The sequence below is a fragment of the Primulina tabacum genome, chromosome 4 (genome assembly GCF_025594145.1).
Source record: "Primulina tabacum isolate GXHZ01 chromosome 4, ASM2559414v2, whole genome shotgun sequence".
Lineage (NCBI taxonomy): Eukaryota > Viridiplantae > Streptophyta > Magnoliopsida > Lamiales > Gesneriaceae > Primulina > Primulina tabacum.
The window spans coordinates 38,886,531-38,958,619 of NC_134553.1; the positions used below are offsets into that span (position 1 = coordinate 38,886,531).

Sequence of the window (72,089 nt, forward strand, 5' to 3'; positions counted from 1 at the left end):
CCTAGACCATTTAGCCCATGCACCTACTGAGCGCAGCCCCCTGTGCAGCAGCCGATCGAGGATTTTCTATGGGAGAGTCCTAACTTTTGTGGAATCCTCCCCAGCCCTGATACACGAGTCCTAGCCATGCTAGGACTCTACCTAGTACCTGACCTCGACCCTTAAGATCCCTCCTCAAAATCTGATCGAGCCCTAACCCCTCTGCACAACTAGCCGTGACCTTGAACCTTGCAAAACCCATGGTTCCACTCTTTTTGTTTCCCTCGGTTTTCCAGCTTGTTTCCCCTTTACTTTTATCATGTTTTAACCATATTTCATTCATATAACATCTTACGTTCGTAGCGTACTCGTTGGATTCATAACGTTTTTAAAACGAGCGTAATAACATCATATTTTTGAAAATATAAGTTCTACCGTAAAAGTGATCTAACTCCTATATTTTTCATGCATAAAAAATTAAATCATGCATATTATGATTTTTATGATGTTTAGTCAACACGTTAATGGGCTTTGGTTCTAGGTTGCAAGCTTAAGGGTAATTGGACCTACTATAAATAATTTAATTGGGCTCAATAACACTTATTTAATTAAAACATAAAAGTTTATAAAATTAGTTCTCCAAAAATAATATTTTTAATCTTTTAAAAACTCATTGTTTGCCCAAAACTGGCTTCCTGAGAAAAATCGAGTTCGACTCGTAAAATAATTTGAACTCTAATATTTTTAGAAAAATTAAATCATTTTTAATCATATTAGGAAGTCTTGCACATATTTAATTAAAAATAATTATTCTTGTCTTAGTTGTCTCCGGTCTTTTTTCCCCGACCTATTATTGAATATTCTTGCAAGATCCTTCAATTTCATGAAATCATGCATATTATCATTTAATCATGCAATCATATTTTTAATCATAAATTAAATATCATGCAAGCATTTAAAATCAATAAAACAATTAAGCAATTAAAATAATTTTGCATACATGTAGTTTACATAAGTTGGTTTTTCGGACGTTACAGTTGTTAACCGCAGAATTCTTATTATCATCCAGCAAAGTTTAGTAGACAATTGTTATATGATGCGGGAAAAGTCGACCGAAACTATGTGAAACAAGAAATTTAGTAACGCAGTGAATAAACATGATGGGTTATTTCTGGAATTTCGAAGGTGGAACCTATCTAGATCTCTCATTCTTCTGTTTTCAGAAAGTATCACTAAAATACATTGGTATTACACACTTTGTAACTATCCACATCAGTAGGACTTAAACATAGCCTACTGAAACTCTTGGTATCAATTACAACGAGATTGTTTCCAGCTTATGATTAGAAAGTGTTAGGATTTGAAATGTTTTAAAGGGGGTGAATAAACACTTTACTTGTTTAAAAAAACACTTCAAATTAATGCGACCGGTTTTGATAGAGTTAACTATAGAAGACCGGATTTTCTCAATTCATAAGAAATGATTGGACCACACACAGTGCAGAAAATGATCCGATTATTCTTTTGAATATGATATAATCAAATATAGCAAATAAACAAGATAAGTAAATGCAGTAAAGAAATGACACAAGAATTCTATGGTTGTTCGGTGACTTAAGCTCATACGTCATCCATTATTCCACTGAAGAAGGATTTCATTAGAAGACTTTGGTATTACAACTCTTTATAACAACCTGATTCAACCATAAGACTTATCTACTGTCTAAGTCGAAAATCCCTAGTTAACACTAACGGCTGAGACACATAGTATAACAACCAATACAACACAAATGGAGTAAAGAAGTGAATCCTCATATTCAATATGTTGAATAACTCTTTAAACTTTTCAGACAGAAATGGTTGAGTAGTTTGACATAGGCCATTGATGATCCTTTGTGATCTGATAAATGATATTTTATGTGAAGGTTGTTGAGCAGTAGTTGATATCTGAGTTATGAGTTATTAGAAATTTTTTCAGATAACATTTCAAGTATGTAAAGTCTCGTAGTTGTTAAAGTTCTAAGTCCTTAAACTAGTCTTGACATTCTCTATTTATAGTATTTCTTACATCTTCATGTTGTTCGTTCGAATGTAGCTCAATATATGGGAATTAATGAAATAGTACTGTTGTTGACATCCTTATATGATTTATAGTAGACTTTAATTAATGAGCAATTTTGCATTTACCAAATGTGAGAGGAAACGACCACTGACAACAAAAATTAACTAGTCTGCGCATAGATTTTTTTAGGAAAACTATCTTATCTTCTGATATCGTGTATGTCGTGCATGATTATCTGCCAACTTTTCCGATAGATTAGATAAAATATATGGCTTGTATATGAAGGTGACTTTACTCAACCGTTTATAAATGTACTTCAATAAGGTGAACGGTTGAGTAGCTCTTAAACCACAAACTTGTATGCTTGAGCAGTTGGGTAGATCAAACACGCTGCAGATGATAAAATAGTTAGATAGTTTTGCATCTTGAGACCGATTGAATTACTTCTTCTAAATCTTCAGTGGGCAGTCAAGTACCTGCAATTATTGCAAATGAGTCTTGATCTAATTCACTAAGTTATTGTTTGTTATCACGAAAACTAAAAGATCTAACAATTTTCTTCCTTTTGATGATGAAAAAACCTAGTCACAGGAACCTAAGCTACAAGAAAAATGAATTTAATTGAGATAATTAATTTCATTAAAACAATGTAGAGTTAAAGCAGTACATCCTAATACATCTACGTGCATAAAAATATAAACACCTATACTACTTCTTAAACCTAGAACTTCTACATCTCCTGCTCCACCACCTCTCTTATGTTGTTTTCTCAATCTCTTTTCCTATTCACCTGCTCTTTTCCTTGCTTCATCTCGTCTCTGCTTGGCATTTTCTTACCTCTGTTGTTCTTCTTGCTATTCTTCTTCCCCCATTTTGGCATCACATTTTTGAAAATGATCCAGCATTTCTTGTAGGTGGCTACCCTTAAAATCGCCAATAGGAGCCCCAAATCTTTATTCATTTTGGGCTAACTGTCAAGACAAGATAGCTATGATATCGTTGGAGTTTTTCTTTTAACTTTTTCATGAAATTTTTTATATCTGATTTGAGTTCAAAAAAATTTCTCATAACATCTTGGTGAGATTGGGGTTATCGACATCGAGCAACTAGCATAAAATTTGACCATGAGACGTCAGACCTATTCGAGATTGAAATTGACCTCTACATAGTGTACATCGGCCACAATCTGATCAGTTGTGTGTCAAGGGTCAGCCTCACAATCACTAGGTTCCGACAAGTTGTCTTCATTATCTGTGTCCATCTCAAAATTCTCCATATTATCGGCTCCAGATTTGCCTTCACTATTAGGAAGAATGGTGGATGCATTTTTTGGTATGTCAGACTCAACAATGGAAGAGAAAGAACAGAAGATTCAGCTTGATGAATTATCTTCTGAGAAGATAGGGACTTTGGAGCTTCCTTCAGTTATAGTCTCAAGAGATGTACTCTTGGGACCGATCTCTTGATGAATGTCCATGCGAGTGGACCGGTCATCGAAGAGGTCAAAGTCCATCATAGACTTCATCATTTCATTCATTGAAGATAGAGGGACCTCAGGTAGTGGTGCATCCCTTTTAAAAATTATGGAAGGACCTGTTTCAGGGTTCGTAAAAGTAGAGAAAGAGAAAGATACCTTTGGTTGGGTTTCCCCAACACTTGAAGCAAGATCAATGTTTGAATGATCTATAGAGGTTGATGAGGGTTCTTCAACAGCTGCTTGTTCGCCATCATAAACAATGGAAGGGCCATCGTCAATATATGACTTGTTGATGTCTGGGACAATCTTTTTTTCCCTTTTTTCTTTCATTTCTTTCCGACCTCTTCTTTTTCTATGCCCATAGCATTTAGCATGGCAAGATCTTCATTAGCGTATATTTTGATTCCCTTGGGGAGGGGTTGAAGAGGCATTTCAAACTCCCTCTGCTTATTTTGAATCTTGGAGCCAATGGACAAAACATCCAACTCTAGCTATTAGAATACGACAGCATCATCAGGAGATGTGCGACTAGTGGTATCAAAATTTGCTGTCACTAGATGAGTATCAGCCGTGGAAGGCTTTCCCTTAGTTGGAAGTCATTAAACGTCTGTCGGCTAAGATCTACTTCAATTTCATCAGTCTCATCCTAATCTAACATCTGGCCTTCCAGAGAGGCCAACTTCTCTAGGAGATTCTCCTCTAAGATGGTCTTGAAAATTACTGAGGTGTGATGTTCAAACCATCTATTGAACATATTCATTTTCTTTGCCACCACCTTCAATAGTTGAAAGAGTGTCAGAGCAAAATTTGACTCAAGAGAAGTAGGAGTCTTGGATGAAACAGTCAGTTGTTGAGTCACTTTATACATTAACTTGATCTTCTTCTAATGGGGTTGCTTATCGTCCTTCGATCGCTTGGAGTCATCAGCATTCAACCATTTGGATGCAACAGTTGGCGTCTTGGGCCTAATGATGTTCTCCTAGTTGTCCTCTTCATCGGTCTCAAAGTAAACCAACTTTTTTTTACTGGTGCCCTAGTCGGTGACTTCTTATTTTTCTGAGCCTTTTGCACAACACCTGCCTTTATCAGCAATCGTTTAGTAGCGGTGGTAGAGGTGTTCTTCTTCATAAATTCAGTGACAGTAATATCTTTCTGCCACTTCTTTGGATGTAGTGGCTCAATAATGCCAAATGTCACCTTCAACAACTCTAGAAGATAACAAATTTGTGGTGTGAATCCTTCAGACAGACCATTTCCCTTGGTCATTTTGCAAAGAGTCCCAAATAGAATATCAGATCTCGTGTCAACGATCTTCGATGCGATCACCCCCATGTACTGAAACTTCTTCTGATTGATCTTGTTGTATGCCCCTACTTTGTCTAATAGAGATTTGGCCACAATGTTGGCAAGGAATCGTAATTCTACCTTGAGGTCACGTTTCTCTATCGGAATAAGGCTATCGGCAAGAGAGAATCCAGTGCTCCAAATATTATCCTGCCAGTACAATTTAAGATTTGAAATTTGAAATTGAGAACATATGAGATGGCGCCAAAATGTTTTAAAATAAACGCGTGTGATTAATGACTTTAATCACATGATAAATGCATAAAAGCAATTGTTGGTAATTAAGATAAATATGAACCAGTTTTTCCCATAAATACATATTTAAATATAATAATGAAGAATTAAGTGTCAACGGTCGGATCAAATCACACTTTCCAAAAGTCATTTAATTAACTGTTTTGATTGAAAGCTTATGTACCGGCAGGAAAATTATTTATCAAGTTTGACACATTCATACTTCATTATAATTCAATGAAATGTCAAGGAGTGTTCTTCCTAAACATATGTACTAATACAGATCTATCAGACTAAGAATTTTCTAAAATAAGAAAACCTAACGTCCGATAGTGGTATGGTAAGAATATCTGACGTCTGTTGATCGGATGAAATGTATTCCAGTCGAATCTACTTTTTCATTACATGATTCCTTATGAATTCTGTCTAATATCAATGTGTTTTGTTCTAAAATGCCTCACAAGATTGCATGTTATGGAAATAGCACTTGTGTTGTCACAGAAGATGGGAGACTTATTCGATCGGATCCCACAGTCTTTGAGTTTTTGTTGAATCCATAGGATATGTGCACAACAACTTCTAATTGCAAGATATTCTACTTCTATAGTTGAAGTTTCTATGAATGTCTGATTCTTTTGAACCAGAAGATAATCTATCATCCAAGGAATTGATAGGATCTGTTGGTGCTCTTCTTGTCAATCTTGAAACCCGCATAATCTGTATCAGAATATCCAATAAAGTTAAAACTTTAGTCTTTGGGATACTAAGACCTACATTGATAGTTCTTTTAAGATATTTAAGGATATGCTTAGTTACAGTGTAATTTGATTGCTTTGGAGAATCTTGGAATCTAGCACAAAGATAGACTGCAAACATAATATCCAATCGAATAGAACTTAGATATAATACTGATCCTATGAGATCTTGATACATTTTTACCTTGACCAGAATTCCTCCTTCATCTTTATCAAACTTGATTGATGCGCTCATGGGGTGAATGTAATAGAACATTTGTTTATTGCAAACTTCTTGATGAGCTCTTTGGTATAATTGTATTGATTGATAAAAATGGCTTTGTCTAGTTGTTTGATCTGAAATCCAAGGAAAAATGTATGATCGCCCATCTTGCTCATCTAAAATTTTTCTTTTATAAGTTTAGAGGATTTCTCACAAAGTTTGGGGTTAGTATAACCAAATATTATATCACCGATATATATTTGGACTAGCAAAATATTATCTCCCTTGTTAAATTTGAACGAGGTCTTATCTACCGTTGTTCCTACCACAAAATTGTGATCAATTAAAAGTTAAAGGAGGCTATCATACCAAGCTTTAGGTGTCTGCTTTAGTTCACACAAAGCTTTATCTAGTTTAAAAACATAATTAGAACAACCAAGATTGATAAAACCTTGAGGTTGTTCAACATAAACTTTCTCTTTCAGGTGACCGTTTGGAATGACGACTTTACATTTATTTGCTAGACTTTGAAGTCCTTGAAAGAGCATATGCACAGAAAATTCGAATGACCTCAAGTCTTGCAACCGGTGAAAAATGACTAGTAAAAGTCTGATAGGATCGGGTAAAGGTGAAAGAGTGTTTAGAAGAGGGGTTGAATAAAAACTAACAATTTTCACAACCTTTTCTAGATTTATGAGTCAATTTAGTGATTAACTGATACAAGATTATCAATCAGTTAACTATAAAAATACGGAAATAAACTGACTGATAGATAGAATAAAACTGAAATAAGAAGACACAAGATTTTATGGTTGTTCGGAGATTTCAAAAACTCCTGCGTCACCCCTTCTATTACAAAGATAGGATATTCACTAAAAAACTTTGATCAATACAAAGAGTTATACAGACCGACTTCAGTTTTGGATTTAACAATGTCAAACTGAAACTCTTAGTTACAAACTTGTTAACAGTACTCAATTGGACTGAAATAACTTAGCACAACTGATCTCTTCAAGATCAGGTATTACAATAATGACAGTTTGTGCTTGTAAACTCGAAGTATAGCCTTGAATGCTATGAATGTATACAATAAGTGTGAGCAAAGATTTCAGCAGAATAATAGCTCAGTTGAAAGAATAGTATATCGATCGGGTTGATTCAGATTTGAGTTTTTCTCAGCTGCTCTTCTCTGCTATTTACAAGCTTTGCGTCCAACGGTAATGTTGAATGTGATTTGAAACTTTCTATCCGTTGTTTGCCATGTCAACATTCTTTTGACAATCGTACACTGCAGCTTTTACAATCCCACTACTTGTTGCAGTCAGCTTTTATATAGTTGTCGGTTGAACGTCCTTTTCCTTAACTGATGACGTGTACAGCTAAAAGATCAACTGATGGGATGTAGCTGATAAGCTCACAAATGTTTGTAGTAACTAATCAGTTCCAACTGATCAGCTAGTTGTCTGCGTAGTTCAGTTTTCTAGTCCAATTGCCTTTGAAAATCTGCGTACTAACTTTCAGTTAAGGGCAACCGATAGTTTTATTTTAGATCAGATTCTATCAGTCTTCTTGTTCAGTTTTCAATATATTAAACGCTCAGTTTATAAAACTTCCGAAATTCAGTTTCCAACAATTTCCCTCTTTTTGGTGTTTGACAAAACTTAGAAAGTATGAACTAATCAACTGAACTCATTGTAAATAAAATAATCTTTTATTGACAACATCTTTGAATGTACAGATTCGTACAAAGAATGAAAGAATAAGAGAATCTTCTAACTGACTAAAATAATCTTCAAAATCTGCCATATATCTTCTAGCAGGGTCTCTTTGTAGGTTTTTCCTGCTGATCTTTCTTCTTTTTCCCCCTTCTTGTCAAACACATCAACCTTTTTGGATAACAAACTAACATACGAGGAGGGGTTTGATACTGCATTCATCAGAATTTCTTGCAGCAAATCCATTCTTTTTGAGACAGTGTTTTCCAAAAAATCAAGGCGTCTTGTGAACAAGGCTTGAGTTTGGAAGTGTGCTTCAACTGACGCTCTGTCTTTTCTGAGTTCTTCCATTTGGAAAAATAGAGAAGTTACATTCTTTGTGATTTGATGTAGTCTTCCCAGTGTTTTCCTTTACAAATTCGAGCTTCATAGTATGCATAAATTGGGTTGACTTGATATCAGAAATATAAGTCATTACACTGACAAGGTTGGTCTGAATAGCCTGAAATTCTTCGAACATTGATTCAGTTTCAATTGATATACTAGGAGACATGGCTCCATAGGTTTCTGATTCCTGCTCCCGATTTCCTTGATTAAAGATCACCAAGGCCATGTCAGTTTTTTCAGTTTCACGACTAACCATTTCTGAAACATCTTCTGGTATACCTTCCTGATGAAGCTTTGGAGGAGAAGAGATATTCGGTACAATAGTGGAACTTGAAGGCTCTGCAGTTGGTTGATCAGCTAAATCAGCAATTGGTTCTTCAATTGGTTGGTCCTGCTAAATCAGCAGTTGGGTCTTCAGTTGGTTGAACAACTGAACCTGTGGTTGGCTTTTCAGCTGGCACCTCTTCAGATTGTATCAAGTGCAAATGAGCCTCTTCAGTTATTGTTAGAACTACTTGTTCAATCATGGCAGATGACTGAACTGGCTCTTTAGTTACTGTGACAACTGCCTGTTCAGTCATGGCAGTCGAATGAACTGGCTCTTCAGTTGGTTGAGAAATAGCATGTGAGGCTGGTTCTTCAGTTGCTATTTGTTCAACTGCTTTTGTAGTGATAAGCTGAATATCAATGGAAATTGATTTAATAACTTTGTTGATGTTTGGTTGCCAATGATAATTCAGCATTAGTATATAGTTGAAGTTCTGCAGTTGAGGACTGAGGAGCAGAAATTGACAATTGCGCATCCTTTGAAGAAGAAGCAGTTACTTGCTCAGAAGATTCAGCAACTGGTTCCTGGGATGGCTTTTGCGGTTGAACTGAATGTTCAGCTTTCTCATCTGATGAAAGATTGTGGGAATCTTCTGGAATAGTCAGTTCTTGATCTAGTTCCCAATGCTTAATCTCCATCTGCAGTGATATTAGATTCGAGTCCAGTTGATTGAACTGCTTTGTCATTAAAGACAGTTGGACTGGTGGGATCATAATTTTGGCGTAGCTAAACAATCATTTGTCCTAACTTTTTTGCACGTACTTGATCAAAGAAGTACTTCTTCCTCTACAACGCTTGAACAACTGAGGTTGCTTTGATCATTTTTAGGACTATAGTTTCCAGGGTAATGAATTTCTTCAAAACTGATTTCTTCTGGAGTTTCCTGGCAAACACTTCAGTCCTAAATCTGACCCATTCATCATAAGTCTTTAGCTTATTCTCAGAAAACTCATTGACCTCTTTCCAGATTAGGTCAATATGAGTTTGAATTGCGTTTGTAGGTTTGGGCTCTTCGGTCATCTTGTCATTTCCCTTTGAGTCAGTCAGAACATGAGGAATCCGAGGAATCCACAGTCCTGATTCAGTTGCATCAATATTTTCTCTAATCACTACCCCTTTGTGTCTGGCAAATAGCAAAGAAGTTGGGCCAGAGATAGTGATCAGTGGAGATTTAACTCCAGCAAGTTTCTTCTTATCACCAGACTTGGTGATAGTCTTTTTGAGTTGAGTAGCAGGAGGAGGCAACTGAACTCCAGTTGAAGATTCAACTGGTATTACTCTCAAAGGAGTAGCCTTGATCGACTGTTCAGCTCCAGATTGTATCAGCCTGTCAGTTGGGATGGTTCTCGGAACAATTGCTTGTTTTGTCTTCAGAGTTCAAGGCTTCTTGGCAATTTTAGGAGAGGGGGTCTTCTCAGAATTAGCTTCACTGACAATCAGTTTGTGTTTGATTGTCTTATTCTGAATCATCTTCTTGGATTTCTTAACTAATTTGGGAGCCTCCTGCGTCCCAATCTCCCTTTTCAAATTAATGAACATTTCAGAAGAGATTTCAAGCCTGAGCTTCGGCAGCTGAACATTCTTGACGTTGAAAATATTGAACTTGGATGACCTTTCAGAGGATTCATCCACTAAACCCTTGTTTTTCAGCAAATAGCTGAGCAGCATTGCAAATCCCTTCGATTGTTTTGAGGACTGAAACATGTTTTTGAGAGGGTTGAAGATGATACCTTTCCATTGCAGTCTTTTTCCAGCCATGATAGCAGTCATGACTTGAAATTTTTCCAGTGTGAGAGCAGCAAAAGATTCTGCTTTGGCAAGTAGACCTTTGGCCACGATGTCAGCCAGTAACTGGATTTCTGGCTTCTGCATCTTTCTTGGAATCGAAAACCTTGATTTTCCGTCCATCAGCAGATAGGAGAGTTTGCATCTCCTAGACATCAGATGATTTCACCTCAGAGATATTTGCCAGTCCATCAGTAGGCAGCTAAAAGATGTTGATGAAGGAGTCTTCTTCAATTATCAGCAATTGATTGTTGACGGTGGTAGTGATGTTGTCGTCAGTTGAGATAAATTCATTGGTATAGAGATCCAGAATCTCTTTTGGATAAATTTATTGGGAAGATAGTCCCAGAAATGTCTTCAGTCCAGCAGCCTCTAGTTTGAGAAATACATTCTTGATATTCTCGTCCTGGACAGAGAGGACTGAATCAAAATCAATTGCCATTGTGTTTAGCATGTATGCCGAAATTTGATTTGCCATTGCTGAAAGATTGGTTATCTGCGAGAGAGAATTATGTGTATTGATTTTCTCTGTAAACTAAAATGCGCGTAAAGAAAAAGTGAAATGAGGCGGGGACAAGTATATATGTATGTGATTGTTCAAATCTTTGAACAGTGTGTCAGTTCAAGATAATTTGAATAAAATCGTGTGTATGTATGATGAAAATGTGTGTAGAATTTAAATGGACTTCGTGTGGCCACATTTTAAAACACTATTCATTGAAAGACGTCCATTAAATGCGTAATTATCAGCCACATCACTTATTATGGAATATTTATCGATTTATTAGTTAAATTATTGGAGAAGATCAGTTAGGTCAGCAACTGGGTGATCAAATGAAAGCTTAGTCATTTCAGTTGAAGACCAAATGACTATTGTCTTTTCAGTTAACCTTTTAGATTCGATATTCCCCCTCAATAAATGCATATAAATAAAAGAAATGGTAAGAGAAACCAGTCTGAATAAGTCAAGGGCTTGCAGTTGACTACTATCTCTTCGTCTTCTTTTATTTCTTCAATATTAGTCTGTCTATAAATAAGAGCAAAGTCATTAGATAATAACAGTTAAACACTGATTGATAGTTCAAGCCGTTCCAACATCCCTATTTCTGCATTAACACTTTGCCGTTTGGAGAGTTTGTAGGAAGTTATTGAAGAACTCGTCTTGTTAAAGGTCATGTCCACTTGGACCAAGATACACGAGCTCCAGACCATTCAAATTGATGGATTAGTTGCTACTGATAAGCAGAGGGCAACTGCAAGAAAGTATAAGAGTCGTCTTGAAGTCATGCATACTTCAGATCTTGGTACTGATGAAGGTCTTATTCAGCTGATGCTTATGAAGAAGTGGAAGGTGCTGGAAAAGATTGCTTCTTCAGAAGGCTTCAGAAGAGTTAACTGTCATGAATTATCTAATTTGTTGTCCCTTTGGCAAGATCCACTGAAAGGGAACTGAATAGTGTAATTGGATGAGATTTTATCAATAAAATTGTAGATTCGATTCATTGTTGTTTCCTTATCTGAATATGAACTGATATCAGTTGACTAACAATTAACTACATGATAATGGCTAACAGAATAGTTACTAACTGATTTTTTGACTAATTGAATAAAAATTAACAACAACTGACATAACAACATTAACATTGATATAATTAAGGCAGATCAATTAAACCAAGAATATTGCGAAAATGAAGAAAACTTAGTCTCCGATAGAGGTTTGGTGAAGATGTCAGCTTCTTGTTGTTCAGTTGATATGTATTCAGCCTTATTACTTTCTTCAGAGCATGATCTCTGATGAAGTGATGCCTGACATCGATATGATTGGTCCTAGAGTGAAGAACGAGATTGTATGTAATTGCAATCGTGCTTGTATTATCACAAAATATTGGTGATTGTTTTGCAATGACTCCATAGTCATTTAGTTGTTGCTGAATCCAAAGCAGTTGGGAACAGCAGCTTCCAGCAGCAAGATATTTGCTTCAGTTGTCGAAGTTGCTATGGATGTTTGCTTCTTGCTGAACAATGAAATCAGTATGTCTCCTAGAAACTGACATGATCCACTGGTGTTTTTATGATCAAGCTTACATCATGCATAATCTGCATCTGAATATCCAACTAAATTGAAAGAAGAGTCCTTAGCATACCATAAACCACATTTTGTGTGCCTTTAAGATATTTTAAAATGCGTTTGACAGCTGAAAAATGCGATTTCTTAGGATCTGCCTGAAATCTAGCAAACATAAAACAGCAAATACAATATCAGGACGACTAGCAGTTAGGTTCAATAATTAACCTATTAAACCTCTGTAAAGTGTCGTCTCAACTGATATTTCCCCTTGATCATTGTCTAGTTTGATTGATTAACACATGGGAGTACTTGCAGCTGAACATGTTTTCATGCCAAATTTCTTAAGCACTTCCTTCGTATATTTGGTCTGACTGATAAAAGTACCAATTTCCTGTTGCTTTACTTGGAGACCGAGGAAAATGACAGTTCATGTGGAGACCCAGACGCTAATCATATTCTTAATCATCATTGGGACAATTCAATTCATTATAATAAACAGGGTCTAATTTTTTTTTTAAATGTGGAATGTAATGGAATTCAATCTAATATACATATCAGTATAAAGGTACAAGTCTTGTACAACAAGCATCAAACTCAAACTAAAGGTTCAACAACTAAATGTCAAGTGTTGAATCCTATCTATAGCAAAGTCAAAGTCCGTAGTCTCCACTCTAATCACGATCACTCATCATCTCCTCGACCCTGATCCTAGTCCCACCTGTTGCCATGCACACATACAAACACGACAACAGCCGGATAACTCCGGTGAGAATAAAATCCCAGTATAAATCAATGAAACATGCAATCATATAAACAATGTAAAAGCATGTTACAAATATCAGTAATATGTATCAAATCTGAAAACATAATCAATATAAAACTGTCAATCAGACTCGTGACTCTACGTCTCAGACTAGACTCATTCCTAGTCTAGGGATCCCGGTTTCCAGACGTTGGTATTCCATATCGAATATCAGTAATAGAAGAAACTCCAATTCTATCCACTTCGATATAACCAAACATCCGGTGTCTTGACCTATCCGTCACAGACTTTGGCACTCTCGCCACAACACTATCCTGTGACAATGCGCAATGTGCCAGTGACGATTCCATCACTATCCGGCACCTATGTCACAAGATCACTCATCTAATACTCGTCTAATACATGCTTTCTATAAATCAATAGAGCAAGCATACCAATTCAAATCAATACACATAATAACAATAAGTATGTGATTTAGGGAAACTCAAGTATATCCTACTCGAGTCGTTCTCCCGGTACCACATTGACTTATACCTTTCTTTAATCGCAGTTCTGACAACGTTCAAGTCTGGAATTCAAAGTCTGTCAACACTCAATCTAACAAGGACAATATCAAAAAGTACAATATCAATATACTACTCAAATCAATACAGAATCTGATCAATCTGAATTTAACTCAAAATCATCGGCATAACGGCACAATCTGAATATCTCCCGTCAATACAATATCAACAGATATCAATTACCACAACTCATAATCAATAACAACACAAATCTGATATCAATCTCAATCAAATCAACTCAGAAAATCATAACAATTCCATACGGTATCCGTTCTTCAATCCGGTTTCGATTATACGATGTCTAACATGTCTAGAACACCATATATGAATCATATCTGATTCTGACAATATCATAGTTTCAAGACATAACAAAACTTAAGAAAACTTACGTCCAGTTGAAGCCTGCGTCGATAGAACACAGTAGTGAAGTCGGATTCAAAATCTAACGGGCGGATTGAAATATAAAGGCGTAAGGATTTCTGAAATATTCTCGATTCCTTCTTTCTTCGTTTCCTTCCAAATATGAAGAAGGAACTTATATATATATATATATCATAATTCATGTTAAGGCAACGTGTCAAACCTTTCTTCAATCTTGGTTGGCGCTCGGGTGGACATAAATTTCCGCCCGGGTGCGAAACGTTCGGCCCTCGCATAATAGACAATCGCGCTCGGGCGGACAAAAACTTCCGCCCGGGCGCAAAACCTTCGGCCCTCTTCTTTTATCATGTGGCGCTCGGGCGGACAAAAACTTCCGTCCGGGCGCAGAACTTTCGGCCCAACTCTTCTCTTCTTCTTTTTAATTCCTATACTTTGTCCAATCTGATCTCGGAATGACCCGGCTATAATCATATCAATTCAAAATCAATAATTTCAGATTAACAGAATCAAAATCTCGGGCATTACAGTTCACCCATCATACTCATCTCGAATTTTTCCTGCATTAACTTGACAAATTTCTCACATAATTTGGGATTAGTTGACACAAAAATAATATCAGCATCATATATTTGCACAAGTAAAATGTGATCATTCTTTGAAAATTTGAACATAGTCTCATCAACTGATCCAACAGTAAAATCGCGATCAATTAGGAATTTTGAAAAAGTTTAGTACCAAGCTCTTGGAGCTTGTTTAAGACCATATAAGGCTTTGTTCAAATGATAAACATGATCAATAAGAGAATAATTAACAAAACATGGTGGTTGTTCAACATATAATTCTTCCTTCAACTGACCATTCAGAAATGCACTCTTCATGTACATCTGGTAGACTTTAAACTTCTTGAATGAAGCATAAGCAAGGAACATTCTTGTTGCTTCTAGTCTTGCAACTGATGCATAAGTTTCATCGTAATCTATTCTTTCTTCTTGCCTATAACCTTGTGCTGCAAGCCTCTCTTTGTTGCGCACAACTGAACCATCTTCGTAAAGTTTGTTTCTGTATACCTACTTTGTACCTATAATGGTTTTAGAAACTAGTCTTGGAACTAAGTTCCAGACATTGTTATGGGTAAACTGATTTAATTCTTCTTGCATGACATTTATCCAGTTAGGATCAGCAAGATCTTCATCAGTTTTCTTAGGTTCAGTTGGGAAATGAAAGCTGAATGAATAAATAAATTAAATATTTGATTCCGAGTTCTTATCGGATCAGATGGATTACATATTACCAATTTTGGTGGATGTGATTTCTTCCATTTGTACACAGCATTTGTTGCATCCATCTCAGCAACTGTTTCGATTGAAAACTGAATATTTTCTTCAGTTTCAAATGTTGCTGTATCAAGTTTGTAACTGAGTATTATCATTTTGCTCCACCAACTGATTATTAGTAACAATTTCTTGTTCATCTTATTGATCCAGCACTTCTGGTTCTTGTGTTTGAAGGATTTTCGATTAATGTGATTCTCTTCTTCATTATCATCCTCCAAACTAATATCTGTAAAGCGATCAACTAGCTCAACTGGATCAGTTGGCTAATCAGTTAGCACAGATTCATCAAATACAACATGAATAGACTCTTCTACATTCAAAGTGCATTTGTTAAAAACTCTGTAAGCTTTACTAACTGATGAATAACGAAGAAATATTCCCTCTGCAGATTTAGCATCAAAAGCTTTTAAATGATTTTTGACATTATCAAGAATAAAACATCTGCATCCGAATATTTTGAAATAAGAAATCACACTCACTACAAGAAAAATGATTTTCCGCAGCACGTCATCAACAACGTGCATTAACAGCACACTGCGAATATTACTTTTAACGGCGAGCACCCATATGTGCGCTGTTAATATTGTTGCACTTGACAGAAATAACGGCATGCATTAAAAGCACAATACGGATAGTAATATTTGCAGCGTGCATTTATGTGTGCTGTTAATAAATTATATAAACAACAGCATGCATTCTTCGAACGCTGTTAATAAAGCACGAGTTGTACTATTAACGGCGTGCTAACACTGCATGCTGCTAATAACGCAAGAACTATACAATTAACGGCGTGTACGTAGAACGCTGTGGAATGTATTTTCGACGGCGAGCTCATTGCGTGCTGTTAATAGTTTATAACAAACCCAAATTTCATTTCGCCCAAAATTCATTTCTTCTTCCCTGCCATCCACCCATTTCCCTCACTCTTTACAGACATATTTTTCTTCTTTACGGGACGAAATTAAATTTTAATCTGGACAAAAATCCTCTCATCTGAACAAAAAGAAATTGCAACCGATGTGTATGTAAAGATTTGAGGGCTTGCAGTGTTTCTCTTCTTCACGGTAACTATTATTCTTCTTAACAATTTCTTGATTTTTTATTGTTTACGTAAAGTTTTTAGGCTTTCACTCAACATATATCTGTGTGAAGGGATCGATTGAGAGGAATTAATGGGATTTAATTAGGAGTCACAGAATAGAAACGAGAGTGAGGCATTTACAGAGAGATTCAAGATTTAGTAAATTGATAATCTTGTATTTTAATTTGTTGTCTGATCGATATATATTTAATTTTTGGCATTAGAAACATATATTTAATTTTTTAGGCATTGAACTTTTTATGGATTTGGCATTAGAAACATAAAATTTAATATTTACGGGGTGCGCCACACGATGTTAATGATCTTATAATAAATTTTTTATTTAATATTATTATAACTCATACAAACAACGGCGTGCAAAAAAATATACGCCGTAAATATTAATTTCAACGGCGGACTATATATATGCTGCTAAAAGTTAATATTTACAGCGTGCACCACGTGCCTGTTAATAATCTTAAAATAAATTTTTTTATTTACATCACAAAACCCACCTTGTTAATAATTATAAGCGCCATTCCCAAATCTTTCGCGCTCAATTTCCTCCATTTTCTCTCCTTCAGTCGGCGATAAATTTCTTTCCATCTCCTTCCTTATTTTTTTTTTCCAGTCAGAATTGTGAAGGTAAGTTCTAAATTTGTGTCACGGTTCAGATTTCATTGATATTGTTGGAGATTTGGGTCACGGTTTGTTGATTTATATTTTGTGTATTTAATTTCGTTATATTTATTTGGGAGATTTGTTCTATGGAGTGTTGGCATCGCTAGGGCTGTGGCATAAGGAAACGAAAATCCTCTTCTTAGGCCTTGACAACGCTAGAAAAACTACTCTCCTTCATATGCTCAAAGACGAGGTTACTTTTTCTTTGATGTTTGATTGTTGCGCATGCTTTTCGATTATATGTATTCATCGGTAGGGCTGTGGGAGATTAACGTTCTCCTCAGAATTATAAATAAGAATAATAAAATAAAGAATTTAATTTTATTTTAGTACTTTTCAATTAAGTACAATTCAATAATTATTTATCAAACAAGTCGAGATTAATTTAGCAAAATCTTTGGAGTAAAAAGTGAGGTTTTGGGTTAAGGTTTTTAAAAAAGATGAAGTTATTTTTCATAAATTTATTGAGATAGTCCTTAATATATGATTAAATATATCTTTTCAACTTGTTAATCTATAAATATCCCGTCACAATACAATTTTGTGCTGAAAGTGCTCTAACAACCCTGATTTCATTATTCTAGGATTGCCCGCATGCTCTAGACTAGTACATCCCTGCTTTGTTTGTTGTACTTTCAAATGATGATTATCAACTTAATTATCCATCACAGTAATAGGCGGATTGTATATAAACTTAAAGAGTGTTTCGGGTCTTATTCGACAGCACAAAAATGAATATCAACAAATAAACATAGTTTCCTTTCGCTCAACATTAAATTTGGCATACAAATGTATAGAGAGAAATAGATATGGTTGAGGGAGAAAGATGTGTCATAGAATAAATAAAAAACAGTGAAAATTTGATTCTGGATTCTTCAGTCATGAGAGAATCTCGTTTGCGGCATCAGATGAGTTATAAGTCATTAGACGTCATGTGATAAATAACAGAAAAGTCCTTTTATTCATAATTTTACAGAAAATTGTATTTTCACCTTGAGTCTTGGTGCTTGATGTGAGTGCTTTGATAACCATTTAGGAGTTAAAATATAGGCTTGGGTTTGACATTTATCATTTAATGCCTTAAGGCAGTGATCATTTTTATGTTGAAAGTGGGTTAGAGGATGCTGTTGGAACAATAGCCATAAACTGTATAATGCTGCTTGGTCCATATCTGAATGTTGGCCCTTCATATGTAAAACCACCTTCGGTAAGAGACTGATTAAAAAGACCTGAAAGACAAGGCATGCACTCGGTCAGATTGATATGTGCTTTTTGTTTTAAATTGGAATAAGCTGTTTTCTAGGGGATTTTGGATTTGTCAATATACCCAGCTTGTGCAATATTATACAGGACTTGCAGATATCGCATTTTTTTCTAAATTGGAATAAAACTTTTGCTGAAATTATCTGAGATATTGAACTCAAAACATTTTAAGATTTAACTATGTTCTTGTGTCCTGAAATAAGGTGTTTTGCCTTTCTGCTCTCTTTCTTGAAAATGTGTTTTAGTTTGACTTTGCTGGCTTCATGAGTTTGAAAATGAGCATTCAATAAAATTTCGTGACTTACCCTTCATAATTTCTTTTCACTTCTTTATTACTTATTCGTCAATAACCAGTAGCTTCTTCTTCTTTTTTTTTCATTTTTTAATTAACCATTTCAAATCTGTCCCGTTTTTGCTCGTCTATTCTTGTTTCTTCATATTTGTCTTTGACAAATCAAGAAATGTTTCCTATTGCCCATTTTTTTTCTTCTGCCGATCATCGTGTTTTTTAAAAGATTGTAAATTCATGTCATTATTCCTCGTTGCTGCCATTCTGGACTATTTATTGGTAAGCCATTATTTAATATTCTCTTGTAGACTTGTCTTTTGTTAAATTTATGACATTTTTTGAAACCGGATGTGTAGAGGAAGGCAAAACTGAAAAATAAAAAAGAAAATTAATGGAAGCTGTGTTCTTGTCCCATAATCCATTTTAGTTAACCAGCTATTAATTTTTAAAAACGTTTTATGTATAGTTGGATAACATACAAAAAAAGAATGAACATCTTATTAACTGACATTTCCCGTAAACATGTTCTTTGTACTAGCATTTCATTTGAGATTTTCTTTCCCAAAAGTAAATATTGTTGTATTATGATGATAATAACAACAATAATATTTTATACATTTCATTAATTTTTCTGCTGGTAGTAAAACTATGCAAGGAATGGTGAAGTTATATGTTTTTATCTTAGGGTTTGGGTGATTTACGAAATGGATAAGGAATGGATTCATCTACCATCAAGGCTTGTACCTGAGTATGAAGAAGGGGTACAAAAATTTATTACATAAGCTAGGAACTATGCCAAAACACGTGAAGTTATCTTATGTCCTTGCAAGCGTTGTAAAAATAAGAAGTATATGAAATTTGACCAAGTGTACGACCACTTAATCATTAAGGGATTTGATCCTTCTTATACTATTTGGGTCTTCCATGGTGAAAGTTATAACTCACAATCTCAAGTCGAATGTACTTCAGGAATTCATAAAGAGGATTAAAGTAGACAGGCATATAATTTATATACGGATGTCTTTGTACCTGAAGAAGAGGTTGAACACAATATGTCTGAAGCAAAAGATTATGAGTTTGCTAATTTATTAGAAGATGCAGAAACTCCTCTATTCCCTGGTTGTACAACTTATACAAAGTTGTCGGCAGTTGTCACGTTATATAATTATAAGTCTACTAATGGTCACACTGACAATAGTTTCAATGAGCTACTGAAGATCTTATTTGACATGCTTCCAGAAAAAAATACACTTCCAGAAACTGTTTACTTGACGAGAAAATTGTTGAAACCATTTGACTTAGGATATGAGAAGATTCATGCTTGCCCAAACAATTGTTGTCTGTTTAGAAAGGATCTTAAAGACCTTGACTGTTGTCCAAAGTGTGGTTCCTCAAGATAGAAAGTAGACAAAGTCACCACCAAAGTTCGTAAAGGAGTTCCTGAGAAGGTGCTACGGTATTTTCCTGTGATACCAAGATTGAAAAGGATGTTTAAATAAAAAAAAAGGCCGAAGAGATTATTTGGCACTCCAACCACAAAAGTCAAGATCATATGATGTGTCATCCAGTTGATTCAGTAGCTTGGGATACAATAAATCATAAGTGGCCAAATTTTGCATCAGATCCTAGAAATCTCCGCCTTAGTCTTGCAACAGATGGATTCAACCCTTTTGGTGACCTTAGTTCCAGATATAGTTGTTGGCCCGTTATTTTGGTCAATTATAACCTTCCACCATTGATGTGCATGACAAAGGAAAATCTTATGCTGACATTACTGATTCCAGGTCCGAAGCAACCGGGAAATGATATAGATGTATACTTGGAACCCCTTGTGGAGGATTTGAAGGAGTTGTGGGACACAAGTGTGGAGGTTTATGATGCATTTAATAATTCAATGTTCAATCTGAAGGTTATTTTGATGTGGACAATCAATGATTTTCCAGCTTATGGAAACTTAGCTGGATGTGCCACAATAGAGAAACTCGGTTGCCCAATACGTGGTGAAGACATATGTTCAATGTGGCTTAAGTATAGTAGAAAGTTTGCATACTTGGGCCACATGAGATTTCTTTCCCCTAATCATCCATTTCATGAGAAAAAGAAGTGGTTTAATGGGAAAAAAGAGAGGGAAAAAAAAGCGAGACCTTTGAATGGGTTAGAAATTCTCAATGCAATGAAAGATATTGAAAATGATTGGGGTAAAAAGAAAAAGAGTGACACTGTCAATACTTCAAGTAAAAAAAGGAAGAAGCATGATAATTCAAAAGAGTTACGAAAACCAGTTCAAATGTGGAAGAAAAAGTCAAATCTTTTTCGATTTGCCATATTGGAGTGTAAGTTATTTGTACGTTATTAATTATTTTTTATATAAATTTGTTTTTTTATCCCAAATTGTTAGAAATATTATAAACTAACACTATGAAACGTGTTGATGGATACTTTTAGAGGCTCCTACTACGTCATAACTTAGATGCATGTTGAAAAGAATGTCTGTGAGAATGTCATAGGCACACTGTTAAACTTGAAGAAAAAATCCAAAGATGGTGTGAATGTTCGAAAAGATTTGATGTATTTAAAAATTAGAGAAGAATTGCATCTTCAAATAAAAGGGAGAAAATAAATATCACTTGCCAGCTGCACCCTACAAATTGTCTAAAAAAGAAATGGATGTATTTTGCTCTAGGTTCGAAGAAAATAAAGTTACCCGATGGCTACAGCTCAAATATTGGTAACTGTGTTTCTTTAGAAGAGCGTAAAATTATTGGGCTGAAATCTCATGACTGTCATGTTCTAATGCAACAATTGCTATCGGTAGCATTGAGAAATCTTCTACCAAAAGGTCCACGTAATGCTATATATCTGTTGGTTGCATTTTACAATGAATTATGTCAAAGAGTGCTAGATAGGAACCGTTTAAAACAACTCGAGGAGAATATTGCTGAAATTCTATGCATGTTGGAAAGATATTTTCCACTCACTTTCTTTACCATCTCGGTTCATTTGACAATTCATTTAGCAAAAGAGGCTCGCTTGTGTGTGGGCCAGTCCAATTCCGCTGGATGTATCCATTCGAAAGGTAATAAATAGTGATTTATCTTTTTGACAAATTTTATATATAAAATGGTATAAATTTTGCTATCAACCATTTTTTGATGTGAATTTTGCTTTGTGCTTTAGATTTATGAAAACACTGAAAGGGTTTGTGAAGAACCGAGCAAGACCGGAAGGTTGCATAGCTGAGTGCTACCTCGCAGAAGAACGAATGATATTTTGTAGTGCTTACATAAAAAAGGCTTCTATTATTGGTGTTCGTTATAATCGGAATGATGATTTGGAAAATGGATTAGTGGAAGGTCGCTCCATTTCTAAAGGAAAGAAAAGATTTTAGAAGACCACGTGTTGCAATACTGCAGAAGTTGAACCTTACTTACAGTGAGTATAGTTAATTTTTAAGATTATATTATCTTAAATCTATTACATACCTCGTATATTCTAACATCTCCCTTCAATGATTTTAAATAGGGTGCACATTGAGGAGCTTAAACTAATAGATCGTTGCTTCTTAAGTAATGAGACGTTGTTACAAAAGCTACATATGGAAACATTTGCTGAATGGTTATCAAAACAGGTTCTTGATATTTCTTCAGGCCGAATTCAATGGCTAGCTCATGGTCCAAGAAAGCAAGTTAAAAGTTATACGTGTTATATTATAAATGGACATCGGTTCCATACAATTGATGTTGGAAGGTCGACACAAGATAGTGGTGTCTCAATTGAAGCCGATACTATTTGTCAATCTAATGCTAATGATTATTCACATACAGTAGGAAGACTATCATACTATGGGGTTATACGAGATATTGTTTTGCTAGACTACTATTCTTTCAAAGTTCCTGTTTTTAGGTGTGATTAGGCCAATCATGGAACTGGTATCAAAATTGAAGATGGTTTTACACTCATCAACTTACACCAAGGACTAAAAACTTTTGAAAGTGATCCTTTCATTTTCGCATCACAAGCTTAGCAAGTATTCTATTCTAGGGACGATGATGAGTCAAATTGGTATGTGTTGCTAAAGGCGCCGTCTCGGGGTATTCATAACATGAATGTGGTTGAAGAGGACGCCTATACGTCATCAACACCTCTTGATGTGTCCCAACTTGAAATTAACATTACTGAGAAAGAACCATATGCAAGGAATGAGTGTGATGGAATTGATGTGACTGAGACATGACTGAAATTTTCAGTTGTAGATTTTATAGTTATTTATTTTGATTGATAAATGTTCTTTGCCAGTTATTCTTTATTTACTGTTGCAATAAATTTGTTTGCTTGTTTATTTTCAGCTATGTATCATGTCATACAACATGTTTGATCAGGTCATTACTTAGCATTGAAAAGATGAGTAAAATGGGCAAAAAACGTAGCAAAGCATCTGCAGATGAAATTCAGGTGATATTATCTTATATTTTACATAGTTGTTTATTTTAATAAAGTATATTTGTATATTTCAATAGTTCTTTTTGTTATTTTACAGGAACACGTAGCTAGTAGGTTATCAGGAATGAACTCTAACAATTCAGCTAATTCATCCCAAGATTTGCATGATCAAGAACCGATTGATGACAACAAACATGATAAGAAAAAAGATCGGGGAGCATCAAAGTTGAAAATGATTAGTGGTCAAGACAAGCGCAAAAAGGTGGAGCGTAATGAGTTTGGACAGCCGATTGGAGATAATTCAGTTACATACGCTTCTTTTCTAGGTTGCATGATAAAGGAATTTGTGCCATATACATTGGATGGATGGAATGACATAGATGAAGAAGTGAAGGATAGGATGTGGAGTTGTCTTCAGGTAATATCTTCAGTCACTTCATTTTTCATTTCAATTTTTATTATAAATTGTAGAAATGTTTTCGTGTTTCTATGCAAAGATGAATTACAAAGTTGAGGATTGGGAAAAAAAATCAATTTTTCTAAAGTTAGCTAAATTGTGGCGCGATAGAAAATCCAAACTTTAAATACTTGTACGAGAAGCTAATACAAGTCGAGTGGCTTCACGAAATCTTAGTCTTTTGAAGCCCGAATTTAAGGACCAAATCATTGGGACTTGTTTGTAAAGAGGACACTATCACCTACCTTTCAAGTAAGTATTAATTCACTTTTCTTATAGGTATGAAACAATATTCGATTGTGGTAATCCTCTTTTATGCAAGAATACCTACCTTTCAAGTAAGTAGTAATTCACTTTTCTTATAGGTGTCTAATTATAGTTATTAGCATATCATGATCTAGATGTAATTTATAATGGAATTCACTTTTGCTTAGGAATTTCTTCTGAAATTATCTTAGAGGGGGCGATGTTGTGTGCTTGTTGTTCATGTGCTTATTTGGTTCCATTTTGTGAAATTTTTGTTACATGACAAAAAAAACGATCAGTTTCTTGAATGTGTTTAGATGTCATAGACAAGGCTATCTTTTTGATACTTTGATCTCGCTGTGATTGCTTTTCAAATTAAACGAGCAAGAGTTTCCTCTATTTGGAGTTGAGATTTGATGGCGGGCTTACAGAAAACTGCATGATAATGCATGATGCCTGATTATTTCTGATGAACCACTCTTTGTCTATTGGCAGTTGGTTATTTGGCATGTTGTAACATCTTCACATGCTTTAAAGTACCCCCACATCACCATGTTTTGTTGTTCTTTCTTCTGCGGAGTGTGTCTAAATGTTAATTTGAGCATCAATTTTACTGATTTTCTGTTGCTTATTTATGCTCTTCAGTTTAAATAGAATTTCGAGGAAAGTTGAGGGTCACTGTATCGATTGGGGTACTTGTCTTCCTGCGTGAGTTGGTTGTCATATTTCATCGTTTCCACAATTTTAGAAAATAGGTACTTACTCGTCTCTGGTGAAGTTTTAGTTCGACATTTATTTCCGTATTTATCATTTTTCTTAGAGGGGAATGCCAAGAAAAGCATTCTTCAACCCTGGTAGGATTCCCTGAATCAATTTTTGTTGTGAGATTCACACAATCTCATGAACTGTCCTTAACATTTGGTAGGATGCCCTGAATCTCCATGGCCTAGGCTTAAAGTCTAATACTTGAAAATATTTCTGATTGAGTTCGTTTCCTGTATTGTCATGGTATGACAATTTCAATCAAAGATTCTCTGATACCTTAGTTTATTGCAAGTTTAATCCTTAATTTATTCATCCAACAATAAAATTTTAAAGGAATCAATATTAAAACTTCACGTGCACCAAGCCTCTTAGTATGGACCCTGTTTATCTGTAGAACCCAAATTCAGTACACATAAAATTCATGCATTTATTTAAATTGTTAAATTATTTATTTAAGGTTAAAATAATTTTTTTAGAGATGCATAATTTATTTAAATGTATTTTTTTAAATTATTTATGTTTATGTGATGTACATTAATTGTTTTCTTGAGTTTCATGTTTCAGGCGATTATTCGATGCGTGTGGAGGAAAAGAGACCGCGACGATTTTTGGAAATTTTAAAATATGGTATTTTATTTTTAGTTAAGATTGGGGCATTTTAAATGATTTATTAAGTTTTAAGTATTTTAAAGCCTAAATTATTTATTTAGTGATTTTAGAATTTTAAAATTTTTAAAGTTAGCATTTGTGTGTTTTATTTTGTTAATTAGGGGAGTTTGTAAAAATAGGGAGGATTAACTTTTTGATTAACACTTTTATTTTAATCAAGCATTTTACTACCCCTAATTAAATCTAAACACACACACACACTAACACACACACACTTACACGAAAACACACAACACACATACACATTTCATTTTCATAATTTTGAGAGCAAACTTAGGGTTCCTTGAGCCTCCCAGCAGCCGTCCCCTCCTTCCTTTGAATTTTTCCAGCAATTCTCGTTGAGTTTTCTTCAAGAAAATCGTGCCACGTTCGTCCTGGATCAACCTTCGCATCTTTCCCGCTTCGGTGTCGTCGTTCGGTAACGTTAGATATCAAAAGACATGTATATTCTTTCGTTTATGCATCGATCTCGTCATAGTATTTGTTTTTATGTTTATTATGTGTAAAAATCTATGTATGTTGTGAAAAGTTTGAGCAAAAACTTGTTGGATCTGTTTTGAAACGATTTTAGATCCGAAAACTCGAAATTTGCTGTCATTTTAAATACTGCGACTTTTCGGTCCATTTTATGGATAAACTTTCAACATATAAATTGTAGAATTTTTTGATATCTTCGATTTGACAGTAAATTCGAAATATTTGGATAATAAATGAGTGAGTTATGATTGTTTTCGTAGGACTGCTCAAACTGCGATTTTTTAAAAATGCGTTCTTGATGTGTTCTTGAAGTTTTATTGTTGCAGGATTCGTTGGGGATCGACGGGTGAACGCTACTGCATTTAAGAATGTTGAGTATGATATTGGGATGGTTTTTGGTGTGTTGGTTTGCATCGATAGGCATTTGTTTGCATTAGAAATCGTAGGATGCGTTTTGGTGTCAAATTTCGTGTTCACCGATTGGGTTGCGTTGTTTGTGATGCGTAGTTGTTTTGGGGCGTTTGTTTGAGTTTTAATAAGTGTCTTAGCATCCTAAGATGAGTCTTGAGGTGTTGGGTCAAGGTCCTTATAATCGAGTGAGTAGGATTAAGTCACAAGTGTAGGGAATTTCGTTTGTTCACAATTACTGCACCTACACGGAAACCTTCCCGGACCCCGACACGGAGTCCGTGCACTTTTTCCTTCAAAATACGAATTTCCAGCACCTACACGGACCCCAACACGGAACCTTACACGGGGGGGTCCGTGTCCTTTTAAAAATATATATATATATTTTTAAAAAAATTAAATTTCTTTTTTTTTTTTGGATTGTTTTGGGGTTTGATGTCATGATATAGTACGATGATTAAACGAGGTCAAGTCCCGAGAGATTTACAATGTCATAAGGAAATTTTTCATTTTTGGGTGTGAGCATGGCTATACATCTAAGCTATGAAAGATAAGTGTTTGAAATCATGTTAGTAAGTGCAACAGTGGCTCCAAGCGAGAACGAATCTATCAACGCCAAGTAAGTATGTTCGACGTGCAAAAGAAAATATTTTATGTTTTTGAGGTATGCTAAATGTCTTGTGACCAAATTATGAACAGGTTTGGAAGTCAGTGAACGTGGCCGAGGACCTCTCCACCCCGGTAAAGTATGACCAGGTTTAGATAAGGATTGGGAAGCGGTAAAGTATGATCAGGGACCAATCCACCCGTTAAATTATGAATGGGGATCTCATGTATGTGGTAGTGGACTTTCCCTGCCAGCACAGTACTGTGGTTTAGTCTGATCACGTACATTTATGTATGAGTCACTTGCTTTGAAACATATCTCTACGCAAAATGATGTTATGTATGCTCAAGTATGTACTGATGCAAGTATGTTTAAGAAAATTCTTATGATGATGGCACGTCTACGTTTATGCTACTACGTTCATGTTTCAAGTATGTTTATGCTATTACGTTCAAGTTTCAAGTATGTATGTCTTATTTTAAAGGTGCATGTGGTTTTATTACGTATTACTTGTTATTTCATGTTTATGCATGTTGAGTCGTTAGACTCACTATACTTGATCGATGCAGGTGAGGATGAATTTGAGGAGACGAGAGGTGAGGACCAGTGAGCTGGCTTGGACTGAGCAGGAGGCTAAACTTGAGGATCACCCATGTTTTAAAGTTTTTATGCAATGCATCAACTAATCTGATTTTACGTTTTGGTTTTTGATGTTTAAACAAGTATTTTTCTTTAGCATACTTTATATGTGATTTATCTTATTGCAAATACTTTTGGTGAACAGTTTATTTATGATCACAATTTGAAAGTTAATTTTATATTTAAGAAAATTTTTATTTTTCCGCAAATTTCAAGTAGTTCAAAATACGGTACGTTACAGTTGATATCAGAGCGGTGTTTTCGCAAAGGGTTATGCCTACTGCCAGTTTCGAGAAGCTCACGAAGCCACACCTCAAGTCTGTAAGTTTTAAGTTTTGAATTATTCCATGTATTAAGCATTAAGTCATGTTTTCGCCATGTCCATGTTTCAAGTTCAAATTACGTGCATCTTATGCTATTGATATTATGTTCATGCATGTTGGGTTTACGTGTTGGGTAAATTGTTGGATTAGTATGTCTCCTAGACGCATGATTAACCGGGAAGCAAGGGAGGAGGACAGAGAGGCTCGAGAGGAGGAGAGAGACGCTCTTCCTCCTCCACCGCCAGATATGCAGGCACAGATGCTTGCAGGTAAGACTCAGTTCTTCGCACAGTTTGCAGGGAACTAGGCTGTAGTGGACACGGGGGCGAGGCCCAGACCAAAGGCAGTGTATGAGAGGTTCAGGAGGATGAAGCCAAAGGATTTTTTGGAGACCACTGACCCGATGATAGCCGAGGGATGGATTAAATCCATCGAAGTGATTTTTGCATTTATGGAACTGCAAGATGGAGATAGGGTCAGGTGTGCCACATTCCTTCTGACAGGGGACGGCAGACTGTGGTGAGAAAGTGCGTCTGTGTCGGTTAATTTGCAGACTTTGACTTGGAACGATTGCAAGGAGGTCTTTTACTCCAAGTACTTCACTGAGGAAGTACGCTCCAGATTGACTAGGGAGTTCATGACGGTGCGACAGGGAGACAGCAGCGTGGCAGACTTCGTCAGGAAGTTCGAAAGGGGTGTCACTTTGTACCCCTGGTTGCGAATAATGCCCGGGAGAAGCTGAGGCATTTTATGGATGGGTTACGACCGATCTTGCGCCGTGAAGTCAGGGTTGCTGGTCCTATTACCTATGTCGTTGCCGTATCTAGAGCCTTGGCGGCAGAGCAGGACCAAAGGGATATCGAGGGTGATAGGCAGGGAAAGAGGCCCTATCAGGCACCTCAGGAGCAGCAGCAGCAGAGAACCCATTTTAAGAGGCCTTTCCAGTGGCAGTAGGGGAAGAGGCCATTTCAGGGACCGTCGAAGAACAAGGGTCCTATTCCTCAACAGATGGCTCCTCAGAGGCCCGTTGAGTACCCAGTGTGCCCGAAGTGCAACCGCCAGCATCCGAGACAGTGTTTATATGGATCGGGCAAGTGCTTCAAGTGCGGAGCCAGCGATCATATGCTGAAGGACTGCCCACAGTGGAGGTAGCCGACCCAGGGTAGAGTGTTCGCCATGCAGGCAGAGGAGGCGAACCCAGACACGACCCTGCTGACTGGCAACCAATTTAATTCAGCACCGCATTATTTTTGCTATGCATGTTTCGAATTTTATTTGGGATAATTAATGTGCTAGCAGAATTTTGGTGACTTGGGTAAAGATTTTTCTACTATGTTTGAGGATTAAGATTAGAATTTTTGGGATATAAGTTTTTGTGTTGTACTAACGTCTCTCAGGAAATATTTTCATAAATATTTTTGGAATGGACTGGCTGACGAAGAACAGAGTTCTTATCGATTTCCAGAAAAGGTCAGTATTGGTAAGACTTTTAGGCATGGAACAGTTTCTCTTTGAGCTAGCTGGATGGAGGAGTTTCCCTCGCATGATCTCTTACATGCAGGCGCGGAGACTTATGCACGAGGGTTGTCAGGCTTTCTTGGCCAGCATTGTGTCTGCACCTGACGTATCCTGTAATGCCCGAGATTTTGATTCTGTTAATCTAATATTATTGATTATGAACTGATATGATTAAAGACGGGTCATTCCGAGACCAGATTGGACAAAGCATATGAGTGGTGCAATTGTTGGACAGAACTATTGGCGCCCGAGCAGTAGAAAATGACCGCCCGAGGGCCAATGTTCAGCAAGGATGGTTCTTGGACAGAGAGTCTGGCGCACGAGCGGTATTTTTTGACCGCCCGAGCGCCAGTGTTCAATAGAAATATGCTTCGGAGAGAAGATGTGGCGCCCGGGCAGTACTTTTGACCGCCAGAGCGCCAATGATTAATTGTGCGGACAGAACATTCCGCGCTCGGGCGGTAATTCTCGACCGCCCGAGCGCCGCCTGAAAGTTGTGAAAAAGGATGACACGTATCATTAACATGCAACTGATATATATATATGTATCATTCCTTCAAATTCAGAAAGAAACAAAGAAAAGGAACGAGAAAGGCTGGCGAAAATCCTTTACAAAGAAAAGGAACGAGAAAGGCTGGCGAAAATCCTTACGCCTTTATATTTCAATCCGTCCGTTAGATTTTGAATCCGACTTCAGTACCGTGTTCCTACCGACAAGAGCTTCAACTGGCCGTAAGTTTTATTATGTTTTGATACCGTTTGGAATTGTGATATTGAAGGAATCAGATATGATTCTTATATGATGTTTTTGATGTGTTAGACATCGTATAATCGAAACCGGATTGAAGAACGGATACCGTATAGAATTGTTATGATTTTCTGAGTTGATTTGATTGAGAGTTGATATCGGATTTGTGTTGTATCGATTATGAGATGTTGGAATGGATATCTGATTGATTTATATTGCTGGGTATATTGAGATTGTACAATTATACTGCTGAAACAGAATTTGATTGAGTTCTGATTATATCCAGTATTGATTGAGTGGGGTATTGATATTGTATTCCTCGTTATTGTCATTGTCAGATTGAGTATTGACAGATTTGAGTTCGAGACTTCGACAGATTCAGACTGAAAGAAAGAAGGAAAGGTATAAATCAATGTTGATTCGGGATTGCACAACTCGAGTTAGATTAACTGGAGTTTCCCAAAATCACATACTAAATGATTATTGCATTGATATTTGCAATTCTTGATATTGATATGCTTAGTCTATTGATCTATAGCAAAGCATGAGTTAGAGTTGGGCAGATCCGCCTAGTCTTTGGCAGAATCGCCATGGCAGAACCGCCAAGGAACTGGACTTTTGGATATATATCGATATACTGAGGAGAAGACCGACTCCTATTGCAGATCTTCGATATAGACCGCCAAAGTCTGGGACTAAGAACGTACCACCAGCTAGCTGAGGTAAAGTAGATGGGAGAACATTGCGTTTTTATTCAGATCGGGATCCCTAGATTAGAGATGAGTCGAGTCTGAGATGACGAGTCTAGAGTTGATTTACAGTTTTATATCGAGACGTGTCTTTCAGATTTGATACATGCTATTGATATGTGTTTCATGCTTTCATATATATTTTTTTATATGACTGCATGTTTACATTGTTTATACTGGGATTGTATTTCTCACCTGAGTTATCCGGCTGTTGTCTTGTTTGTATGTGTGCATGACAACAGGTGGGGCAGGATCAGGATCAGGAAGAGGATGAGAGATTACGATTAGCGTGGAGATCCGGACTTAGAGTAGAGTGATTTTCAGTACTTGATGTAGTGGCTGAACTCTAGTTGCGATAAACATATGTTGTACATGATCTGTACTTTATGTTGATATTTATATCAGAGTGATTACTTTACGTTTCCGCATTTGCATTTAAAAAAAAAAATTTATGTCTCACATTTCTTAATTGTTATGTTGATTCTTAATAATGATTAAGAAGACGAATTAGGTTCGGGTCCCCACAGCAGGTGGTATCAGAGCAGTAGGTACCTTTAGACTTAAATAGGAGCTGGTGAGCGGGGTAGAATGAGTTTTCTTCCTTGCTTTTACATGCTAGCAATCTATTATGACTTACTGCTTTATATAATACATGCTTACTTGTTTATCTGATTTAATTTGGTAACGTGTATTATTGAGAATGAATCAGAACCGATTCTTGATCAGCAGTAAGATGATCAGAGGAGGACTGAAACAGGTTTGTCGTATTTGGTTACTAACCCTTTTGGTAATCAGATATGCCTACTCGAAGAATACCTGAACAGGGTAGTACATCTGCAAATCCGATGGATGTGACAACAACACCGATGGAAACACTGTTGAAAAGGTTTCAGTCATTTAAACCGCCAACCCTGAAAGGAACAGAGACTTCTGTTGACTGTGAGAGCTGGTTAGATGATATAGAGATGCTGTTTGATTCTCTGGATTACACAGATGAGCGACGAGTTCGACTGATTGGGCACCTAGTTGCATGATGTTGCAAAGAACTGGTGGATTACGACGAAGAGAGCATTGGAGTATCGAGGTACGACTATTACCTGGAATGTTTTTAAAGCTGAGTTTTATCAGAAATTTTTCCCAGTGTCGTACAGGAAAGACAAGGGGGCAGAGTTTGTCAATCTGAGGCAGGGTCAGTTGAACATCGAGGAATATGTGACCAAGTTCTCTACTTTGTTGAGATTTGCTCCACATGTTGCTGAAAGCGAGGAAGCTACTGCTGATCAGTTCATCAATGGCTTGAACCCCGAGATATTTACATTGGTGAACACAGGGCGATCGAATAATTTTACTGATGCCCTGAATAGAGCCAAGGGAGCTGAGGCCGGTCTGATGAGACAAAAAGGAGCTTCGTTTGTTCCTCCACCAACGAGGCCACAGCAACCTCCTCCCAGATTTGAGGGTGGTAGCAGCAGTGGTCGAAAGAAGGACTTCTTGAAAGCTAGAGGAAAGCAATTCAAGAAGTCAGAGAGCAGCTCTTCTAGCTCCGGTGGTGCCCGACAGAGCCAGAGCTATACTGAAGTGTATTGCAGGACTTGCAGAGGGAGACACCCGACTGAGCAATGCCAGGGAGTGACTGGTACTTGCAACATCTGCAGACAGTAGGGACACTTTGCTAGGGTGTGTCCCCAGAGAGGTTCCCAGAGATCACAGGGAGCGGAGTCATCTGGATCAGTGGCTCAGACAGGTGGGCGATCATCAGATGTTCATTCCTTTCAGCCACCACCGACTACTCCGTCACAGCAGAGGCCAGGAGGTAGCCAGACCGTGAGCCAGCCTCCTAGACAGCAGGCCAGAGTATTAGCTTTGACAGAGGAGCAGGCCCAGGAAGCACCAGATGATGTTGTTGCAGGTAACTGTTCTTTATGTGGTTATCCTGCTTATGTATTGATAGATACCGGTGCTTCTCATACATTTATTTCTGAGAGATTTGCATTGAGTCATGCATTGCCTATTGAGTCGTTATCATCTGTAGTGTCTGTCTCTTCTCCGTTGGGGACATGTTTGATTTCAGTGAATTCTGTTAAATATTGTTTACTACAGTATGACGGGCATGAGATTGAGCTAGATTGCATCGTACTTGGGTTGTCTGATTTTGACCGACTGTATTATCGGTATTGATATGCTTACCAAGTACAGAGCTACAGTTGATTGTTTCCACAAGATTGTGAGATTCAGACCAGATATGGCTATGAGTGGAAATTCTACGGTAAGAGTTCTAGATCTAGAATTCCTTTGATATCCGTATTGTCTATGACTCGATTGTTACAGGAAGGAGCAGAGGGATTCCTTGTCTATTAAGTTGATTTACTGAAATCGAGTCCATCCTTGGCTGAATTGCCAGTGGTTTGCGAGTTTGTTGATGTCTTCCCTAGATGAGATTCCGGGTTTGCCTCCGATTAGAGAGATAGACTTGAGTATTGAGTTGATGTCAGATACAGTTCCGATTTCGAGGGCTTCGTACAGAATGGCACCGATTGAGTTGAAAGAATTGAAAGAGCAATTGGAAGATTTACTGGCCAAGGGATACATTAGATCGAGTGTCTCGCCTTGGGGTGCTCCAGTATTATTTGTGAGGAAGAAAGACGGTTCTATGAGACTCTGTATTGATTATCGGCAACTGAACAAAGCTACGGTAAAGAACAAATACCCTTTGCCTCGTATTGATGATTTATTTGATCAGTTGCAGGATCTGAGATCTGGATATTATCAGCTGAGAGTCAGAGATTCTGATATCTCGAAGACAGCATTCAGAATCAGGTATGGACATTATGAATTTATTGTCATGCCGTTCGGTTTGACTAATGCTCCAGCTGTGTTTATGGGTCTGATGAACCGCATATTCCAGAGATACCTTGATGATTTTGTTATTATATTCATTGATGATATCTTGATTTATTCAAAGAATATGATTGAGCATGCTGAGCATTTGAGAACTGTATTGAAAATTCTGAGGGCTGAGAAACTGTATGCTAAACTCTCGAAATGCGAGTTTTGGTTGAGACAAGTTGTATTTCTGGGTCACATCATATCCGAGATGGTATATCAGTTGATCCCAGCAAGGTTGAGGCTGTGATTAGTTGGTCCGAGACCAATATCTGTGCCAGAGATACGTAGTTTTATGGGTTTGGCAGGTTATTATCATCGATTTATTAAATATTTCTCGAGTATAGCTAAACCTATTACTCAGTTGACTCAGAAGAATGCTCCATTTATATGGTCTGAAGACTGTGAGTCCAGTTTTCTTGAGTTGAAGAAGAGACTGACCAGTGCTCCGATCTTGACTATTCCATCAGGTACTGGTGATTTTGTTGTATATTGTGACGCTTCTCACAGAGGGTTGGGATGTGTTCTGATGCAGCGAGGCCATGTCATCGCTTATGCTTCAAGACAACTGAAGCCACACGAGACTCGCTATCCAATTCATGATCTTGAATTGGCAGCCATCATCTTTGCATTGAAGATATGGCGACACTATCTTTACGGTGAAAAGTTCGAGATTTATTCTGATCATAAAAGCTTGAAATATCTCTTTTCACAGTCAGAGTTGAATATGAGACAGCAAAGATGGCTTGATTTATTGAAAGACTTTGATTGTGAAATCAAGTACTATCCAGGGAAATCCAATGCAGCAGCAGATGCACTAAGTCGAAAGGTATGCTCTTTATCCTTATCGACGATTGGTGTTTCGAATTTGATAGAAGATTGCTGTTTGTCTGGATTGGTATTTAAGACAGATAGTAGACCACCGAGACTTTATGTTGTCCAAGTCGAACCAGAGCTGATTTTGAGAATTAAAGCGGCTCAGAAAGGTGATCAGAATGTGCAGAATTCGGTATCGATGGTCAGAGTAGGGCATCGATCAGAGTATCAGGTACGGGATAGTGTACTGTATGTGAATAATCGTCTTGTTGTGTTGAATGTTTCAGATTTGAAACGACAGATATTGTCAGAAGCGCATAGCAGTCGATTTAGTATTCATCCTTGTGGCAGAAAGATGTATAATGATTTGAAAAGACAGTTTTGGTGGAAACAGATGAAAGCTGATATTGCCGAGTTTTTATCAAAATGTCTGAATTGCCAGCAGGTGAAGCCCGAGAGAAAGAAACCAGGAGGATTATTACAGAGTTTATCTATTCCTGAATGGAAATGAGATCACATTTCCATGTATTTTGTGACGAAGTTACCGAGATCCTCCCGAGGTAATGATGCAATTTGGGTCGTGATTGACAGATTGACCAAATCAGCATGTTTCATTCCGTACAAGATGACGTACCGACATGACCAAATGGCAGAGATATATGTCAGAGAGGTGGTCAGATTGCACGGAGTGCCGAAGTCGATTGTTTCAGACCGTGATCCTCGGTTTACTTCGCACTTTTGGCAGAGTTTGCAGCAGGCTCTAGGTACGAAGTTACATCTGAGTACCACATATCATCCACAGACCGACGGACAGTCAGAGCGGACTATCCAGACACTGGAAGATATGCTGAGAGCTGTAGTGCTTGATTTTAGCACTACTTGGCAAGATGCATTGCCACTTAGTGAGTTCTCGTACAACAACAGCTATCAGACGAGTATTGAGATGGCTCCTTTTGAGGCGTTGTACTGGAAAGAAGTGCAGATCCCCTCTGTATTGGGATGATACCTCTGAGGTTCCTGAGATTGGACCTGACATGATCAGAAATATGACTGAGAAAGTGAAGCTAATACAGAAAAGAATGAAGGCAGCTCAAGACAGACATGCCAAATATGCCAATGTTCGACGTAGACCATTGGTATTTGAGGCAGGAAGACCGAGTATTCTTGAAGATTTCACCTTTCAGAGGAGTTGTCAGATTTGGCAAGAAAGGAAAGCTGTCTCCACGATATATTGGGCCGTATGAGATTCTCGAGAAGATAGGAGATCGTGCCTATCGACTCGCCTTACCGCCTTCTTTATCTGCGATACATGATGTCTTTCATGTATCGTTATTGCGAAAATATCTTTCCGATTGCTTCACATGTTATTCAGCCAGACGAGGCCGAACTGAACGAGACACTGAGTTATTTCGAGAAGCCGATCCAGATTCTCGATCGAAAGGAAAACAACTCAGAACGAAGACTATTCCGCTTGTGAAAGTTCAGGGGAGTCGTCATGGCATCGAAGAAGCTACTTGGGAAACAGAGTCAGACATGAGACAGAGATTTCCCGAGTTATTTCACTGATGTGAAGTATTGTGATTCAGCTTCTGTTATACATTTCTTTCTTATATGATTTGATTGCCTGTGATTTCGGGGACGAAATCAGATCTTAGGGGGGAGAAATGTAATGCCCGGGATTTTGATTCTGTTAATATAATATTATTGATTATGAACTGATATGATTAAAGACGGGTCATTCCGAGACCAGATTGGACAAAGCAGTATGAATGGTGCAATTGTTGGACATAACTATTAGCGCCCGAGCGGTAGAAAATGACCGCCCGAGCGCCTATGTTCAGCAAGGATGGTTCTTGGACAGAGAGTCTGGCGCCCGAGAGGTAGTTTTTGACCGCCCGAGCGCTAGTGTTCAATAAAAATATGCTTCGGATAGAAGATGTGGCGCTCGGGCGGTAGTTTTTGACCGCCCGAGCGCCAATGATTAATTGTGCGGACAGAACATTCCGCGCCCGGGCGTTAATTCTCGACCGCCCGAGCGCCGCCTGAAAGTTGTGAAAAAGGATGACACGTATCATTAACATGCAACTGATATATATTATGTATCATTCCTTCAAATTCAGAAAGAAACAAAGAAAAGGAACGAGAAAGGCTGGCGAAAATCCTTACTCCTTTATATTTCAATCCGTCCGTTAGATTTTGAATCCGACTTCAGTACCGTGTTCCTACCGACAAGAGCTTCAACTGGACGTAAGTTTTATTATGTTTTGATACCGTTTGGAATTGTGATATTGAAGGAATCAGATATGATTCATATATGATGTTCTTGATGTGTTAAACATCGTATACTCGAAACCGGATTGAAGAACGGATACCGTATAGAATTGTTATGATTTTCTGAGTTGATTTGATTGAGAGTTGATATCATATTTGTGTTGTATCAATTATGAGATGTTGGAATGGATATCTGATTGATTTATATTGCTGGGTATATTGAGATTGTACAGTTTTGCCGTTGAAACAGAATTTGATTGAGTTCTGATTATATCCAGTATTGATTGAGTGGGGTATTGATATTGTATTCCTCGTTATTGTCATTGTCAGATTGAGTATTGACAGATTTGAGTTCGAGACTTCGACAGATTCAGACTGAAAGAAAGAAAGAAAGGTATAAATCAATGTTGATTCGGGATTGCACAACTCGAGTTAGATTAACTGGAGTTTCCCAAAATCACATACTGAATGATTATTGCATTGATATTTGCAATTCTTGATATTGATATGCTTAGTCTATTGATCTATAGCAAAGCATGAGTTAGAGTTGGGCAGATCCGCCTAGTCTTTGGCAGAATCGCCATGGCAGAACCGCCAAGGAACTGGACTTTTGGATATATATCGATATACTGAGGAGAAGACCGACTCCTATTGCAGATCTTCGATATAGACCGCCAAAGTCTGGGACTAAGAACGTACCACCATCTAGCTGGGGTAAAGTAGATGGGAGAACATTGCGTTTTTATTCAGATCGGGATCCCTAGATTAGAGATGAGTCGAGTCTGAGATGACGAGTCTAGAGTTGATTTACAGTTTTATATCGAGACATGTCTTTCAGATTTGATACATGCTATTGATATATGTTTCATGCTTTTATATATATGTTTTTATATGACTGCATGTTTACATTGTTTATACTGGGATTGTATTTCTCACCGGAGTTATCCGGCTGTTGTCTTGTTTGTATGTGTGCATGACAACAGGTGGGGCAGGATCAGAATCAGGAAGAGGATGAGAGATTACGATTAGCGTGGAGATCCGGACTTAGAGTAGAGTGATTTTCAGTACTTGATGTAGTGGCTGAACTCTAGTTGCGATAAACATATGTTGTACATGATCTGTACTTTATGTTGATATTTATATCAGAGTGATTACTTTACGTTTCCGCATTTGCATTTTTAAAAAATTTATGTCCCACATTTCTTAATTGTTATATTGATTCTTAATAATGATTAAGAAGACGAATTAGGTTCGGGTCCCCACATACCCACTCCGTCAATAGCTGATGTACCAATGGTCAGAGATTTTCCTGACGTCTTTCTGGATGACGTCACAGGCCTCCCACCAGAGAGAGAGGTGGAGTTTTCAATTAACCTTGTGTCAGGCACCGTGCCAATCTCTAAGACACCGTACCGTTTAGCTCAAGTTGAGATGTTAGAGCTCAAGCAGCAGATTCAGGAGCTCCTAGACAAATAATTCATCCGCCCTAGTTTTTCACCATTAGGCGCACCAGTGCTCTTTGTGAAGAAGAAAGACGGGAGCATCAGGCTATGTATCGATTACCGAGAACTGAACAAGGTAATGATCAAAAATAAATACCCACTTCCAAGAATCTAGGACTTGTTCGATCAATTGCAGGGAGCCACAATGTTCTCTAAGATAGATATTCGGTCGGGGTATCATCAGCTGAAGGTAAAGGATGCCGATGTTAATAAGACAGCCTTCAGGACTAGATATGGGCACTACGAGTTCTTAGTAATGCCGTTTGGACTGACGAATGCTCCAGCGATTTTCATGGACTTGATGAATCGAGTATTCTAACCCTACCTAGATCAGTTCGTCATAGTGTTCATTGACGACATTCTCATTTACTCGAAGAGCCATAGGGAGCATGTTCAGCATTTGAGTACAGTGATGCAGGTTTTGCAGAGGCACAAGTTGTTTGCAAAATTCAATAAGTGTGAATTCTGGTTGGAGAAGGTAGCATTTTTGGGTCATATAATATCTAGCAGTGGTATCGAGGTGGATCTAGCTAAGGTAGCAGCAGTTAAGGAATTGGTTGAGCTGAAGAATGCGTCAGAGATTCGCAGTTTCCTAGGCCTAGCAGGCTACTACAGGAAATTTATTCAGGGATTTTCTTTGATAGCAGTGCCACTCACTTCATTGACTAAGAAGAATGCTAAATTAGTTTGGAGTGACGAGTGTCAGAAGAGCTTTGATACTTTGAATCTAGCTCTTATTTCAGCGCTAGTGTTAGCCATGCCAGCAAGGCAAGGCAATTTTGTGCTATACACCGATGCCTCTAAGCTCGGTTTAGGCGCAGTTTTGATGCAGCATGTTCGGGTCATAGCTTATGCCTCTAGATAGTTGAAGGTGCATGAGAACAACTAGCCGACCCATGATCTTGAGTTAAGCGATGTCATTTTTGCGTTGAAGATATGGAGACATTATTTGTATGGTGAGAAATGCCAAATATTTACCGATCACAAGAGTCTCAAATATTTCTTCAAGCAGAAAGAGCTGAACATGAGACAAAGACGGTGATTGGAGTTGGTAAAAGACTACGATTGTGAAATTAGCTACCATCCGTGGAAAGCTAATGTCGTGGCAGATGTTTTAAGTAGAAAAGTTGCAGTCGTAGCTCAGTTGTCAGTGCAGAGATCTCTTCAGTCAGAGATTCAGAGATTTGGGTTAGAGGTTTATCCTAAGGGCAGAGCTCCTAAGCTGTCTAATCTGACAGTTCAGTCTTCGTTGCTTGACCGAATCCGTGCATGTCAGTCTTCAGATGGGCAGTTGCAGAAATGGTGACTGAAGGATGAAGCCAAGGGCAGTTACTTTACACTGTGTCAGATGGTATTGTGAAGTACAGAGGGAGGATGTGGGTGCCTAGTGTTGATTCGATCAGAGAGGATATTCTGACAGATGCACATGCATCTCTGTATTCTATCCACCCAGGAGGTACCAAGATGTACAAGGATTTGCAGATTTTGTATTGGTGGCCATGTATGAAGCGAGACATCCGCCGATTTGTGTCTGAATGTCTCATTTGTCAACAAGTGAAGGCAAAGCATCAGAGGCCAGCAGGAATGCATAAGCCACTCCCTATCCCTGAGTGGAAGTGGGAGAATATCACCATGGATTTCGTTGTTGGTTTGCCAAGGTCAGTCAGAGGATTTAATACTATTTGGGTTATATTGGATCGACTTACTAAGTCGGCACACTTCTTTCCGGTGAAGACGACTTTCTCCATGACGCATAAACGACTTTCTGCATGACGCATTATGCGGAGCTCTATATCAGGGAGATAGTTCGATTGCACATGATCCCAGTTTCTATTTTGTCCGACAGGGACCCGAGATTTACATCGTCCTTCTAGAGGAGTTTGCAAGCAGCCATGGGGACGAAGTTTCTATTCAGTACAGCTTTCCACCCTCAGACAGATGGCCAGTCTGAACGAGTGATTCAGATTTTGGAGGATTTGTTGCGAGCCTGTGTGATCGATTTCCATGGGAATTGGGAATCGAAGCTACCTATAGTGGATTTTACTTAAAACAACAATTTCCAATCATCTATCGGTATGGCTCCCTACGAGGCATTGTATGGAAGGAAGTACAGATCACCGGTTCATTGGGATGAAGTCGGTAAGAGATCAGAACTTGGTCCAGAGATTGTTCAGCAGACTGCAGACGTAGTGGTCAAGATCCAAGAAAGGATGAAAACCGCCCAGAAGTCGTCAGAAGAGCTACACTGACAAGAGGAGAAGGGACCTAGAGTTTGCCGTAGGTGATCACGTTTTTGTAAAGATAGCACCCATGAAAGGTGTTACGAGATTTGGGAAGAGAGGCAAACACTGTCCGAGGTTTATTGGACCGTTTGAAATTCTTGACCGAGTTGGGACACTAGCTTATCGTGTTGCCCTCCAGTCGAATCTGGCCGGGGTACACAATGTGTTCCATGTCTCGATGCTGAGGAAGTACCTAGCAAATCCCTCGCATGTTTTGAGTTATGAGCCGTTGCAGCTTGTTCCAGATCTGTCATATGAAGAAGACCTGTCCAAATCCTAGACAGACAGGAGCGGAGACTTCGGAACAAGGTGACCAAGTTGGTCAAAGTCCGATGGCTGAATCAATCAGTAGAGGAGGCCACTTAGGAGATCCGAGGCAGATATGAGGAACCGCTACCCAGAACTGTTTGGTAAGTTTAATTTCGAGGACGAAATTTATATAAGTGGGGGAGGAACTGTAGAGCCCAAATTTAGTACACGTAAAACGCATGCATTTATTTAAATTGTTAAATTATTTATTTAAGTTTAAAATGATTTTTTTAGAGATGCATAATTTATTTAAATGTATTTTTTAAAATTATTTATGTTTATGTGATGCACGTTAATTGTTTTCTTGTGTTTCATTTATCAGGAGATTATTCGATGCGGGAATTGAGGAAAAGAGACCGGTGACGATTTTTTGCAATTTTAAAATATGGTATTTTATTTTTAGTTAGGATTGGAGCATTTTAAATGATTTATTAAGTTTTAAGCATTTTAAAGCTTTAATTATTTATTTAGTGATTTTAGAATTTTAAAACTTTTAAAGTTAGCATTTGTGTGTTTTATTTTGTTAATTAGAGGAATTTGTAAAAATAGGGAGGATCAACTTTTTGATTAACACTTTTATTTTAATCAAACATTTTATTACCCCTAATTAAATATAAACACACACACACACACATTTTTTAACACACACACTTACACGAAAACAGACAACACACACATACACATTTCATTTTCATAATTTTGAGAGCAAACTTAGTGTTCCTTGAGCCTCCCAACAGCCGCCCCCTCCTTTGAATTATTCCAGCAATTCTCGGTGAGTTTTCTTCAAGAAAATCGTGTCACGTTCGTCCCGGATCAACCCTCGCATCTTTCCCTGCTTCGGTGTCGTCGTTTCTGTAACGTTAAATATCAAAAGGCATGTATATTCTTTCATTTATGCATCGATCTCGTCATAGTATTTGTTTTTATGTTTATTATGTGTAAAAATCTATGTATGTTGTGAAAAGTTTGAGCAAAAACTTGTTGGATCGATTTTGAAAGGATTTTAGATCTGAAAACTCGAAATTTGCTGTCATTTTAAAAACTGCGAATTCTCGGTCGATTTTATGAAAAAATACATATAAATTGTAGAACTTTTTGATACCTTCAATTTGACATTAAATTCGAAATATTTGGATAAGAAAAGAGTGAGTTATGATTGTTTTCGTGGGACTGCTCAAACCGCGATTTTCTGAAAATACGTTCTTGATGTGTTCTTGAAGTTTTATTGTTGCAGGCTTCGTTGGAGATCGACGGCTGATCGCTACTGCATTTAAGTATGTTGAGTATGATGTTGGGAAGGTTTTTGGTGTCAAATATAGTGTTCACGGATTGGGTTGCGTTGTTTGTGATGCGTAGTTGTTTTGGGGCGTTTGTTAGAGTTTTAATAAGTGTCTTAGCATCTTAGGATGAGTCTTGAGGTGTTGGGTCAAGGTCCTTATGATCGAGTGAGTAGGATTAAGTCACAAGTGTAGGGAATTTCGTTTGTTCACAATTCCAGCATCTACACAGACCCCTTCCCGGACCCCGACACGAAGTCCGTGCACTTTTTCCTTCAAAATGCAAATTTCCAGCACCTACAAGGACCCCGACACGGACCCTTACATGGGGTCCATGTCCTTTTAAAAATATATATATATATATATATATTTAAAAAAAATTCTTTTTTTTTGGTTGTTTTGGGGTTTGATGTCATGATTTAGTACGATGATTAAACAAGGTCAAGTCCCGAGAGATTTAGAATGTCATAAGGAAATTTGTCATTTTTGGGTGTGAGCATGGTTATACGTCAAAGCTATGAAAGATAAGTGTTTGAACTCATGTTAGTGTGCAGCAGTGGCCCCAAGCGAGATCCCACGAATCCCTCAACGCCAAGTAAGTATGTTCGACGTGCAAAAGAAAATATTTTAAGTTTTTTAGGTATGCTAAATGTCTTGTGACCAAATTATGAACGGGTTTGGAAGTCGGTGAACATGGCCGAGGACCTCTCCACCCCGGTAAAGTATGAGCGGGTTTAGATCAGGACTGGAAAGCGGTAAAGTATGACCAGGGACCAATCCACCCAATAAATTATGAACGGGGATCTCATGTATGTGGTAGTGGACTTTCTCTGCCATCACAGTACTGTGGTTTAGTCTGATCACGTACATTTATGTATGAGTCACTTGCTTTGAAACATATCTCTACGCAAAATGATGTTACGTATGCTCAAGTATGTATGATGCAAGTATGTTTAAGAAAATTCTTATGATGATGGCACGTCTACGTTTATGCTACTACGTTCATGTTTCAAGTACGTTTATGCTATTACGTTCAAGTTTCAAGTATGTACGTCTTATTTTAAAGGTGCATGTGGTTTTATTACGTATTACTTGTTATTTTCAGTTTATGCATGTTGAGTCGTTAGACTCACTAGACTTGATCGATGCAGGTGAGGATGAATTTGAGGAGACGAGAGGTGAGGACCAATGAGCTGGCTTGGACTGAGCGGGAGGATAAACCCGAGGATCGCCCATGTTTTTAAGTTTTTATGCAATGCTTCAACTACTCTGATTTTACGTTTTGGTTTATGATGTTTAAACAAGTATTTTTCTTTAGCAAACTTTATATGTGATATATCTTATTGCAAATATTTTTGGTTGGACAGTTTATTTATGCTCACAATTTTAAAGTTTATTTTATATTTAAGAATTATTTTTCTGCAAATATTTTTGGTTGGACAGTTTATTTATGATCACAATTTTAAAATTTATTTTATATTTAAGAATTATTTTTCCGCAAATTTCAAGTAGTTCAAAATACGGTACGTTACATTATGTTCTTGTGGCTCCTGCACACCGACTTCCTTAAATGACCAAATGATTGCTGTTTTTGGAAATATGCTTTGGGAAATTGCTGAAATATTTTAATATAATAATTGGATTTGATTTGTTAATGAGCTAGCAATAGTGTTATTTTATATTCGTGCAGATTCATCTCCTTCGCTCCACCAGTGACACTCGCTTTATTTTTTTAAATAATTTAATAATATTTAAATATGTTCAGCATTTTGTTAAATTGTGTTATTGGACATTGCAGCCATTTATACGACAATTTAACAGTGTTTCCTATTGCGTCATCTCTGTATTTATTTGTTCTTTCTTTTTTTTTCCCCTAGCCCAATATCTATATTTAATATCTACTTTTGTAATGATTCCACCATTACAGGTTAGAAATTTATCATGATTTTTACTCTTGCTCGGGGTTACATTGCTTCTTTTTGTTTCAATTCACTTGATTATACTTGTAATTAATATCTTGGTTATGTTATATATCAGGAAAAGAGTACAAAATTTTGAGCAATGAGGGAAAAAAAAGACCACATTCACAAAATGAGCCGGAGAGGTTATGCTTGTTTGACTCATATTATGGTAAATATTATATTTTAATATTTTCTAATTTAATTAATAAGTAATGGTATATATACATCTTTTGAATTTATATATTTCTATATTTAAAGAGAAGACAACTCAGGGAGATACAAAAATTACAAGATCACAAGTTTGGATTGAAGGGCACAAGAAAAAAATGGGGAACCTATTACTCAAGCTGTTGGAGAGAAAATGGTAATAGAATTATGTCTTTTATATTTGCATTATATCCTAAAAAAAAATGACCAACATAAATTTATTATTTTCCCAAAAATTATCTTTGTTATTTGCATAAACAAATACAAGAAAGTCCAACTGAATCTCAAAACACAACTAACATTGCTGATGATGCAATTAGCCTTGTGTTTGGCAAAGAAACTCGGGATAGAGTGCGTGGGATGCGCTCTGAAGTTACATCATCAAAAGTTGGAGCTTATGTACAGCAAAATGGCACTGTTAAACAACTTTAAGATATGGTGCATAACCTTCAACAAGAGATGCAAGAAATGAAGTCCATATTTTTACAAAGTATGAGACAACAAAATCAACAAGAGCAGGTTAGTAATTAAATAACATACAAAATCAGTTTGATATATTGTACACTTAAATGCTTTTGGATTATCATGAAGACATGCTTTGATACAATTTGTTTGTAAACTTAGGTTGCTAGTGGTGGCATTGGTAGCGGTATTGGGAATAAAGTTGGTAGCAATAGTGATATCAATATTGGTGCAAAGAAAATTTTTAATTTTGATAATGTTAAAAAACATCTTGCTACAGCTCAGGTAACTATCTTAAAATTATGTGTTTCTAAACTACAAGATTTTTACAAAATAGGAATTGTAAAATTAACAAATTTGTATTGTTTATATGCAGTCAAATTTGAAGAATGTGAGTTGTGGAGATATATGTGCTAATATTAAATGTAAGTTGCTTCATTGGTCTATTGATGGATTAGTTGTTGCAGAAGGTCGAATTGCATCTACAGATCCAAACACAAAAGTGCATCATGTTGTTCTTGGTAGATCTTGTTGGAAAGTTTGGATTGATAAGGTTTTGGTAGAGAAGGTGGATCTAATTCGACCAAATGATGAAATGCAGTTTCTCAATGACGCAATAGGAAGCACGATCGCATGGTTATCTAAATTTGTAGTATTGTGTGATTGATATAGATTCTACATATTTCTGTGGATTGAAAATTTAATTATTGGTATGTTCTAGCTATTTTCTGACAGATTTTGTATCTTGAGACTTTCTGTTTTGGTAAATATGATGTAAAAAGAATGACTTTTATTAATTTTGTGTGTGGATTATACTTAAATTTGCACTAAATTTATTGTACAAAATCGATTTCTCATTTATGTGAAAAATCGAGTTCTCTGTGTTCCAAGCTCCGCGGCGCTATAGATACAATTATTCGCAGCATGCCGTGCGTACTGTCGATTCTCCTATCCACGACGTGACATGCGCGCTGTCGATTCTTGTATCAACGACGTATAATGCGAGCTATAGACACATATATTCGCAGTGTGCGATGCATGCTGTCGATTCCATATATTCGCAACGTGCGATGCATGCTGTCGATTCTACTATCCACGACGTATATTTGCAGCGTGCGATGCGTGCTGTCGATTCCATATATTCGCAGCGTGCGAGGCGTCCTGTCGATTCAACTATCCACGACGTGCGGTGCATGTCGTCGATTCTTGTATCAACGACGTGCGGTGCACGCTGTCAATACCACTATTCGCAGCTAGCATTGTACGCTGTTAATACCTATGACTTTCAACAGCTTTTAACTGTGCAACATGCAATGCACGCTCCGAAAAGCCCATTTGCGCGCTGCTGAAAGTCATTTTTGTTGAAGTGACTTTCGTGTCCATGCCAGATCTCATATGGTGTTTTCAAATGATTCTTATTAATCATTGATCTGTTCTGAATGTAACATGCTGTGTTTACTACTTCTGCCCAAAACCTCTGAGAAATACCCGAATCAGCAAGCATTGTTCTAGCGGCTTCTTTAAGGGTCTGATTTCCTCTCAGCTACACCATTTTGCTGAGGAGTTCTTGCTGCTGACAGCTCATGCTTAATGCCAATATTTTCTCAAAATTGTGAAAGATTTTGATTGATGAATTCTGTCCCTCGATCATACTTTATTCGATCAATCCCAACTGATTTTTCATTAATAGTCTTTTGAAAAGCTTAATCAGTTGTGCAGCAGTTTAGTCTTTGATTTTGAAAAAGATAACCTAAGTAAATCTTGAAAAATCATCCACGAATACTAAGGTGTATTTCATTCCCCCTGAGCTCCTGACTGGTATAGGACCAAAAAGATCCATTTGTAGCAGTTCTAAGCATCGAGAAGATGATTTACAACCCTTGTTTTTAAATGAAGATCTTATTTGCTTACCAAACTGACATGCTGAACAAATTTTATCTTTTGAAAAAGCTATTTTGGGACAAACCAGTTACAATATCATGGTTACTCAGATAAGAAATAGATTTAAAGTTTAGGTGGTTCAACCTCTTTTGCCACAACCAGTTTTTAAAAGATTTGGAAGCTATAAAACAAACTGATGCATAAGGTTGATCAGTCCAACTGACTTTGTAGGTGTTCCTACAACGATTGTCAGTTAGGATGACCTCATCAATTGAGTCTCTAACTGGGCAAGTGTGTCTGTCGAACTGAACTGAGAATTCATTGTCACATAACTGACTGATGCTAATCAAGTTATATTTCAAATTCTCAACTAGTAAAACATATTTGATAGTGAAATTACCATGGATAAGCTTACCCTTACCCACAGTTTTACCTTTAGAGTTGTCTCCAAAACTGATGTTCAGACCAGTATATTTGATCAGTTGGGATAGCAAATTTGCATCCCCTGTAATATGACGCGAGCATCCACTATCCAGATACTAGGTTGATTCTTTTTTTGTACCTGTCACCTGCAATAACACACAATATATAATCTTGGCACACACATCTATTTGGATCCTAAACTGATTAGTCTTTTATGAACCCAGACTTGGACTGGTCTAACTGGCTTTCTAGTTGTTGTGTTCCAAATAGTTTTTCTCAGTTTGTGTGTGCTTGATGTGTAGTGTGCAGATGAAGAAATATGAGCTTTAGCCTTGTTCAACTGGTTGTTCAGCCGATATATTTTCTGAACTGGCTTACTGTTATAGTAATTGGAGTAGTCATTTGAATAGTTCATGTATTTATTGTTGAACATTTTTGGTTACTGACTTTGTAGGTCAGTTGAAATTTTTGGGCTATAACCAATATCATACTTTGTAGCCTTGTTCTTATTTTCAATATGCTGTAAAACTGGTTTACTTGGCTCAGTTTGTTCTTGTACCACAACTTATTTTACAAAGTGAATATATTTCCCTTTGTCAATATTCAGTTTGGCTGAGTATCATTGGTGAAAGTTTCATTTTGGTTGCTAAACCCTAAACCATTTTTATCAGTAACTGATTTTTGCTTATCTTATATTTCAGCTAGTGCAACAGATGATTTATTCCATGAATTAATAAGCTCGGTTTTCTTTGAATTCTCAAGCGTTAACTGCTGAATCATAGATTGATTCTTGCTTCTTTTAGCATTAGCTCAGCAATCTCTCGTTTAAGACTCAACAGATCAACTGATTCATCAGTTTCAGTTTAATCGTCTTTGGTATCAGTTTGCTTTGCTCTGGCCTTCTCAAAAGATAAGGCAAGCTTGTGATACTCGTTGACCATGTCGAAGTGTAGAAATAAGTTCATATCGTGTGAAGTCAGTTGAACTAAAGTTGAATACATATTGACTGGTTGACTCTAGTTCTGTGTTATCAGCCATCAGACACTTGACCTTCTCATCATCATCATCATTGGAGTAGCTCAAGCTCTCAGGTTCTGAATCATCACTGTCAGATAATTCCGCCCATTTGGACTTGCTTTCCTCTGCTAGAAGCACCTCATGTTTCTTTCTGTATGATTTCTTATCGTCCTTAGTTCTTCTCTTGTGCTCGTAAGATTTCTTTCCCTTTTCAGTTGAGCCTTGACTGTCCTTCTTTGGCTTAGGACAGTCAGCCATAAAGTGACTAGCTTTGCCACAGTTGTATCAAGCATTATGTTCTTCCTTGGAGTTACTTATCTGATATTGTCTTTGAATGTTTCCTTGATTTCTTTTCATAAATCTTTCAAACTTTTTGAAAAATAATTACATAGCGTCATTACTTAAGTGATCAGCAGATTTGTCAACTGAACCAGTTGGTTCCAGTTTTACAGTAGTTAGGGCAGTTGTAGCAACTGGTGTAGAAGATTCCCTTTCTCTGGTTTGCAACTCAAACTCGTAGTGCTTTTAAATCAGCAAATAAATCATGAAGTTTCACCTTGTTCAGGTCCTTTGATTCTCGCATTGCCATGGTCTTAACATCCCATTCCTTGGGAAGACCTCTGACTACTTTCAGTGATACTCTTTATTTGAATACACCTTTCCGAGTGCATTCAGTTTGTTTACTATGCTACTGATTCTTTCATCATATTCGTGCATGGATTCTCCAATCTTCATCTTGATATTGTCGAATATTTGAAGAGCAACAGATAGTTTATTCTCCGTGGTTTGCTAATTTTCTTCGTAGAGCTGAATCTGTTTCTCCCAGATTTTCTTAGCAGTCTTGCACATTTTTATTTTGCTGAAAGTGACTTTATCCAGCAGTGTTTGCCTTCAATTTTTTCATGGATCCGTCTGTAATAACGTACCACATGTCATCGTCTTGTGCAGCTAGATGAGCTTGCATTTTGATTTTCCAATCATCAAAATCTTCTCTGGAGAACATTGGAATTTTGTTGAATGAAGACATGATAATCAGTTTGTATATAGGAATATTCAGGAACAAGATTCAACTGCTCTGATACCACTTGATATGATCGGGTAAAGGTGAAAGAGTGTTTAGAAGGGGGGTTGAATAAACACTAACAATTTTCACAACTTTTTATCGATTTATGAGTCATTTTAGTGATAAACTGATACTCGGGAATCTGGTAAGTCAATATCAATCAGTTAACAACAAACGTGCGGAAATAAATTGACTGATAGATAGCATAAAACTGAAATAAGAAGACACAAGATTTTTTGGATGTTCGAAGATTTAAAACACTCATATGTCACCCCTTCTATCACAAAGATAGGATATTCACTAAAAATCTTTGATCGGTACAAAGAGTTGTACAGACCCACTTCAGTTTTGGAGTTAACAATGCAAAACTGAAACTCTTAGTTACAAACTAGTTAACAGTACTCAATTGGACTGAAATAACTTAGCACAACTGATCTCTTCAACATCAAGTATTACAATAATGACAGTTTTTGCTTGTAAGCTCGAAGTATAGCCTTGAATGCTATGAATGTGTTGGAACTTTTCAAGTTCGCAATCTTGATTTTGATGATAACAAAACTTGTTAATTGTGTTACTAATAATCTACCTTAGTGTGCAACATCTAGGATCACTCACGAGATGTTTAGATCGCAAACTGAAGACCTAACTGATCGCAAAAAATAAATCAGTCTAACTGTTACGCCAATTGAGCAGTCCAGCTGATTGTCCAGTTGATAGGTGGTTCAGCAGGAGAACTTCAGAAGCCTGGTCAGCCAAAGGAGTGTTTAACTGATGAAGAAACCCAGGTGATCAGTTCAACTGAACAAGAGTGAAATCAGTTCAACTGACGACTCAATTGATTTCACCAGCCCTAACTGAAGATCAGATCAACTGACCAGTTCAAAGCATCAGTTAGAATCTTTCAGTTATGGATGAAGACAAGCTCTTTCAGTGGAGTCCAGCTGTATGTGAAGGTACAAAGCCTTTGTCCAATCCAATGACAATAATGGACGTTGCATCAGAGCATTAAAGACAAAGCGTTTCAGAAAGGACAGTCGAAAAGTCGAGACATAAAGTCCAATAAACGAATTCAAGATGCAACGGATACAATAAATGAGTCTCACTGTATGTTGTCTTCCCGACTATATAAAGATAAGATCAGTGAAGACTCAAATAATACAGAAATATACACCACTAGAAGAAGCTAAAGAAAAAGAACGAGATTCTATACACAAAGCTTCTTCAAAAGAGAAAAGAAAGGGCACAGCACATTGCACATCTGCTTTTAGAAACATTCAGCCCAGAGGGACACTTTAACATGTTATCTGCTTAGTTTAGAAGCCATTTTCCCTCAGTGTGTGAGAACATCCTTATTCAGTTCTTACACGCAAATTCTCTAAACCACTCAAATACAGTCTTGCACAACGACGTTAAAATTGTGTATGTTGTCTTTGACACATAGACGTTAAATAAGTGTTGCCTAGAAGGTGCTGCCTTCAGTCGTAGCTAGGAGTTTAGTTTAGGTAGTAGTGTAAGTCCTAGATGAGTGGGTTTGTACAAAGAGTTGTATAAATCAAAGTCTTCTAGTGGATCACCCGAGGCGGTAGAAAGGGTGACGTAGGAGCAGTTGAAGTCTCCAACATCCATAAACATATCTTGTGTATTTAACTGTTTAATTATTGTTTTCAAACTGTTTGGATCAGTTAGACTATCCGTCAGTTCAGTTGTAACCATAACTGAACTGATGAATGCAAAAACTAATCTACCCTTTTTCAGTTATTCAATTTACACAAGTTAAAATATTTTTTAATATAACAGTTTTCTTCACGAATGATTACTTCGAGTTTCTTCCGCATGGTTTTTAACCAAACTCGATTTAATTCATCGATGTTAATATTCTTAGAACACGAGCTATTGCAGCTCATTGGAGAATATTTTGTTTGAAGCATCCGAAAGATGCTCAGAAAACGATCCTTCAGAATGTATACAATAAGCGTGAACAATGATTTCACCAGAGTAAAAGCTCAGTGGAAAGAATAGTATATCGATCTGGTTGATTCAGAGTTGTGTTTTTCTCAGCTGCTTTTCTCTGCAATATATAGGCTTTGCCTCCAACGGTAATATTGAATGCGATTTGAAACTTTCTATCCGTTGTTTGCCACGTTAACATTCTTCTGACAATCGTACACTGCAGCTTTTGTAATCCCACTACTTGTTGCAGTCAGCTTTTGTATAGTTGTCGGTTGAACGTCCTTTTCCTTAACTGATGTGGTGTACAACTGAAAGATCAACTGATAGGATATAGCTGATAAGCTCACAACTGTTTGTAGTAACTGATCAGTCAGTTGTCTGCGTAGTTCAGTTTTCTAGTCCAGTTGCCTTTGAAAATATGCGTACTACCTTCAGTTAAGGGCAACTGATAGTTTGCGTATTTTAGATCAGATTCTATCATTCTTCTTGATCAGTTAGTTCAATATAATAAACGCTCAGTTTGTCAAACTTTCGAAATTCAGTTTCCAACAAAGTCTATATCTTCTTCTTGCATATCTCCAAGGAATTGACAGGATCCGTTGGTGCTCTTCCTGTCAATCTTGAAACCTGCATAATCTGTATCAGAATATCAAATAAAGTTAAAACTTGAGTCTTTGGGATACCAAGACCTACATTGATAGTTCTTTTAAGATATTTAAGGATGTGCATAGTTATAGTGTAATTTGAATGCTTTGGAGCATCTTGGAATCTAGCACAAAGATAGACTGCAAACATAATATCCAATCGAATAGAACTTAGATATAATACTGAACCTATGAGATCTTGATACATTTTTACCTTGACAAGAATTCCTCCTTCATCTTTACAAAACTTGATTGATGCGCTCAGATGCAATAGAGCATTTGCTTATTGCAAACTTCTTGATGAGCTCTTTGGTATAATTGTATTGATTGATAAAAATGGCTTTGTCTTGTTGTTTGATCTGAAATCCAAGGAAAAATGTATGATCGCCCATCTTGCTCATATCAAACTTTTCTTGTATAGGTTTAGAGGATTTCTCACAAAGTTTATGGTTAGTATAACCAAATATTATATCACCGATATATATTTGGACTAGCAAAATATTATCTCCCTTGTTAAATTTTAATGAGATCTTATCTACCGTTGTTCCTACCACAAAATTGTGATCAATTAAAAGTTTAAGGAGGCTATCATACCAACATTTAGGTGTCTGACTTAGTTCCTACAAAGCTTTATTTAGTTTAAAAACATAATTAGAACAAGAAAGATTGATAAAACCTTGAGGTTGTTCAACATAAACTCTCTCTTTCAGGTGACCATATGGAATGACGACTTTACTTTTATTTGATAGAATTTGAAGTCCTTGAAAGAAGCATATGCACAGAAAATTCGAATAACCTCAAGTCTTGCAACCGGTGAAAATGACTAATAAAAGTCTATATCTTCTTCTTGTCTATACCCTTGGGCTAGAAGACGAGCCTTGCTCCTTACAATGGTTCTAGTTTCTAGGAACTCTTCTAGTCCCAATGAAATTTTGCATGTTCGACCGGGGAATAGATGCCAAACTTTGTTAGTCTCAAATTATTTAAGTTCCTCTTGCATGGCTTCTATCCAGCTAGCATTTGTTAATTCTTAATCAAACTTTTTGGCTCAAGCGTAGAGATAAAATTTGCATGCAAAAACTCATCAATAATTTGTTTCGTAATTCTAAGAGGTGCAAAAAGGTTACCAAAGGCCAAATTACGTGGATGATTTATGCTTCACTATAGTTTGGTAAAGATGATGTGGATCTTGTTGGGGTTGATCTACTTCTTCAATGATAACCTCTTCTTATCCTCTTCTTAGATCATTCTCTACGACCGGTTCCACGAGCTCTTGATCTGGTTCGGTAGGATTTTTCCTGTGATTATCGACTGATTTTAGGAATTTCTTCATTGTTTTTCCTTATCTTAATTTCACTGTCACATTCATAGACGATATTTGTATTCTTCAATCTTTGAATTAGCTAATTTATATTCACTTGTTCTTGAGCTATTCAAACAATAGATTCATCAAAGATAACATGAACGATTTCTTCAACAGTCATAGACTAAATATTAGTTTTTAAAAACTCTGTAAGCTCTACTGACCGATAAATAAGCAACTAATGTCCCTTCGTCAACTTTAGCATCGATGGCATATCAGTGAGTTTTCCATTGTTATGAATGAAACACTTGCAGCCAAAGATTTAGAAATAGAAGATATCTAGTTTCATGCTATTCTAGATCTCATAAGGAGTTCCGCTAGGTCTTTTGTTAATCATATATCATTTTTTAGTATAACAAGCTGTATTGACTGCTTCTGCGGCAAAGTTTTTGGAACATTTGAACCAACAATAATTGTTCTAGTTGCTTATTTTAAAGTCAGGTTCCTTATCTCATCAACAACATTCCGTTAAGGAGACTAATAAGTTGAGAACTCATATTTGATTCCATGGTCATCTAAGTAGGATCCAAGGGTTTTGTTTGTAAATTTAGTGCTCATATAACTCTTTATCCTATCTATCACAAAAGATTTTTCATTTAGCAACCGTTTTAAAACTTTGATCAAATTTAAAGCAGTGTGATGGTTGGATGGTAGTAAGATTATGCAAGTATATCAAGAGTAAACATCAACTATCACTAAAAGTATACCTCATTCCTCTTACGCTCTTTACTGGTTTAGAGCCAAATAAGTCCTTATTTATGCAATAAATCCAAACATTTGGTGGAAGATTTACACCCTTTACTTTTTATAGTAGATCTTACTTTCTTACCCAATTGGCATATGGTGCAGCTCTTATTTTTTATGAAAACATTTTTAGGCAAACCGCTCACCAAATCTTGTGCCACAACTTTTAAATTTTAAGTAATTTAACCACTTTTACCACAACTAATGCTTATCACTATTCTGAGCAATAAAAATTGTAAGAGAGGGAAGTTAATCATCTTTCCAAATAATTCTATAGGTGTTTAGTTATCTTAGTTCGATTAGCATGATATCACCATTTCTGGATTTAACAGTGCAAGTATGTTGATGAAATTCAACAGAATAACGAAAATCACACAACTGATTAATGCTAATCAAGTTAGAGTATAAGTTTTCAGCCAAAAATACATCTTTAATGATGACATTGTTTTGGATAATCTTACCCTTACCTATGGTTCTACCTTTTGAGTTATCAACAAATGTGATTCTTGGTCCATTGCATTTAATTAATTGAGACATAAGATTTTGGTTTCTGTTCATGTACACTGAGCAATCATTGTCAAGGTACCTAATTGACTCTTTGACCGTTTTTATTTTCTGTACCTGTCAACAATGCATAACACTTTTCATACAGACATCTCTAGATGGGCTCAGATCGGATTAATGCTTTGGAGATCCATGCTTGAATTACCCTTTTAGGCTTACCATTGTGTATCCAGAAATTCAAGCGAATGAGTAAAGTTTTGTGCAGTGCTATTAAATTTTTTAGATTTAACCAGATGTTGTTAGACCATTTGTACTTGCTATCCAATCGGTACCTCTTTTGAACGTGCCTGCAATTAAATTGCTATCTTGGTCTCCCATTTTGAACACTTTTTTTGGACTAAAATAACTTCTTCCAAGACCCGTTGGAATTCAACTTGTTACCCTGTCAGTTCCATTTTATCTTGGCTTTAGCCACGTCTTTCCAAACATAGAATCCTGATGTTCGACATATCTCAGTCCTCTATTTATCCTTATTCTCGTAGAGTAATTTCTGATCTGTTTGGGTTTTAAGCTTATCATCTTCATATATCGTACATGATTGGACAAAGTTTAGCATTTTAGACTTGCCTTTGTCCATATATGACTGAGTACCTATTTCAATAGGGCTGCAGTCATCAAGGCGAAAGCCTAGACCAGTTTTATCACTAGTTCACTTTTGTTTTTAATGCATCTTACTTAATGAAACTGAAAATTAGGAAACTTTTGACATTCATTCAAAGTTCTTGGTACTTTCTCGCATATTATCATTTTCAGTGGCCAGCAGAGTTAGTTTCACCTTAAGATCATCGAGTTCCTTTTGCTGCAAGCAGCTAGATTCAATTGACCTATCTTTTAGACTTACTCTCTCTACCTTCACTTCCTCAATTAATTGAGGCAAAATCTTGTACTCTTTGGCCATATCATGAAGTACAGTGACAAGTTATTCTCATGTAAATTCACTAGATCTGAAATCAATTACTTCATCGTCATCTTCTCTTGCTTCTAAATTTTCCACCAGACACTAGACCATCACTATCACTTGAGTTGGTTTCTGACCTAGAAGACTCACTCTCTGAGTATTCCCACTTGCTCTTGTTTTCCTCAACAAAAAGTACGTTCTGATCTTTCTTCTTCTTGAAGGATATTTTCTCATCTTTCGATCATCCCATCTAGAATGGTTTCTTCTTATTTTTCCTGAGCTTGTTAAAAGCTCGAATAAAGTGACCTTTTTTGCCATAGTAAAAATAATCTTGATTTTCCTCTATATGGTCCTATTTATGATAGGGTTTAGCAAATTTAGATTGATTCTTATGCAAAAATTTATCAAAATATTTGACGAACAGAGACATGGTCTCATTGCTAAATTGCTCGACAGACCTCTTGAGAAGTCTCTTCAAGGTTGGGATATGGATGGCTCTTCTTTAATTTGAATCCCAAGTTCGAACTCGTAGACTTTCAGGTCAAGAAACATGTCACTAGTTTTCTTTGAAACATGGCCAAATAATGTGACATGTCTTGATAGGACTAGTTATACTAGAGCAAATTTTCTCAAATCTTAAGAAACGATCGAACCAAAAATAGTGCAGAAAACGGTCTGATGATTTCTATAAATATTATATATTAAAATTTAGTAAATAAACTAGTTAAGTAAATGTATTAAAGGAAATGACACAAGAATTTTATGGATGTTATAGACTCGAGCTCATGTGTCACCCTTCTTCCACTTAAGAATTATTTCACTAGAATACTTTGGTTTACAATTCTTTATAACAATCTGATTCAATCTTAGGACTTTTCAAATGCCTAAGTCAAAACTCCTAGTTGACTCGAACGGTTGAGACACATTTTAACAACCCCATACGACACAAATGAAGTAAAGAAGTGAATCCTAATATTCAAACCGTCGAACAACTCTTTAAATGTTCTAGACAGGAACGGTCAATTAGTTTGATAAAAGCCTTTGACGATCCTTGATTATTTGAAAAATGATTTTTCATGCGAAGGCTGATGTGTAGTAGTAGATATTTGAGTGATGAATGCTTAGAAAGTTTTTCATAGAACACTTCAAGTGTGTGAAGTCTTGTAGTTGTTAAAGTTCTAATTCCTTGAAACTCTTCTTTGAAATTTCTATTTATAGTACTTCTTGTATCGTCATGTTCGATTGTAGCTCAATAAATGGGCATTAATGGAATAGTAATGTTGTCGTCGTCCTTTCCTGATTTATTATACACTTTAATTAATGAGCAATTTGACAATTACCAAATGCGAGAGCATATGATCACTGATAAAGTAGATGAGATACTTGTAAGACATGTGCTTTGTATCTGAAGATGAATTTACTCAACTATTTATAAATGTACTTCGATAAGGCGAACGATGAGTAGACCTTAATTCACATACTTGTACGATTGAAAGGTTGGGTAGATCAAACATGCTGTTGATGATAAAAAAAAATTGGATAGCTTTGCAACTAGAGATCGGTTGAATGACTTCTTCTGAATCTTCAGTGGGCGGTTGAGTACATGCAATACAATGCAACGGCAGCTTGATCTAATGCCATAGTTATTATTTGATATCACCCAAACTAAGGAATATAGAAGAAGTAATCCTCCTGTCGGTTACGATAATTCACTTGGAAAGTATGATGCTGATGTTAAGATGAGTGAAAGACAACCATATTAATCTATGAGAAGATTTGATAAAAATTTCAAGTGTATGCTCCTTATATAATTTCAGCAATGTTTCCGAAATATGATCGTATGAGAAAGTACTATTAGAACTATGTTGCTGAAATGTATCATGGCCTGTATATAATTGAGATAAAACGTTCGGATTTGAACGGCATTAACTGATCTTACAAAGGCCATAAATTCGGTCTTAATAAAATATCATGTGCTATTAATGATGTCAAGAAAAAATATGGTCGCATTAAATTCTTATGATACAAACTTCCAAAAACGAAATCTTCCCAAAACAACTTGCTAAACATTATTTGAAACTGATCTGGTGATACAGACTGTTAATAATTCCCGTAGTCTGCATATACTCGGCGAGGTGTGAGTTATATTGTGCATTATTAATGAAATTTCGCACAACTAGGTCAAAATAAATTATGATAAGGACCGTTCATAATTCCGGTAGTCTACATGTACTCAGTGAAGCTTGGTTCGATAGACCTTGGAATCACTTCTGAAATATGTACTGGGCCTAATGAAGTTTCATGCTACTGAAATTATCAGTGTGCTAAATTTTTGTCTAATCAATTTTATTATTTAAGATAAGTACATCACAAAAGTTAAATTTTCCAATTATTTCACCCATTTGTTGATGCCAAAATTCAGTAGCGAAGATGATTCAAAAGTATTTACTTTATTAATTAGAAAAAATCAATGATTTCATAAATACATAAACTCTCTATAATAGTTAAAACAGTTTTGGGGTTCGGATGAATGTCTCTGATACTGGCATTTGAACTCTCTGACATTTCTTCCCCTTTTCTGGCATCATCAGGCTTGGGGCGAAGAGAAGAACATTTGCTAAATCTAGATTCTTTTGTCTTGGTCCAGTCTTGAGCAGAAAAGACTGGAACATTTAGAATGGTAAGCATCTTGCTAATATGAACAATGAAACCATGCAAGAGACTGAAATGGCAGAGTCAGAAATGGAGAATTTCACTTCATCTGAGATACAATGGAATAAGACAGTTGAGAGAAGTCAGAAAGCCCCTCGGTGGGCAAACAAAAAAGTAGAAGCAAACAGAGCTTCATCAAACATATAGGTCTGGTTTTTAAGGTGATACTCACGGAAAATTTAGGGTCCGATCCCAACGAGCGTCACTAGTTCAGACGTGGGCTTTAAGATTACCCTGAGCCTGAAATCAAGAAGAAGACCGTTAGGAGGGGGCCAGGAGGGTGTCCTGGCGTAGCCCCTCCGACGCTCAAGTCAGTGACTGAGGATATATGGGGGGAGCAGCAAAGGGTGCTATTGAAAACAATATATTGAATTTTTCAACAGAACACTCAAACTTGGTATTTATAGAAAAATACCTGGGCCCTTGATGGCTTGTCTTCCATTTGGGCTAGGGATGAACCAAGGGTAGATACCTGGACTCTTGAAGGACTTGTCTTCCATTTGGGCCCTCGCCTCCAAGATGTAATCCGGGCCCCCCAAGATGTAATCTGGTCATAGGGGCCCGCGGGATATCACCAGTCTCCCCCTCCTGAGTCGAACTGAATCGTAGGTTCAAAGTTCGATTAATTGGTTCGTTCTCGGTTTACCAGTGCGAGTTGTGAATTTTCTTCCAGCCGCTCGTCAGTCTCCGAAAATAGGAAGCAAATCAAAAATCGTAATTCTGCAGCTCTCCATCGTCTAGCAACCGCATGCTCCCACATACACTCGCCTCAAGACCTAGCCCTCTCGCACCTGCGCCATCACCCTTAGAACGCTCGGCACACGTCCCTGCCTCGCACACCGCCCCTACTCGCACCGCCTACTGGCCCACGCGTCCTCACGCAGGTCCTCGCTGAGCGTAGCGCCCAGCCTTCCGCCTCCCTGCTCGCCACTGCCATTGCCTGCTCGCCGTCTGCTACCGCGCGCACGCCCTCGTATGCTCGCCCGCCTCACCGCGCGCCTTGCCAACAGCGTTAAGCCCACAGCGCGCCATCTTGCCACCGTGCAGCCCTAGCGCCCGTCCCCACTTCCAGCCCGCTCGCACAGCAGCCTCGCCTTCCGCCTCCCTGTTCGCTCCTGCCATCTCACGCTCGACCGCGCAGCGCCTGCCACCGTGCGCATGCCCGAGTACGCTCACCCCGCCTGCGTCAGCTCGCACCTGCCATCTCACGCTCGACCGCGCACCGCCTGCCACCGTGCGTATGCCCTAGTACCTCGCCCGAGTACGCTCGCCTCACCTCCGTCAGCTCGCCCCGCACGAGCACTCACGTCACCCTCGCCCCGCACGAGCATGCACGTCACGCTCGCCCGAGGCTCGGCCGGCTCCTCTGCCACGCTCGCCCGAGGCTCGCCAAGCGCTCCCCAGCGCCCCTGCCACGCTCGCCCGACGCTCGTCCAGCGCTGCTCCACGCTCGCCCAATGCCAGCTCGCCCCTCGCCCTTGCCACGCTTGCCCAACGCTCGCCCAGCACATCGCCTCGCACTCTCCCTTCGCCCGTAGCCCTTGGTTCCTAAACGACCCCAAAACCCCACGACCTGACCGGGCAGGTCGATCCCCGTAATTTTCGCAGCTGCAAACATTTTTCGTTATCGACAAACCAAATAAACTTTTCTCCTCCCAAACTCTGCTCCTCTACTAGGCGATGCCTTAGTAGGAAAATTTTTATTTAATTCTCCTCCTTCACTCTACTCCTCTGCTAGGCGATGCCTTAGCAGGAAAAATTTAATTTCTCCCAAACTCTGCTCCTCTGCTAGGCGATGCCTTAGTAGGAAAATAAAAATTCTCCGCCTTTACCCTCTAACTCCTCTGCTAGGCAACGCCTTAGCAGGAAAATAAAGATTGTCCACCCTCACCCTCTAACTCCTCTGCTAGGCGACGCCTTAGCAGGAAAATAAAGATTTCACCTCGTCACCCTCTAACTCCTCTGCTAAGCGACGCCTTAGCAGGAAAATAAAAATTTCACCTCGTCACTCTCTAGCTCCTCTGCTAGGCGACGCCTTAGCAGGAAAATAAAAATTTCACCTCGTCACTCTGCCTTAGCAGGAAAATAAAGATTCTCCACCCTCACCCTCTAACTCCTCTGCTAGGCGACGCCTTAGCAGAAAAATAAAAATTTTACCTCGACACTCTCTAGCTCCTCTGCTAGGCGACGCCTTAGCAGGAAAATAAAAACTTTCCACCCTCACCTTCTAACTCCTCTGCTAGGCGACGCCTTAGCAGGAAAATAAAGATTTCACCTCGTCACCCTCTAACTCCTCTGTTAGGCGATGCCTTAGAAGGAAAATAAAGATTCTCCACCCTCACCCTCTAACTCTTCTGTTAGGCGACGCCTTAGCAGGAAAATAAAAATTTCACCTCGTCACTCTCTAGCTCCTCTGCTAGGCGACGCCTTAGCAGGAAAATAAAAATTCTCCATCTTCACCCTCTAACTCCTCTGCTAGGCGACGCCTTAGTAGGAAAATAAAGATTTTACCTTGTCACCCTCTAACTCCTCGGCTAAGCGATGACTTAGCAGTAAAATAAAGATTCTCCACCCTCACCCTCTAACTCCTCTGCTAGGCGACGCCTTAGCAGGAAAATAAAATTTTTCTTATCCCCAACTCTGCTCCTCTACTAGGCGATGCCTTAGCAGGAAAATAAAATTTTTCTCATCCCCAACTCTGTTCCTCTGCTAGGCGGTGCCTTAGCAGGAAAAGTAAATTTTTTCTCCTCCCCAACTCTGCTTCTCTGCTAGGCGATGACTTAGCAGGAAATAAAATTTTCTCGCTTTCATAATACACCAACATTCATGAATTGAAAAATAGAACTTGGCTTTATTAAATTTCAACTGATAACATAAGACAAATTCAGAAACGAGATACAGCAAAATTCAAGTCAAGATTAATATTCTCTAAGGTGGTAAGCGTTCCCGAGCCTCTTTAGAGCCTTGCCCTGGCGCATTCTTCAACTTTCATCTTTGCTCCTCTTGTACCTCCACAGGACGAAGTTACCCACTTCTTCCTTTCCTAATCATGTTAAGCTCCACACGCGCTCTTTTCCCCTCCTCCATCACTATCCCCTCATAACATCGACGCGCGGCTTTTTGGTCCCCGCACAAGACTCCAACTCCCTTCCCGACACGAAACTTCAATTTTTGATGATAGGTGGAAGCTACAGCTCTTAAATCCTTTAGGGCTGGCCGCCCTAGAGTTCCATTATAAGCGGATGGGGTGTCCACCACGGTAAATGTTATCATCTTTGTTACTCGCCGAGGTTGATGTCCCAAAGATAGAGAGAGAACAATCTGACCCCGCGGCGGGATGGCATGTCCTGCAAACCCATATAGAGGAGTAAGATCGGTTCGAACTCAAATCCTTCCACCTTCATCTGATCCAAAGTGCTCTTGAACAAGACGTTTACGGAGCTTCCATTATCAATAAATATCCTCACCACATCATAATGGGCAATGGTGGCCAGTCACCACCAATGCATCGTTATGTGGAGTCACAACGCCTCGGAGGTCTTCTGGTCCAAAGCTGATGATGGGATCTTGTGGTAAGTCTTCACCCTTAGATATCTCAAAGTTCTCCAACCTTGTCCCATGTTCCTTCCGAGCTCGCCCAGAGTCTCCATCAGTAGCACCCCCCGAGATCATATGAATCATTCCTCTCGTAGGGTGGTTATCCTCGTTCATTCCCCTTCTCGGCTCGACGGGCTCCTGAGGGACATCTTGACCTCTACCTTCCCTTCTCTGCTCCCCGATCCTCTGAGTTATCCATGGAGGGCCTTGACCACACTCAGGGGATGAGCGAGACCTCTGTCGACTCCTGGATGAGGATCCTTCTTGTCTATCCCGCGAAGGCAATTCAGCACTTCACTCAACCCTTTGCGACTTCTCCCACCTCCCCTCGGGCTTCCTCACTTCCATCACCTTGTCACGACTCCCCTCTAGAAGAACATGGGATGAGAATTGTCCTATGCCCCTAGCCTTATCATCCTCCTTCTCGCCCGCGCCTCTCTTCCTACCTCCTCTTTCTGCTCTCTCATCTATGTTTCTCCCAGGCCGCTGCTCCATCCTCTTATGCCGCTGGGCATCTTCAAGATTTACATATTTTTCCGCCCGAGATAATAGATCATCATAACTTGATGGAGGTTTCTTCACTAATGATTTAAAGAACTCTCCTCCTCTAAGTTCTTGGGTAAAGGCACTTATCATGATGTCAGGAGTGGCCGCTGGTATCTCCAACGCTACGTTGTTGAAACGCTGGACAAACTCTCGCAAAGTTTCAGCTTCTTGTTGTTTCACCACGAATAGGCTCAAATAGTTTTTTAGGTGTTTTTTGCTGCTAACGAATCTGTGCAAGAAAGCAGCGGAAAAATCCTCGAAAGATCGTATGGAGTTGGGCTGCAAGGTGTTAAACCATTGCTGGGCTGACCTCACCAATGTGCCCAGAAATACCCTGCACCTGACCCCATCTGAATATTGATGTAATAGGGCCGCATTCTCAAATCTCCCCAAGTGTTTCTCGGGGTCAGTATGTCCATCGTACTCTCCCACATTCGACTGTCGAAAATTTGGAGGAAGTCCTTCCTCTAAAATGGCCAGTGAAAAGGGACTTCTTCTCTTGGGTGCCGGCGCTCTGCTTCCCAACTGCTGCCTTAACATCTGTATTTCCTTCCACATTTCTCTCATTTCACCAATCTCCCCACTTTGGTGGGGCTGTGTCTCTCCAACCCTGCTCTGGTGGCCCTCTGCATTTTCCTCTCGCTCCTGGCGAGTGGCCTTGCTCTTCAACGAACGTAGATTCTTGGTTCCTCTTCATATCCTCATCCACGGTCCGAGTGATAAATTGACCCAACTGCTCCAGGGTCAAGTTCCCCACATTTTCATTAGGACGGGGTATCTCGACCCTGTTCTCTTGACGAGGTTGTTCTGTTCTCGTCTCCTGATGGGGTTGTTCCTGCCTTGCCTCAGCATGAGACTGTTCAGGTCCCCTCTGAGGACGCGATGATGATGAGGTAGCTCTTCTACTCCCTCTCTTCCGTACCATCTCTACGTCTCAACTCAAATCTTCCCACAAACGGCGCCAAGTGATACTCACAGGAAATTTAGGGTCCGATCCCAACGAGCGTCACTAGTTCAGAGCGTCGGAGGGGCTATGTCAGGACACCCTCCTGGCCCCCTCCTAACAGTCTTCTTCTTGATTTCAGGCTCATGGTAATCTTAAAGCCCACGTCTGAACTAGTGACGCTCGTTGGGATCGGACCCTAAATATCCCGTGAGTATCATAAGGTGTAAGATGTATTCGTGTCAAAAGTAACAGATGAGTGAGCATAGAAATCTAGAAGGTTGTCCTTGACCACGAGGTTTCCAATGATTTAAACATCACTACCGTTGCTGCATCCTAGAAACAATAAACTGAATCAATGTTGATTGAGTAAGAGTTCATTCTATACGCGGCCATTTATGCAAATCAAAGATTGAGACTTGAAGTAAACTTGAACGAAAATATATAAAGAATGCAGAGAGTCCTGAAATGGAGAAATATGAAAGGTTTGCTGAAAGTAAAGTAAGAATTTGAAATTCAGTGAAAAAGATATATGCATCCATAAAAGAGAAACACGTTTTCACGTGTCAATGTTTGTGTAGTTAGAATACAAACAAAAATATTAAAAGGAGTAAAAATCGAATTTTGAAATTCAATGATTTAGGCATTTAAAATTTCGAAAATAATTAATTGATTGGTTGCCCTTAGAAGGTTAATAAAGGAGGAAAATTCATACTGATAGCACCATGATTTTGTCCCTGATTAAGCGATGTCTAATATTGATGTACTTGGTTCTTGAATGCAATACTTGGTTATATGTGATCACAATCGCACTAATATTGTCACAGAAATTAACATAGAACTCGGATTCCATAGTCGTGAAGTTGTTTCTGAATTCACAACAACTTAAGTCAGCCAAGTATTCAGCTTTGGCAGTCGATGTGAGGATGGAAATTTGCTTCTTACTGACCATGATTTCAGTCAATCATGACATGAACCACATGTACTTTTCCTATCTAATTTTCATCATGCATAGTCAGACTATCTAATTAAATTAAATGTGGAATCTTAGGGATATCAAGCAAACATTTTGTATTTCTATTAGATATTTCAGTATTCGTTTACCAGCGAAAAAGTTAGATTGTTTAGTAGCATATTGAAATCAAGCACCAATACAAACTGAAAATACTATATCTAGTCTAGGGGTAGTAAAAATAAAGTAAAGATTCAATGAGACCTCGATACTGAGTTACCTCCACTAAAATTTCTTTTTCAAATTTATCAAGTTCGTTGATACAATCACCTAAGCTGTTGCTGAATGTTTCCACACCGAACTTTTTTCAGTAATTTCTTGGTGTATTTAGTTTGATTAATAAATATTACTGATTCCAATTATTTGACTTGTAGACCCTGGAAGAATTTTTCACCAAATGGGAGCTGTGGCCATACAATTGAACGTGGGTGACATAATTGAGTGAACATAAGCAATAGTCGAGGCAAGAATATAAATATTTCTCTGCAAGACAAAATTACCACATATCAACGTTCTTATGGTTATACATCAATCATTTCTAAGATAAACAACAATAATAAATAGAATGCACAACAAATCTCGTGATATCGGCGAACACGAAATTATAAAAACTTTCAATTCAGAAGATAAATGGTGTGCTGTCGTTGTGCCACCAAACATAAATTCCTATTTTTTAAATAAAATTAGTGTAATGGTGAGCATGGTCGAATCCACATGGAACGGGAGATGATTTTTTTCGAGAAAAATGCAATAAAAATGGTGGGATTTTGGGATATGTACAAAATAAAATATTAAAACTAAAATTAGAAAGCAATAAAAAATAATAAATCTAAACGAGAATTAAATTACCAAACTCTGATTCAAGGGGATTTTCACTATTCAATTGTTTCATTGTTCATCGGCTAACATATTATTTATTCATGCAGTTACAAGTAATTAATCTTAGAATTATAGGGATAGCCGCTAAAATCCTTGTGTTTTCCTAATTTAATTGACCAAACCCAGCATCCAGTCAAAACTTATCAATAATTAACTGGACACAATAGCGTTACATATTAATTAAAAATAGCATTTAGATTTGTGAAAACAGTTAATCCTAAAATCTAACAACCGAGATAGCTGCAATTGATTGATCGAGTTTCGTTAATTTATTTATATTAAATATATTATGATAGCACAACACATCTAATCTATGCTACTTATGTACCAATCATTCATGACAATTACGGATCACTGAATTCATGGTTAGCAGTAGAAAATTATATATCGAATTAAATTGTCAGATTAACCGAGATACAACTTTCATAGAATTAAATATAAATCAACAAATACTTGAACAAACACGAGTATTAAATTAAAGCACAAAAAGCTTCACAATGATAAAATTGAAATAATAAAAATATCCCCTAAATCATAAATAAAACTTAGCCTAAAGATGTGGAGATGAGATTAAAAATTCTTCCGTCTTCTTCTTGTTCTTCACGTTGAAGGGGTATAACTTTTTTTCTTTTTTTCTCCTTCACGTGAGTCTCTTTTTGGATTGGAGGAGAATTCTTCTTGTGCCGCCTCTCTCTTCTTTACGTGGGGTATGTATGCATTTTTTGGGTCTTTTTTGTTGTCTATTTTTTAGAAAACCCCATTAATCCAAATTTAAAAACCTAATCACTAAAATTAAAAGATACTTAAAAAATATCCTCCTAAAATATAGAGTTTTTTCCATTAAAAACTCTATCTTATATTTATTCCTTGATATGAAAATTCCTCAACTCTCACTAGGCAGCCGAGGAGTAGTCACAAGGCGTGGTCACACCTTATCCAAAAACCACTTTTGAATTTTTCTGTTTAAGTTTTCAACTGAGATCATATCGACAACTTTAATTGTGATATAAAATCACCCTTTTTAGCCCAAATTTATCGCATGAACAGAAAACTTCATCCTACAATAAAATCACACAAAAATGTGTCAATTAAACACATTGACAATGGTAACAATGAGAGATATGATAATGAAAATACAAACTATTAAGAGCCTATCAAATCTCCCACACCTAAACCATGCTTGTCCTCAAGCATAAAAGGAATTCAATTCATTATCTCAACTCATTATCCTCTTTCTGCTTCATTTACTTGTCCGTAAAATATTTTTTTCATGCACCAAAGGAATTTAATTGTTGAGCATCTGACTACCAACATCATGAGCAATTGCTTCCATCCGAATGTGTAGAAATAAAAATGCATAGGGTCCAAACACTCCTCACATGATTCACTCATTTCACCCGTAAGTGTCTAGGTATGTATCAAAGAGCTCTCATGTCAAAACATTGAAAATTTTTACCATAAGCTTGCAAATATATCACATCCTCCACCAAGTGAATGGATTGAAATGCATAAACAAGGGCTATAAATGGGTTGTACTGTGGCTAGAGGTAAGGTAGGAAAAAGTACAACGGTTTATTGAACTGAAGAACGCATACACACTTTCCACAAAGATAATTGCATCCAGCTAACAATTACATCTTCAATCTCATTATAACATCCAAGAACATTTTTTTCCTTCTTCGTTGCTCTTATTTTCCTTCCCACTCACATTTTTTTTTTCATTTTCCTTTTTCATCATATATATGTTTATATATATATATATATATATATATATATATTTGCATAAGAATTTTTTTGAGACAACGATTTCGAGCATTAATCACTCGATCTCGACAATTTGCACTTTCTTGACTTAGAGCGATGCTAAATGCGAAAAATTTGTATGATTCTCCAATTCAAGGTTCAAATAGAGGAATAACCAACAAAATGGATTTATCATAGCTTGTAATGTGGTTGTTTTTCAACGAATAGGCTCAGGCTCGAACTTGGCTCACTATGGATAAATGAATCAGGGTAAGCTCAAAAGAACGGCACCGATGATGCGAAAGAAAACGGTTTGAACCTAATACCCTTTACCTTGTTTATGCCTCTAATCCATCAAAAGGTGTCATCAAAGACATGTATAACAATGCAAGTTCTAGAAAATCAACAATGCATGACTAACACACAATCAAATAAATGGAGCATGATATGATGATTGCTCATAGGCCCAAAGCTTACAAAAAAATGGTATGTATGTTAGACCACATACACTTGTCATTTCAACACATTATTCAGAGCAATTTCCCATAAATGTAGCTAAGAATGCAAAATCAGTTACACACAAAGAAAACATCAGTTTTTTTTCATAGACTCGCATCAGAGAAATTCAAGATTCAAATGAGAGAGATAACGAATAAACACTAGATGCTTTATGGATAAAACAAATTCACTCTACCATGTTGTTTTTTTTTTTTGTTTTTTTTATTAAACATGCAAAAAATGAGAAAAATAGAAATTGAAACGAGAAATAAGACTATATATCCCTCCCACACCTGTATGTGGCAATGTCCTAAATGACACAAAAAGTAGATGCATAACACAGACAGTAAAAGCAAGCAAGAGATGTTAGAGAACTCCCCTAAAAATTGTTAGGCATCGTAGAGCAAGGCTTCCTATTGCTGTGGTGGAGTGGTACCGGTGTTGATGATGGAAGTTGCTGAGAGAAGATAGTGAAAGGGGTGAGAACAAATGGGGTTAGATAAAAAAATGTAAATTGTAATTTTTTTTTCCAGAAGATGTTTTCTCACAAGGCGTGGTCACGCCTTGTTAGAAAACATCTACTGTGTTTAGGGAAAATTTTTTTTTTGGGGTGCAGAAGTGATATTCTTATAAGGCGTGATCAGACATTGTTAGAAGACATCTTCTGCACAAAGGTAATAAAAATTATACTATGTGAAAAAAATAAATATAAAAGAAATTAAAAATAATAAGAACAAGAAATTTGGGTTGCCTCCCAAAAGCACTTGATTTTTAGTCGTCAGCTTGACCCTCAAAAGCACTCATTCAAAAAGTGGCTGACGCCCAAAGTACGTGTCATATGACACCATATATGGGTCTTGGTTCCATGTGCCCTCAAGTTTGGCTTGATGTATGCAATGTAAGCTCGTCTTCTCAACAAAACGTGACTTTAAATAATAGGCGTGAGATGAGAGTATCATCGTTGGCTCTTGAAGAACAAAATCTGTTGAAATCGGCAATGGAGAAAGACAAGGATCTCCTAGATGTATGTATGATAATATTATCGACGAGCTCAAATCGATAGTCTCAGGAGCTTGTTCATCTCTCAACTTCATCGGTGCCTCATATTCGTTTGATATTTCTTCCAAAACTTCTTCAGTTTGAGGCTCAGCAGTTTCCTCATTCAATGCCACACACTTGTTTACCATATCATTCAGTCGACTTATGATTAATTCAAGACTATATCCCTCATCTTTTTGATGCTCGAAAGGTTGGTCTGTAAAATCAGAGTGGCTAACTTCGGAAGAGTATTGGTGGTTCCAACTCTGCAGCGAAGGATCCCAATACTGATGGTAGTCAAAGTCGGCCATATCATTTAACAAATATATCACACTACTTTCTTGTCGACTAAGTAGTGGACTACCAGTTGTCCGTGCTCCATTAAATAACCATCTTCTTGTAACTGCATCCAAACGTTTAAGGAAAAGTCGAATAAGAACATAGTTAGAAAAATCATGATTCCTGAATGTTGTTGTTAAATTATTGAATCTCTCCCATGCTGCGTAGAATGACTCTCCGTTTTGTTGGGAAAAACTTGTGAATACTTGGCGATGAAACATCCCGAAATATTTCACAACAAAAAATTCTAAAATTCTTCTTCTCTTGATGAATCACCTGTAAGAGAAGAACAAAGCATAAAAAAAAAACAAATCTCGAAAAAAACTAACCTTGCATCGTTCCCCGACAACGGCGCCGAAATTTGGTGTGCTGTCGTTGTGCCACCAAACTTAAATTCCTGCTCTTTAAATAAAATTAGTGTAATGGTGAGCAGGGTCGAATCCACAGGGAACTGGGGGTGATTTTTTTCGAGCAAAATGCAATAAAAATGGGGGGATTTTGGGATATGAACAAAATAAAATATTAAAACTAAAATTAAAAGCAATAAAAAATAATAAATCTAAACGAGAATTAAATTACCAAACTCTGATTCAAGGGGATTTTCACTATTCAATTGTTTCATTGTTCATCGGCTAACATATTATTTATTCATGTAGTTACAAGTAATTAACCTTAGAATTATAGGGATAACCGCTAAAATCCTTGTATTTTCCTAATTTAATTGACCAACCCCAGCATCCAGTCAAAACTTATCAATAATTAACTGGGCACGATAGCGTTCCATATTAATTAAAATAACATTTAGATTTGTGAAAACAGTTAATCCTAAAATCTAACAACCGATATATCTGCAATTGATAGATCGAGTTTCGTTAATTTATTTATATTAAATATATTATGATAGCACAACACATCTAATCTATGCTACTTATGTACCAATCATTCATGACAATTACGGATCACTGAATTCAAGGTTAGCAGTAGAAAATTATATATCAAATTAAATTGTCAGATTAACCGAGATACAACTTTCATAGAATTAAATATAAATCAACAAATACTTGAACAAATACGAATATTAAATTCAAGCACAAAAAGCCTCACAATGATAAAATTGAAATAGAAAAAATATCCCCTAAATCAGAAATAAAACTTAGCCTAAAGGTGTGGAGAGGAGATTAAAAATTCTTCCGTCTTCTTCTTGTTCTTCACGTTGAAGGGGTATAACTTTTTTCTTTTTTTCTCCTTCACGTGAGTCTTTTTTTGGATTGGAGGAGAATTCTTCTTGTGCCGCCTCTCTCTTCTTTACGTGGGGTAGGTATGCTTTTTTGGGTCTTTTTTGTTGTCTATTTTTTAGAAAAGCCCATTAATCCAAATTTAAAAACCTAATCACTAAAATTAAAAGATACTTAAAAAATATTCTCCTAAAATATAGAGTTTTTTCCATTAAAAACTCTATCTTATATTTATTCCTTGATATGAAAATTCCTCAACTCTCACTAGGCAGCCGAGGAGTAGTCACAAGGCGTGGTCACGCCTTATCCAAAAACCACTTCTGAATTTTTCTGTTTAAGTTTTCAACTAAGATCATATCGACAACTTTAATTGTGATATAAAATCACCCTTTTTAGCCCAAACATGCGGCGCTTAGGCACCTTAAATTCCAGGCCGCACGTGGGCACTGGGGCGCCGTTTTTAGGAACCTCCTCTGATGTTTGAAAAATTCTCAGGCAGCTTCTAAGAGTAAGTTTGTCTCAATTTTATTTTGCATAATTTATATTTACCAAGTCTAAAACATTCTAAAAATGGCCCTGGAATCGATTGGATTCTCTTGTACCAAACTAGTGTATGCTATGTTAAAAACTATTTCCCTACTTTACGCCACCTAATCATCTCAGGCAAATAAATCTCACGATTAGACATGTCAAAACAAGCTAGATGATGGGTTGGCCATTCATTTTGGCAGATAAAGAAAATTTTCAACTCAACGTGTCTATTTGATATAGGTGAGAGGACCGACCCAGCATACCAAGCTTGTTGCATTTACGGAGATGAATTTGAAATTATTACGTCCAAAAATCCGTTTACGTAAACTGAATGCATGAAAATATTAAATTTCTAAATTATTTTAGTTAAATGATTTTTGATGCAATGAATGATATATTTTGAATGACTAAATGATTTTAGTCGATTGTGTAGTTTTTTTTTATTTCATAATTCAAATATTTTCAGGAGAATATCGGTGGTGGCTAGGGAAAGAGGATTGTAGACGATTAAGGTGTTAAAGATTAAAAAGTTAAATAATTTTAGTTAATAAACTATTTGTTTTAAATGATTTAATAATTTTAGTATTTTGGAGTCAAACTTAAATTAATTAGTAGAGCAAAGAATTTATGTAATTTTTATGAGATTCTGGAAATATGTGATTTTAAATCTTGTAATTTGAGGCCTATTGATATTACTTATTTTATGGGTCTAGTTAATTATTTAACTAGGGTTAACTTAGCCCATTAATTAAGTTCGTAAAAGCCTTTCTATTTTCTAAAATAAACCCTAAACTACATGCACACACACATAAACACCCAGCACACTCACGCACAAAATTCATGCACCAACAGCGGCCGCTCGTACAAGGCCATGCTAAAGGAGTTCTTCGATTTTTCTTCCTTGTTCTTCCTTCCAACAATGAACATTCGATTCTCTTGCACCCTAAGGTATGTTTTCCTGTCGGTTTTGTCGAGAAAACAAGGGTAGAAATCGTCATCCGTTCGACACCGACGCTCCACCACAAAGATATTCATATTTCGAGGGTTTAAATGCAAAGTCACGTTCTAAACCTTTTTTTTTTGCATCATTTAAACTATATTATGAATGTTTAATTTTTTTTTGCATAAATAATGTCTATGGTTTTGGTTTTATAAAGTTGTAACGCATTATATATCATATCAACATTTTATCGAATGTTTTGGATGATTATTGATGCAAAGGAGCGTTGCTACCATAGGGGACTCTTGGGAAGACTGTTTAGATGTTATATGTATTGTTTTACAAGGTCTTAGTCATCTGAAAGTCGAGCCAAAGGTCTAGTATGCGGGCCACAACAGCTGAACGCATGAGGTCGTCGAGGGACTGTACGACTATGGTTCCTTCGAGCCTCCTCTTCGAGTCACTGTTGGCCAACATCTTGAGGTTGGAGAAGGGCTCCATGGGGGATTGGTTTAGGGTTGAGGATTGCCTAAGGTTGTGGTTAAGGGCTTGAGTCGAGTGAATTTACATGGAGTGCAAGGGTCGGCATAATAATCTTGGGGCGCATGGATTGCGGGTAGCGGCAGCATCTTGGGACTAGATTTCAGGGACTTCTAGCAGATAAATAGAGGTTTAGGGGCTCGTTTCAGGGGCTGGTATGTGTGTTAGGAAGGTTCTTAGGGCCTGTTTGTGTCCGAATTCAAGTCGGGAGGAGTTAGAGGGAAGGATATACGCGTATGGGTCGAAACGAGGCTTGGGTAGAATTGTTCTTCGTCGAGTCGT

The 72,089-nt window shown here is 37.5% G+C and overlaps 2 protein-coding genes across 12 annotated transcripts; both read left to right on the plus strand.

The window, feature by feature from the left end:
* Nucleotides 1–16,246: 16,246 nt before the first annotated feature.
* LOC142543240 (uncharacterized) lies at nucleotides 16,247–27,700 on the plus strand. Of its 10 annotated transcripts, none has more exons than XR_012819709.1 (6): nucleotides 16,991–17,332; nucleotides 23,038–23,143; nucleotides 23,229–23,549; nucleotides 25,164–26,772; nucleotides 26,853–27,051; nucleotides 27,330–27,700. XR_012819709.1 is itself a non-coding variant. In XM_075650371.1 (5 exons), the coding sequence occupies exons 3-5, from the start codon at nucleotides 23,093–23,095 to the stop codon at nucleotides 23,713–23,715; spliced, it is 459 nt and encodes a 152-aa protein (XP_075506486.1). In that variant the 5' UTR covers nucleotides 21,352–21,767; nucleotides 21,869–22,123; nucleotides 22,214–23,092; the 3' UTR covers nucleotides 23,716–23,858. The 10 variants fall into 10 exon arrangements, 6 of the variants coding, with proteins under 6 accessions (XP_075506485.1, XP_075506488.1, XP_075506487.1 ...); XR_012819710.1 differs by having other exon boundaries at nucleotides 26,853–26,993; XR_012819711.1 differs by lacking the exons at nucleotides 25,164–26,772; nucleotides 26,853–27,051; nucleotides 27,330–27,700 and adding exons at nucleotides 23,868–23,926; nucleotides 24,480–25,157.
* Nucleotides 27,701–44,276: 16,576 nt separating this feature from the next.
* LOC142541629 (uncharacterized) lies at nucleotides 44,277–45,470 on the plus strand. 2 transcript variants are annotated; one of them, XM_075648117.1, is made up of 4 exons: nucleotides 44,277–44,402; nucleotides 44,566–44,764; nucleotides 44,870–44,992; nucleotides 45,084–45,470. In XM_075648117.1, the coding sequence occupies exons 2-4, from the start codon at nucleotides 44,681–44,683 to the stop codon at nucleotides 45,372–45,374; spliced, it is 498 nt and encodes a 165-aa protein (XP_075504232.1). In that variant the 5' UTR covers nucleotides 44,277–44,402; nucleotides 44,566–44,680; the 3' UTR covers nucleotides 45,375–45,470. The 2 variants fall into 2 exon arrangements, with proteins under 2 accessions (XP_075504232.1, XP_075504233.1); XM_075648118.1 differs by lacking the exon at nucleotides 44,277–44,402 and having other exon boundaries at nucleotides 44,507–44,764.
* The last annotated feature ends 26,619 nt before the right edge of the window (nucleotides 45,471–72,089 follow it).

Coding starts and splice junctions, on each gene's coding strand:
- LOC142541629 (XM_075648117.1), top strand. CDS start 44,681: ATGGTGCATAACCTTCAACAAGAGATGCAAGAAATGAAGTCCATATTT. Junction 44,765..44,869: donor AACAAAATCAACAAGAGCAG/GTTAGTAATTAA, acceptor TTGTAAACTTAG/GTTGCTAGTGGTGGCATTGG. Junction 44,993..45,083: donor AACATCTTGCTACAGCTCAG/GTAACTATCTTA, acceptor GTTTATATGCAG/TCAAATTTGAAGAATGTGAG.
- LOC142543240 (XM_075650370.1), top strand. CDS start 23,093: ATGAGTAAAATGGGCAAAAAACGTAGCAAAGCATCTGCAGATGAAATT. Junction 23,144..23,228: donor CATCTGCAGATGAAATTCAG/GTGATATTATCT, acceptor GTTATTTTACAG/GAACACGTAGCTAGTAGGTT. Junction 23,550..23,628: donor GGATGTGGAGTTGTCTTCAG/GTAATATCTTCA, acceptor TTCTATGCAAAG/ATGAATTACAAAGTTGAGGA.